At 41.6% G+C, this 72089-nt stretch overlaps 3 protein-coding genes across 3 annotated transcripts; all 3 read right to left on the bottom strand.

Moving 5' to 3' along the window:
- Positions 1-40249: 40249 nt before the first annotated feature.
- LOC127079143 (uncharacterized) lies at positions 40250-42034 on the bottom strand. The gene is made up of 2 exons (XM_051019563.1): positions 40925-42034; positions 40250-40807 (listed from the first exon to the last, which is right to left on the bottom strand). The coding sequence occupies exons 1-2, from the start codon at positions 42032-42034 to the stop codon at positions 40250-40252; spliced, it is 1668 nt and encodes a 555-aa protein (XP_050875520.1).
- Positions 42035-45541: 3507 nt separating this feature from the next.
- On the bottom strand, positions 45542-47230 carry LOC127079142 (uncharacterized). Its single transcript, XM_051019562.1, has one exon. It carries the CDS (start codon positions 47228-47230, stop codon positions 45542-45544), a length of 1689 nt encoding a protein of 562 aa, XP_050875519.1.
- Positions 47231-47528: 298 nt separating this feature from the next.
- On the bottom strand, positions 47529-48860 carry LOC127079141 (uncharacterized). Its single transcript, XM_051019561.1, has one exon. It carries the CDS (start codon positions 48858-48860, stop codon positions 47529-47531), a length of 1332 nt encoding a protein of 443 aa, XP_050875518.1.
- Between the last annotated feature and the right edge of the window lie 23229 nt (positions 48861-72089).

The raw sequence follows: 72089 nt of genomic DNA, 5'->3' as shown, positions 1-72089 counted from the left end.
AGATCCAAATCAAGAAAGTTTGGTGTTATACCTCTGAAATGGAGCTTTAAACAGCACAAATTGTCCAAGTTCTTGATCCAATCTTGCTCTGGAAGTGTGATGGTGATGCAAGGTTAAGGAATTAAGTTGTGAAGATCAACTAATGATGTTGAAATTCAAGCTTGAAATTGGAAATGAAAACTGAAAAATTCCTTTAGTGAGGGTTTGGTTTTCAATTCAGCAGCACTTCAGATCTCCTTGTGGTTACCATTTGAATGAGAATGAGCTTCTATTTATAGCTGGAATGGATGCAAGGTAATGCTTGGCTCGTGTGCATGAAATTTGGATCCTCCATGCATGGGCCTGTACAGGCGCACGTGAGGCCCAAGAATGAATGCAAATCCATGCTGAACTCATATGGAAGTGAATTGGACGTGCACAAGGGGCTGCACAAGCTGGCACATGAAGTTTCAAAGTGAAATGAAAAAATGACCATAAACATTAAGCTCTTCGAAACTCACTCATGGAAAGTCCAAAAAATTAATGTTAGTAATGGTTGGAAAGCCCTTGAAATAAGGAACAAAAGTCATGTTGGGAAAAAATTCATTTGGCAATTGGAAATGTATGAAAACTGGTTGTGAAGTTTTGGGTACAAAACATGTCTAGGTTCCCTTTGATTTTTTTTACCAAAAGCAAGCATCTTCAAGCCCTTATGTTTCAATGATGAAAGCCTCAAATGGAAACACCTACAACATAAAAGTTGTAGATAATTTCAAGATAATCAATTTAGACTCAAATTTTGCATCATTTTGATTTTTCATGAGAAAGTTACGGGCACTTGAAGTTGGACATTTTTCAAATTCAATGACTTAGGTCCAAAGTGACCTATAATGTTTTGTATTATCACATGTGTTTCTTTTAGGATTATGAAATTTTTTCCAAAATAACATTTGAAGTAGACATATTAAGATTTCCAATGCATTTGGTCTCACCTAAAAATCATAAAAAATAATGAAGTTAGGTCCCTGGGAAGTTGACCCAAAATTAGGGTTTCAGTCAAAATGACCTATAATGTTTTGAAATGAATGATGACCTTCCAAGTTTCAAATGGATTTTTGATGAACATTAAATTAGTTCATATGGTTCTTAAGAACATATTTTCTCCTGGGGTCATCTTCATTTGACAAACACATCACAGTTTGTGTCTCAGTGATCCTCAATTTAGTCAAATGACTTGACTGGTTAACTTCTCAAGGTCAAACTTCAAATCTTGATGAATGAATGGTTGAGGGGCCTAAAATAGGCTCATATATGCATAAAATAATGAATTAAAGAACTTCCCTTGATTAAATTTGATCATAGGTTGAGGTTGCTTCATGAGCAAGGCACAGTCAATGCACAGTTGAATTAGGGTTTCCTTGGGAAACAATCCTCAAGCCCTTTGGGTTATCTTGATCAAATTGGCAAATTGAGATACATGGGAGACATATATGATGATTAATATCTTTGTGGACCATTGTCATGCTTGTTCTCATCTTCATCTAGCCACTTCATTGAGCTTATGAGCCTCCTAGGAGCATGGGAGCACATGATCCCTTGAGCTTCAAAACCAAAAGAGTTAGTGACATGTTTTTGTGCTTTTGGTTAGTAAACAAATAAGAAAAGCAATAATATACAATACAAGCATGCTTGGTGGTCTCTGTAAGGGCAAAGTGTCAGACAACATACGATCGCAAGTTTCGATGATGACAAATGACCACCATGCATGTCTACAAACAAATGCAACACATCACCGATCATATCCTTTCCTATGCTTATCTAAATCTGTTATAATTCTTAAAAACATATGTGGACAAAGTGTGATCATGAAAAAATGCATGAAAATCACAAAATACGATTTTTTGCAGGTTTGTAGGCTTTGAGTCGACCGCAAGGGTCAGTGCATAAGCCTCGGGTCAGCGCATAACACAGACTAGTTGTGATTGGTCAGCGCATGATGCTTTGAGTCAACCACAGGTCAGCTCATGGAAGCTATGAGTCGACCGCAAGGGTCAGCGCATGAGCCACGGGTCAGCGCATAACTCAGACAAACTGGAGATTGATCAGCGCATACTTGCTTGAGTCGACCATAAGGGTCGGCGCATAGCTCACGGGTCAGCACATAAATCCCTTGAGTCGACCACAGGTCGGCGCATGGCATAGTGATGCTATCCACGGGTCAGCGCATGAAACCTTTGAGTCGACCATAGGGGTCAGCGCATTCCCCACGGGTCAGCGCACGCCGACCTATGGTCGACCGCTCGGGCGTAAACTCAGTTTTCTGAGTATTTTCCACTGTTTGAAAAGCTGTTATTTTTGGTTTGTAAGCTGTTACTATAAATAGAAGTAAAATCACTTTTATCAACTAACATTTGTCAATTTGAATTCAAGTGTTCAAGGAAACAAGAAAGAGTGAAATAGGTGTCCAAGATTCATCATCTTCATCTTCAACATCTCACAACACATCAACTACACACAACCATTTTTGATGTGCTTCGTGTTCGGTTAAAGGTGATAAGGTTCGAAGCTGTGATCGAAGAATCCGGTTCGGGTTGAAGCTTGTGGCATGTTCTTTCTTGAATAAAACCGTTAGGGTTTTGTCCTCCAATACGGGTTTGTGTTTGGGGGTTTTTGGACGAATTGCTTCATCAATATTCAGCCGAGCGAAGGTGATTGAGAAGAGGAAGTCTTCATCAGTCTAGTAGCGGATTCAGTGATATTGAAGTGAAGGATTCGGGTTCGGTTCGTTGTGTTTGAGATCAGCCGGGCCGAGGGTTTGAAGATCGGAAGATTCTTCAACAAAGGGGCTGGAATCGGAGGTCTAGCAACAACGATCGAAGGTCTTGATTCATCTTGAATCAAGGAGCAAGGATAGGAAGCATCATTCAACACATTGGAAGTTCTGTTGTTTACTTGCTTTGCAATCCTTGTATAGACGGTTAAATTTCACAGGTGATATCTAATTAATCATCTCAATTCTAATTTTAGAATTGAGGGCAGACGTACCCCGAAGCGAGGACGGCGGGGGAACTGCCTCATCAAATCTCTGTCTTCTTTAATTTTCTACATAAGTGTTTTTCAGCTTAAAAATTAAGTGATTTTAGTTTAAGCAATTTTACCAAACGTTGATATAAGTTGAGTAAGAGATTAAAACTGCTGTTTGAATACAAAGTACAATAGTGTATTGTACTAGGTCAATTTGAATTACTTACTCAACTCAAATATCTCTTGGAGTGCTTATGCACACCAAGTGTTTGTAAATTTGCATAAGCCAAAGTTGCCTTAAGTTTGCATCCAGTTTAATTTGGTATTTTTGGATCATTGGAACTAGGCTTGCTAGTTAGTGAAATATATCATTGAGTGTGCAAATAGTGTAGTAATTTGTATTTCACTTTATCTCTAATCCATTAGCTTAACGCATATCCGGTTTTCCAATAACGATTCGTTTTAGACTAAAATTTTCCTCGGCCGCTTCCGCACTTAAAACAAATTTTCAAAACCAATTTTCTTTTAAATTGGCAGCGCCGACTCAAGTTTTTAATTGGGATCTATTCAACCCCCCCCCCCCCTTCTAGATCCGTGCCATAGTCTAACAAGTGGTATCAGGAGCTCCGGTTCACTCCGTGCTTCAAAATACAACTTTGATAGAAAATGGCTAACGAACCTAAAGGGGCTTATAATAGAGCTCCCGTTTTCAATGGTGAAAATTATAGTTATTGGAAAGACTGTATGCGGGTGCACATAAATTCCATAGATAGAAAAATATGGAATGTTATTCTCAATGGTCCAATTCAAATAACCATGACCAATGAGAACAACGAAGTGGTGCCTAAGCCCGAAGCACAATGGACCGATGATGATGAAAAGAAATACAATTATGATTGGAAAGCCAAAAATATCCTAATCTCCTCATTAGGTGTAGATGAATACTATCGTGTATCCCATTGTCCTACTGCTAAGGCCATGTGGGATTCACTACAAATTGCCCATGAGGGGACGAATGATGTTAAATTGGCTAGAATCAATACACTAACACAAGAGTTTGATCTCTTCTTCATGGAGCAAGGGGAAACCATTGCTGACATGCAAAAGAGATTCACTCATCTCATCAATCGATTACATTCACTTGGTAGGCCTGTTTCCAATGATATTGCTACTAATAAGATCTTAAGATGTCTTAACAGGGAATGGCAGCCGAAAGTGACCGCCATCAAAGAGGCAAATGATCTTACCACATTGGACTTGACAACATTGTTCGGTAAACTACAAGAGCACGAACAAGTTCTCTTAAGCCTGGAACAACACGAAAAGAAAGATAAGAAAGACAAAGCAAAGGTGAGTGAAAATAAATCAATAGCTCTAAAGACTTCCTTCTCAAAGTCTCAAGCAAAAGAGCAAAGTGATTATTCATCGAGTGACGAAGAAGAAGAGGACAAGAGTGAAGATATGGGGTTGTTCGTCAAACGCTACAACCGTTACGTGAGAAAGAACGGCATCCAACATTCCGAGAAGAACTTGGTAAACTTCCGGAAGCAATCTAGGTTCTCTAAAAATGATGACTCAAAAGGAAAAACAACTAGAGGGTCGTGCTATAAGTGTGGAAAGCCGGGTCACTACAAACCGGACTGTCCGATGAACAAAAAGACAAAAGAAAAAGATTCATACAAATCACACAAGAAACCATCAAAGCCAAGGAGAGCATACATAGCTTGGGAAAGCGATAGCGACTCCTCCGATGATGAAAGTTCTAGTGATGAAGATGAAAATGCAAATCTATGTCTCTCTGCTCATCAAAAGAACAAAAAGAAACAGGTACGACATGCTAAATATGAAAAATCCTCTAGTATGTCTCATCATGAATTGCAAACTACTTTTGATACTTTACACTATGAAGCGAAAGAGGCCTTTAAAAGGCTTGCCTCAAATAAGAATTTTTTTTCTCATTTGGAACATAAAATTCAAGAATCCGAACGGAAACTTGAGGCACTTAAAGCTTCTATAGTGGAAAGCACAAAAACAAGTTATGAGGACCTTAGAAGTAAAATGATGAACTTTGGGTGTGATACTTGTTACATTTGGCAAGGTGAAGTAAGAAATCTAAAGGCCAAACTTGACAAGTCTCTTGAGCCCAAGATAACTTTTGCTATCGACAAATCAAACTTTCGAAAAAGTATGGTTAATCCATATCAAAAATATAAATATGTTATAAAGGATGAAGATAGCAAAAGAAATCCAAATGTAAATTTCTCTTGTCTCTATTGTTGCAAGAAAGGCCATTCCATTGCTAAATGTAGATTTAGGAGGTTTTTAGTTCCTAAAGGCATTTATCAATGGATGCCCAAATGCAACCATTTCGTTCCTCACCATTCAGGACCCAATAAGCAATTGGGTACCTTCTCTTGTTAATTATCTTGTCACAGGTACAATGCCTCGAGACTACCGAGAGAAGATGGGTTCTCGACAGTGGATGCTCAAGGCACATGTCAGGTGACATATCTCTCTTCATTGACTTTGTGGCTAAGAAGAAGGGATATGTAACTTATGATGACAACAACCGTGGAGCAATACTTGGTAAAGGTAGTGTAGGTAACCCTTCTTCCACTACTATTTCTGATGTATTACTTGTCGAAGGTCTTAAACACAATCTACTTAGCATCAGTCAATTATGTGACAAAGGATACAATGTATCGTTTTCAAAAGATTGTTGCAAAATTGTACATAATGATGATAAGAAGAGTATGTTTAATGGCCTACGTGTGAACAATGTCTATATGCTTGACTTAAATGAAGTATCATTAACAAGTGACAAATGCCTTGTAACAATGAGTGAAGATTCATGGTTATGGCATAGGCGTTTAGCACATGTTAACTTTGACTTACTTAACAAAGTTGTCTCAAAAGATCTAGTCCTAGGTCTCCCCAAAATTAAGTTCACCTAGGATCACCTTTGTGATGCTTGTCAAAAGGGGAAGCAAACGAGGATCTCATTTAAATCCAAAAATGTCGTTTCAACAACGAGACCTCTCGAGCTTCTCCATATGGATTTATTTGGGCCATCTAGGATTAAAAGTCTAGGAGGAAACTATTACGGTTTCGTAATAGTGGACGACTTTTCTCGATTTTGTTGGACTATTTTCTTAGTAAGTAAGAGCGACACATTCGCCGCCTTTGAACGATTTGCTAAGCTTTCCCAAAATAAACTAAATACAAACATTGTTGCAATTAGAAGCGATCATGGAGGTGAGTTTGAAAATCACTTATTTGAAGAATATTGCGGTAACCATGGTATTGATCATAACTTCTCCGCTCCACGTACTCCTCAACAAAATGGGGTTGTGGAGCGTAAAAATCGAATTTTGGAAGAATTGGGAAGAACAATAATCAATGAAAGTGGCTTACCGAAATATTTTTGGGCTGACGCCATTAGTACGGCTTGTTACGTTCTGAATAGGGTGCTCATTCGCCCCATTCTAAACAAAACACCGTATGAACTTTTAAAAGGGCGAAAGCCAAAGTTTCTCACTTACATGTCTTTGGTTGCAAATGTTTTGTATTGAACAATGGAAAGGAAAACTTAGGGAAATTCGATTCCAAGGCCGACGAAGGTATCTTCCTCGGATACTCTCAATCTAGCAAAGCATATAGAATTTACAACAAATGATTACTTGTTGTAGAAGAGTCTGTACATGTTACTTTTGATGAATCCAATCCGAGAAACGTCGGAAAGGGTAGTGTTTTTCATGGTGCAGGTACATCTACTGAAGACATACTCAAAGGTTGCGAGCCGGGGATTGATCAACCCGACATAGTCAAAATTGAGGAGGATAAAGATGTACACCATGAGGAAACCGAGGTAGCTCATCCGCCTTCAAACGATGATCTCCCTCAAGCTTGGAAGTCTTCCAAAGACCATCCAATCGATAACATTCTCGGAGATATCTCAAAGGGTGTAACAACTCGATCTAAGCTAAGTAATTTCTGTTATCACTTCGCTTTCGTTTCGTAGATGGAACCTAAAAACCCTAAAGAAGCCCTACTCGATGAACACTGGTTTTTATCAATGCAGGAGGAACTTAATCAGTTCACTAGAAATGAGGTTTGGGACCTTGTCCCTCCTCCGCGAGATCATCGAGTAATCGGCACCCGATGGGTGTTTAGGAACAAACTGGACAAAAACGAGGTAATAACCCGTAATAAGGCGCGTTTAGTCGCGCAAGGGTATAACCAAGAGGAAGGCATCGACTATGAGGAAACTTATGCGCCGGTTGCCCGACTCGAGGCTATACGCCTTCTCCTTGCCTTCGCTTGTGCGAAAGATTTTAAGCTATTCCAAATGGATGTTAAGAGTGTGTTCCTTAACGGTCACATAAATGAAGAGGTTTACGTCGCACAACCTCCGGGTTTCAAATCCCATGAGTATCCTAATCATGTTTATAAACTGAAAAGGGCTTTGTATGGCCTCAAACAAGCTCCTAGAGCTTGGTATGAGAGACTAAACAAATTCTTACTCGATCAAGGCTACTCAAGAGGAAAGGTTGACACAACCCTCTTCATTAAACGTCAAGGAAAGCACTTGATATTAGTGCAAATTTATGTAGATGATATCATATTTGGGTCTACTAACATGAATCTTGTGAGAGAGTTTTCTGACCTTATGCAGGGCGAATTCGAGATGAGTATGATGGGGGAGCTCACATACTTTCTCGGTCTGCAAATTAAACAGCTCAAAGAAGGAACTTTCGTGAGCCAGACAAAGTACTGTTTGGACCTTATCAAGAGATTTGACATGGCAAAAGCTAAGGCCATAGACACCCCCATGCCTACTTGTACAAACTTGAACAAAGATGAAGACGGTAAGGAAGTAGATGTAAAACGATATAGAGGTATGATTGGTTCACTCCTTTATCTTATTGCTTCTCATCCCGATATTATGTTTAGCGTATGCATGTGCGCAAGATATCAATCATGTCCCAAGGAATCCCATTTAAAAGCCGTTAAACGAATACTTCGATACCTATCCGGTACTCCGAAGTATGGACTATGGTATTCCAAAGGTAATGATTGTTTATTGGTAGGCTTCTCCGATTCCGATTTTGCCGGTTGCAAATCGGATAGGAAAAGTACCAGTGGCACTTGTCACTTATTTTCAAACTCTTTGGTCAGTTGGCATAGCAAGAAACAAGTTTCAGTTGCTTTGTCAACCGCCGAAGCGGAATACGTTGCCGCCGGTAGTTGTTGTGCCCAAATCTTATGGATTAAGCAACAACTATTGGATTTTAACCTCAAACTTGAACGTATTCCCATTTTTTGTGACAATACAAGTGCCATTAACCTCACCAAGAACCCTGTGCTGCATTCACGTACGAAACATATCGAAATTCGACACCACTTTCTTCGTGATCATGTAGAGAAAGGTGACATTGTATTTGAACATGTTAATACTGAAAATCAACTAGCGGACATCTTCACAAAGCCGCTAGCCACTGAACCTTTCTTTCATATCCACCGAGAACTTGGTATTCTCGATATTTCAGAACGGGCACTATAATCTGCTGTTTTACTTTATTCCATATAAGACTATAATCTTGTACTTATAACAAATTAATGTTGTTGCAAGCACAAGTTTACCGTTCACCAAGTCACTCCGGCATCGAGGTGATACTATTCCTCTCTTTCTCTCTCTGCAAAGTCTCATGGTTAAAATAGTTATACCTCATAATGATAGTGTGTATATGTGCATGATGTATCTCTTTGGATGTTTATTCTCGTATGGCATTCTAACTATGCATCAAACTTGTCAACGTATGTGAAGAAAAATGTAAAACTGAAATCTTTGCTTGTTGTTTGAGTGTATTCATTTCTCTGTTATGCTTGTTTGTGCACAATCTATTTTAATGATTATTGTTCTTTTAATTAATGATTATCATTCAGTAATGATATTGGTGTGATATTATTATCTGTTTGTGTTATTTCCTGTGAAATTTTTATGTTATGTTGAATAATTGTTCCTTGTCTCTTTTTGATGTTGTCAAAGGGGGAGAAGAGTACAAGCAGCCAAAATGTTCGCCATAATTAACAGTCGGTTTTGCAGATAGCGTTAGATTACAAAATAAAGGGGGAGTGTGCACAATGTGTGTAAATACTGCATGTTGTTTGTCTCTTTGGCTGTGCACAGGTTGTCATCATCAAAAAGGGGGAGTATGTAAGGGCAAAGCGTCAGACAACATACGATCGCAAGTTTCGATGATGACAAATGACCACCATGCATGTCTACAAACAAATGCAACACATCACTGATCATATCCTTTCCTATGCTTATCTAAATCTGTTATAATTCTTAAAAACATATGTGGACAAAGTGTGATCATGACGAAATGCATGAAAATCACAAAATACGATTTTTTGCATGTTTGTAGGCTTTGAGTCGACCGCAAGGGTCAGCGCATAAGCCTCGGGTCAGCACATAACACAGACTAGTTGTGATTGGTCAGCGCATGATGCTTTGAGTCAACCACAGGTCAGCTCATGGAAGCTATGAGTCGACCGCAAGGGTCAGCGCATGAGCCACGGGTCAGCGCATAACTCAGACAAACTGGAGATTGATCAGCGCATACTTGCTTGAGTCGACCATAAGGGTCGGCGCATAGCTCACGGGTCAGCACATAAATTCCTTGAGTCGACCACAGGTCGGCGCATGGCATAGTGATGCTATCCATGGGTCAACGCATGAAACCTTTGAGTCGACCATAGGGGTCAGCGCATTCCCCACGGGTCAGTGCACGCCGACCTATGGTCGACCGCTCGGGCGTAAACTCAGTTTTCTGAGTATTTTCCACTGTTTGAAAAGCTGTTATTTTTGGTTTGTAAGCTGTTACTATAAATAGAAGTAAAATCACTTTTATCAACTAACATTTGTCAATTTGAATTCAAGTGTTCAAGGAAACAAGAAAGAGTGAAATAGGTGTCCAAGATTCATCATCTTCATCTTCAACATCTCACAACACATCAACTACACACAACCATTTTTGATGTGCTTCGTGTTCGGTTAAAGGTGATAAGGTTCGAAGCTGTGATCGAAGAATCCGGTTCGGGTTGAAGCTTGTGGCAGGTTCTTTCTTGAATAAAACCGTTAGGGTTTTTTCCTCCAATACGGGTTTGTGTTTGGGGGTTTTTGGACGAATTGCTTCATCAATATTCAGCCGAGCGAAGGTGATTGAGAAGAGGAAGTCTTCATCAGTCTAGTAGCGGATTCGGTGATATTGAAGTGAAGGATTCGGGTTCGGTTCGTTGTGTTTGAGATCAGCCGGGCCGAGGGTTTGAAGATCGGAAGATTCTTCAACAAAGGGGCTGGAATCGGAGGTCTAGCAACAACGATCGAAGGTCTTGATTCATCTTGAATCAAGGAGCAAGGATAGGAAGCATCATTCAACACATTGGAAGTTCTGTTGTTTACTTGCTTTGCAATCCTTGTATAAACGGTTAAATTTCACAGGTGATATCTAATTAATCATCTCAATTCTAATTTTAGAATTGAGGGCAGACGTACCCCGAAGCGAGGACGGCGGGGGAACTGCCTCATCAAATCTCTGTCTTCTTTAATTTTCTGCATAAGTGTTTTTCAGCTTAAAAATTAAGTGATTTTAGTTTAAACAATTTTACCAAACGTTGATATAAGTTGAGTAAGAGATTAAAACTGCTGTTTGAATACAAAGTACAATAGTGTATTGTACTAGGTCAATTTGAATTACTTACTCAACTCAAATATCTCTTGGAGTGCTTATGCACACCAAGTGTTTGTAAATTTGCATAAGCCAAAGTTGTCTTAAGTTTGCATCCAGTTTAATTTGGTATTTTTGGATCATTGGAACTAGGCTTGCTAGTTAGTGAAATATATCATTGAGTGTGCAAATAGTGTAGTAATTTGTATTTCACTTTATCTCTAATCCATTAGCTTAACGCATATCCGGTTTTCCAATAACGATTCGTTTTAGACTAAAATTTTCCTCGGCCGCTTCCGCACTTAAAACAAATTTTCAAAACCAATTTTCTTTTAAATTGGCAGCGCCGACTCAAGTTTTTAATTGGGATCTATTCAACCCCCCCCCCTTCTAGATCCGTGCCATAGTCTAACAGTCTCAAACCACTCACACAAGTCCCACCCAAGGGTTAAGGAGCCAAACATGTTATAGTCCTTGAGGCAATGCAATGAGCAAATGATATGATGCCATGAGGGATCTTATGGTCAAAATTAGGGTCTTACAGATGCCCCTATTTAAGGTCATTCTAGCCGGAGATATAAAGGTTAAAATCTTCATCTCGACGAGATAGAATGGGCTTAAATAATAACAAAGAGACGAGTTTTGGTCCCTAAGAGACCTCATGATGCAAATGTATGCGTGCAAAAAATAAAATCTTCATGGTGAATAATTGCCACGAAGGAAAAGAAATCAGGAGAAACTCAAAAATCCATAGGAGTAACACACTCACTAGGGAGACCGAGACTCTGGGAAAGAATAAGGTAAAAATGTGTGAGCAGATCACGGCTTGAGAACTTGTTGGGAGACACGAAGGGATTCCATGAAAGTAAATCAATGGAAAGACTCGAGCTGACGCAAAGATGCATGTATTGGGGAATATGCCAATATAGCAAAACTATCCACAAAGGATTCTTCAGACAAAAATTTGGACTCAGACGGGGACATCCACAAAGGACTCAGCTGAGGAAGAAACAACGAGATATTACCGGTTACTGGGTAGTAAAATCAAAAGGGAAACATATTGTCAAATCACTGGTTACTGGGTGAGAGCACAACATGCTCAAGGAGAAAGAATATCTAAGACCGGTATAAGGGTGAGAAATATCAATCATCTGAAACGTCTGAGGAGGACCTAAAAGGCACATCTCAACTCAAGAAAATATGACTCCACATGGGACAAGAAGTCATAATAGGGAGCAGAAGGAAGGAACACCAGGGATGCCGGTTACTGGTGATCAACCAGTCGTGAATTGGGAACAAATCCAAGACACTCATCATCCAAAAGGAGGGCTGAAAAAGCAAACTCATCTTACAAGATGGGTATTCGATCTCATAAGGAAATACGAATCTTACTCAACTAGGAAAGAAAAAGACTTCAACTGAAGAGCGCATGAGATATATTATCTATTACCATCATAACGTAGATAACATACTCGCATGGAAGATTATCCACAACCGGCTACTGGGTTAATGAAGGATAAATCGACCGAGAAGAAAGGACATCGGGATACCGGTTACTGGGTATAAAATGATGACCAATCAAAAGGGAGAAACAATCATTACCAAACAAGGGTAAATGAAAGATGACTCGCTGGGGATACATTGACCAGAGCAATTATCCAAGAGATATATCACTGGTTACTGGGTGGTATACTCAAAAGTGAAGGAATATCAATACCGGTTACTGGGTAGAAAACCACAGAAGTGGGACTTACAACTACCGGTTACTGGGTAGGAGGCCAACAAAGAGGGGGTAACAAGAAAGGAGTCAATCTAGGAACAAACTAGAAAGACACAATTAACAAGACTCAACCCGATGAGGATAAAACTCAGGGGAGTAACTCCATCCCGATACACAATTGGGGAGGAAACTGAAGCAATAATCATCCACGAGGACATAACTCAGTGGGGAATAAAGAAGGAAAGATAGACACTTTCTGCCTATGAGGTTGACTCTAAATGGAGAGATCAGACACAAACATCTGCTTGGGGAAGAACATTTCACCAATATCAGGAGATAACAAGCAAAGATATATGGCAAAGTATGCAACATGAATATCTGAATGCTATAATTGTGCATGTATATGCGTGATTTATGTATGATTATTACTGACAGACAAACATATCTAACACAAACAGGTTCGAGAGCCACGAACGGACATCCGACATAACATCTCAAAAGAGAAAGGCCAGGCCCACAGGAGAAATCAGTTCTGATGGGGATGGCCTAATACCAGGAGACACCAATCACTACTGGGGATAGGCAAAGTCACAGCTTCCAACTGTCGGGGATTTTCCAACAATTCTCGGGAACAGGTGACTGGATATCAATAAGATCTGTCGTAGAAGAAACTCTACTGGGGAACTTATCAAGGAATGATGTGAAACTCCGTGGGGAACAACCACCAAACAGATACGCATCAATCAAAACACTCTCTTCTAACTGCTGGAGAGACATCTCCGCCAAGGGGAGAAAGAACAATTGCTCTGTTAGGGAAGGAAATAACACATCTTCCTCATCATCGTCCAATACTGGAAGAGATCTTCAACCACGGAGGGGATACAAATTATCAAGCTCGGATTAGGCAACTTCACTGGGGATGGACTGTAAGCAACCCTACTGGGGATAAACTGCCAATATTCTCAAAGGAGATACCTTGGCTGAAGGAATCAGAGATGAATCCTTCGTCAACACGCGCCATGCTGGGGATGAAAAGGGAAACATGCCCTTCACCAACTGCTCTATACAACTTTTTGCTGAGGAAACAACCAAAAACTGATGAAGAGGATATAAACATGCCAGAATATGAACAAATGTCTTACCCTTTTGGAAATCGTACTATCCTTGGGAGAGCACTGAAGACGTTCAAACTATCTTTTCGGTCATTGTGAGTGTTCACTTTGTTTAAAACAGTTTATAAAACTTTATTTGTTTAAAACAATGATATTTATTAATTAAAACATGCAAACATTTGTTAAACAGAAACAAATAAGAGTGCAAAGAATTGGATAAAGGCTCAAATTTATTTGATAGAATGGTAGTCCGCAAAGGGTGAGACTCCATGGATCTTTACAAATTTGAAATTGGTGATATATATTGGAAAAAAGGGCTACATTGAACATAATGACCATTTCTCCACTAACTCTGAATCCAATGTATTTGACGCTTCGGTTGACGATGACTGAGCGAGAATCTTTGACAGAAGACGGTTGTAGAACAAAGTCTTGTCAGGATGCAGTTACTTGCCAAAATCCCTAATTTTTGCCTAGATTGCCCCACGGTGAGGTACTCAATCTAGCAGGATATATATATATATATATATATATATATATATATATATATATATATATATATATATATATATATATATATATATATATATATATATACACACACATATATATATATATATATATATATATATATATATATATATATATTCATTTTTTTTATGTCTCTAACTTTTGCCTGGACCTCCCTTTCAGGTTTTCAATCCACCGAGACGCTCATTTTTGCCTAAGCCGCCCTTTCGGGTTTTCAACTTAGCGAGCTATTCTGTTTTTATCTCTAGGAGAAGTATTTCTTGATTGCATCTGAATTCACAGGACGAGTGAAATCCTCCCTATCCATAGTTGTAAGCAATAAAGTACCGTCTGAAAAGGCTCTCTTAACAACATATGGGCCTTCATAGTTTGGAGTCCACTTGCCCCTGGAATCGGGCGCGAAAGATAAGACTTTCTTGAGCACGAGGTCACCTTCTCGGAACACACGAGGCTTGACCTTCTTATCAAAGGCTTTCTTCATCCTCTGCTGATATAACTGACCAGGCACATGGCAGTTAATCTCTTATCTTCAATCAAGTTCAACTGGTCAAAATGACTCTGAATCCATTCAGCCTCAATCAACTTGGCTTCCATCAAGACTCCCATTGATGGGATCTCAACCTCCATGGGTAGCACATACTCCATTCCATACACAAGATAAAAAGGGGTTGCCCCTGTTGAAGTGCGGGCAGACGTACGATAGCCATGCAAAGCAAATGGCAGCATCTCATGCCAATCTTTGTACGTAACAACCATCTTCTGGATAATATTCTTAATGTTCTTGTTAGCAGCTTCAACAACCCCATTCATCTTGGGTTTGTAGGGAGAATAATTATGATGTGCAATCTTGAACTCGCTACACAGCTCTTTCATCATCTTGTTGTTCAAGTTAGATCCATTATCAATAATGATCTTGTCTGGCACACCATACCGGCATATGAGTTGATTCTTGATAAACCTCACAACCACCTGCCTGGTCACATTCGCATACGATGCCGCTTCAACCCACTTGATGAAGTAATCAATAGCTACGAGAATAAAGTGGTGACCATTTGACACCTTTGGTTCAATCATGTCAATTCCCCACATGGAGAAAGGCCATGGTAAGGAAATAACGTTCAGAAGTGTCGGGGGAATATGAATCTTATCCGCATAAGTCTGACACTTGTGGCATCTCCTCACATATTTGCAGCAATCAGACTCCATTGTCAGCCAATAGTAGCCTGCTCTCAACATCTTCTTTGCCATAGCATGTCCATTGGAATGAGTACCAAATGAACCCTCATGGACTTCAGTCATCAACAGGTCTGCTTCGTGTCTATCCACGCATCTGAGCATAACCATGTCAAAATTCCTCTTGTAAAGTACCTCACCATTAAGGTAGAAACTGCCAGATAACCTCCTCAAAGTCTTCTTATCTTTAACAGATGCCCCATGCGGGTAAATCTGACTTTGGAGAAAGCACTTGATATCATAATACCACGGCTTATCATCTTTTACTTCTTCAATTGGAAACACATGATCTGGTCTATCCAGGCGTATCACAGTAATATTGGGGACTTCATTCCAATACTTCACCACGATCATTGAAGTAAGCGTAGCAAGAGCATCTTCCATCCGATTCTCATCTCGAGGAATATGAATGAAGTCAACCTCAGTAAAGAAAGTTGAAATCCTCCTCGTATAATCTCCGTATGGGATGAGGCCAGGCTGATTCGTCTCCCATTCACCCTTAATTTGATTAACAACAAGGGCCGAATCACCATAAACATCAAGGTGTTTGATTCTAAGATCAATACATTCTTCCAAACCCATAATACAAGCCTCATACTCCACCATATTATTCGTGCATTTGAAAGTTAGCCTTGCTGTAAAAGGAAAATGTGTGCCTTGAGGAGTAATAATCACTGCCCCCATACCATTTCCATATTGATTGACAACACCATCAAACACCATACCCCATCGGGAACCAGGCTCTGGCCCTTCATCGAGCGTAGGCTCATCACAATCTTTCATCTTCAAATACAGAATCTCTTCATCAGGGAAGTCATACTGCACAGATTGATAATCTTCAATTTGTTGATGTGCCAAGTGGTCAGCCAAGATACTTCCTTTAATAGTTTTTTGAGCTCGATACTCAATATCATACTCAGATAACAACATCTGCCAACGGGCAATCCTCCAAGTTAAAGCAGGCTTCTCAAAGATATACTTGATTGGATCCATTTTGGATATCAACCAAGTCGTATGATTCAACATATACTGGCGTAAGCGTTTAGCGGCCCAAGCCAAAGCACAACATGTCTTCATAAGCATTGAATACCGAGACTCACAATCAGTGAACTTCTTACTTAAGTAGTATATCGCATATTCCTTCTTCCCTGATTCATCTTGCTGACCAAAGACACAACCCATGGAGTCATCAAGCACAATCAAGTACATAATCAATGGTCTCCCTTCAACAGGCGGAGACAGAACCAGAGGCTCAGACAAATACTCTTTGATACTGTCAAAGGCCATCTGGCAATCCTCGGTCCAATCATGACGTTGATCTTTCTGGAGGAGCTTGAATATAGGCGCACATGTGGCAGTCATGTGGAATATAAATCTCGAAATGTAATTCAAGCGGCCAAGAAAACCTCAGACTTGCTTTTCAGTTTTGGGCGCAGGCATCTCCTGTATTGCTTTGACCTTGGCAGGATCAACTTCAATACCTCTCTCGCTGAAAATAAAGCCCAATAACTTGCCGGAACGGACTCCAAATGTACACTTGTTCGATTCAGGCGGAGTTTGTACTTCCTCAAACGCTGGAAAAGCTTCAACAAGTGTTCTACATGTTTAACTTCTGTTTTCGACTTTGCAATCATATCATCAACATACACCTCGATCTCTTTGTGCATCATATCATGAAACAAGGTAGTCATAGCTCGTTGATACGTGGCTCCGGTGTTCTTCAAACCGAAGGGAATCACTCGATAACAGAATGTTCCCCAAGGTGTGATGAATGTTGTCTTCTCCATATCCTCGGGTGCCATTTTAATCTGGTTATAACCGGAAAATCCGTCCATAAATGAGAAGACATTGACATTAGCCGTATTGTCTACCAACATATCAATGTGTGGTAGAGGAAAATCATCTTTCGGACTAGCTTTATTCAAGTCACGGTAGTCCACACACATTCAGACTTTTCCATCTTTCTTAGGCACAGGCACAATATTGGCCACCCTGTCGCAATGCGAAAAACAACCGGCGGGAAAAGAAAAACAAATAGAGCCTCCACCGTGCGTTATTTATTCTAAAGGAGGGAAAGGAAACGCTCGAAGTAAACCTGGAAAGAATGGTCTTACGACCGGAGATTACAAGGTACGGGAGTCGGTTACGCAAGGGGAAGGTATTAGCACCCCTCACGTCCGTCGTACTCGACGGGATCCACGCTCAAAAGAATAGAATAAGGTTGCTAAAACTGCTCAAAGAATGCACACACACTGGAATAAACAGATGAAAGAAGACGGAGGAAGGCGACTCGGCAAGATGTCGCATCCTGGGCCTACGTAGTTTGTCAGAAACAAACATCAGAGTCGACGTAGTTAGGGGAAATGGGAAACGGGCTCGCTAGGATATCGCATCCTATGCCTACGTATCTCATCTGGAATGAGAATCAGAGCTACCGTAGTTCGGCTAACGCACGCCGAAACAAAACACAACACAAAGACGCTGAGACATCAAAAGAAACACACAACAGGAAACAGACTGCCAATGGCTGGTCTTACGTCCGACTCCGAACAAAAGAAACACAAACAGGAAACTGAATGCCAATCGCCGGGCTTATATCAGACTCCACAAATAAACAACATCAGACGGGAAACCGAATGCCAATCGCTGGGCTTACATCAGACTCCAAGCACACAACAAATAGGAAACGGAATGTCAATCGCTGGTCTTACATCCATCTCCTAACACACACAAAAAGGATATCAAATTGACAAGCTAACAGAGAGTCTGGAACTCGAGCCTAGAAGTTGTCAAGCAGACGCTGAGACGTCAGAAGAAACAAAGAAGTTGAACACACAGACTAAAAGGGAGTCGGGAACTCTGACCTAATAGCTGTCAAGCAAAACACACGCAAAAAAGAAAAAGGGCCCGGAGAGATCTCGCACGATCTCTTGCCTACGTACCTCATCTGGTATGAGGATCAGAGCGACGTAGTTCCCCTTAACAGGGGAGAAACTTTCTCCTAACCAGAGACCAAGGGAATAACGGACTAAAAGGGAGACTGACTCGAGCCTAAGAGTTTGACTCACACAGGCAGTGAGTCAACTCAAGTCTATCCCTACGTACGTTCAACTTCCTCGAAAGTTGATCATACGACTCCTACAGAAAGGAGATGAGAAGCAAAAACAAATAAACATCAAAAGCAATCATCACACGCTATATGCAAACAAGCAGCTCATACAAGGCTGGGCTTTAGTCAAGGGGTCATATCAACCTCGACAAACAAGCCAACACTGGAAATGGTGTCTGAGGCTCTTAACCACTGACATTGACCGTTAGGGTGAGCAGATGAAAGGTAATGAGGGTTGGACCTCATAGCTCTTAACCCGGGCCTGGGTGAGCTTGAATCAAAGAAGGTGTGGGAGTCCAGAATGAGGAACTCTATTCCACAATGACTGACTCTATATACAAGATTTTGGGTGTTTATTCAAAATGCATCAGCACGTAGTGCGAGCAAGATGAAAGACTCAACTGAATAGCAGGGGATAGATTGCACATCCCTTCTATCTGTCAATGCCTCTTCACTTAGGAGGTCTTTACATGTAACCATGCCTCATTGAGGTCTTTAGCACAAAATTAAACAATCAAGAACATGGCCTCTTAAGGAGGGCTTCAGACAGGTGCCTGCCAAAGATAGCAGGTCTTCCAGACTACATGGAGTTCAAGAGATTACCTAAGTGGTATGCCAACCACAAGCAAAGCAAAGCAACTCAAGCAATGAGTTAAAGCGGCTAAAGTACCTGTAAGAAAAGCTAAACCATCAGTAGGCTATTCAGACAAACAACCAACAGTCAACAATAGTCAGACATTTCCATATGTATAACATGTAAGCCATAAGAGGCAATCACTCAAGTGATTCACTACCACAGGACCTACAAAATAATCAAAGGTTAGCAAACAAAGCAAATAGCAAAGCTCAAATGATGAGGCAACATCAACCATGTAGATGAATGCTTGATCCTGAAATACAAAACTCAAATTGTGAGTTCAAACCCCTAGGGCAAAGCCTAGGGTCAAAGGTGAAGCAAAAATTCAAAACAGCAACCAATATTCAACATGAAGCATGTTTAAACAAGTGAGAACATGTCCTAAAAAGGACCAAATCAAAAGCATCAAGTAAAGTCATCTCATGAGCAAGATATGGCAAAGGCAATTTCAAAGCATACAATTGGACATCAAGAATCAAAATTCCAAATTAAAACAGAAATGAATCAAACAATTCTGGAAATTTTTATGTGCACACAACATGTTAAACACAAGCCTCATGCCAAAAATTAGAATCAACAGAGTTCATTTGACCTAGAAATGAAAATGCACAAGTATGACATCAAATTGTGTGACACACATTGTCACACCATGCAATCATGTGTCTAAAACAGAGAGGAAAAATGCTAAAAATACACAACCAAGCCTCAAAAATCATGGAACATGTCGGGAATCAGCATACAAAATTTCATGGCATTTGGACAATGTATGAGCATTTCACAAAAGAATTGGTACAACATGTCACATTATGCATCACATTCAAACAATCAAGCATATTCCAAAATCCAGACATGACAAAAATCAGAAAATCACACCATAAAATAGTAGACACTTCAAGGAACATGTGAGAAAAAATTTGGAATTAATTGGATTAATTTTTAATTTTTTATGATTTGTTGAATTTGCATGAAAATATTATGAATAAGGAACAAATCACATGAGAAAATGGAATTTGGAGAAGAATTGGAAAAATGCTGGCAGCTGGAATCGAAGTGAGGAGGGAGGTGCCTACCAAAACGACGTCGTTTTGGTCAAGGCGAAAAAATAAAAAAAAAGAGAATTGCTGCGCATGGGAATCGAAGGGAGTATGCGTGTTTGGACCAAAACGGCGCCGTTTAAGGCCTTGCCCTAGCCTCAAAACCAGGCGGTGGCGCTACAGGACTGGGACGGCGGAAACCACCGTCTTCTTCATGAAGACGGTGGATGAACAGTGACCTCCATTAATTTTTTTTCCAGAATTTGCAAAAAGTTATACCGTTGGAACCGTCTCGTTGTGTACATCAAGAATCTAACCTCCATTCATGCTAAAACTCAATAATCAAAGTGAATCGAACCAAAACATTTATGAACATCAAACTTTAATTTCACATAACTTCTTCAAATCTCAACCAAATTTAACGAAATTTAGATCAGAATTACCAGCATGCAAAGCTCTACAATATCATGTCCATAAAATTAAGAATAAAGAGACTCGAAATTTCACCAACCTGGAATGGCAATGATCAAAACAGTGTTTTCAAGGCCTCCAAAGTGTGTAGATCTCCTCCTTTGCTCTTGTTATGAAGCTTGATGTAGAAATGGATGTTTGTCACGACCTAGATCTTGCTTAATTTGCACTTGCCATTGATGTGTTCATAAGCTTGACATGCTTCAAACCTTGCTCAATTTCCACAAAAAATGGATGAATCATGCTCCAAATGTCATGAGGATGATGGATCTATCAAGAAAATGTGTCCTTGTGTGGAGAAAATTTGAATTCCAATGAGAGAGAAATTTGGAGGGAAAAAATTTTCTAGATCTAGAACTTGTGATTATGAACAATTCTGTTATGATTTATCTTATATACCATGTGCTAATTACATCCAAATCACAATTAGTCATGAGTTAATTATAATTAAGGAGATTAGGAGTGTTTTTTGTAACAAATGAAAAATGAAGGTGCGTGGCTAATTTGGACGTGAACAGTAACATGTGAGGGGTGTAAACTCACTTAAAATCTTCCAATGAACACAATGGCAATGGTATTTTGTTCATGTGATGCACCAAATTCAAATTTGTCATTTTCCCTCCAAAATGAGCATGCATGGGCAAATGATTATATGATTAAATTTAATGCAATGCAATATTGGATTTGGAAAATATAGGTCAAGACAAGAAATTTGCAAAAAGAGTGGCTTCATTTGGAGCTTTGAGTCAAAAGTTATGGCATTTTGAAGTTTCAAGCACACTTGGCAATCATTTGACCATATCTCCTCAACCATTCATCAGATGCTCATGATCTTGGACTTTTTGGAAATGGGAGAGAAAAATCTTCAATTTTCATGTTGGACAAAAATTCATTTGAGGCTTCTTTGATGATGTAAAATCAAGTTGAATTTGAACCAAAAACTTTCCATTTTTGGAAACTTTCAATTATAGGTCACTTTCCATTTTTGGAAACTTTTGATCTGGCCTCAAATTCTTCAAGATAAGTGTTTGTAATGACAAATGAACCTCTTTGGGACATGAATGAAGTGTCTCAAACCATCTCTCCACCTCCTAGCCCTCAGTTGACTTTCTGTTGACTTTTATGGGCCCTAGATGACTTGGCAATGCACTGATGACTTTGAGCCTCTAACACTTGGCCAACTTGCTTCAAAATAAACCTTGGCTCATATAAGCTCAATAGAATGATCATGTGATCCCCTCTCCATAGAATACCTCATCTCCTTGAAAATCACTGGTTGGAAGAAAAGTCATTAATCAGGGTTGACCAGAGGTCAAAACCCTAATCCAGAGGAATCTAAGCATGAACAATGAACCCCTTGAGGATGACATAACCATGATGATGATGATGTACCCTTGCAATCAAGATAATGCTCAACCTCCTTGAAGAACCAAGAAAACCCTAATTGAAGCACAAACCCTCAGATGGTTGGTGATCAATTCAATAAGACCCTCAGGCTTGAATCTCTTAAACTCTCTATCTTCTGAGAAAGACCTTAAAGGATGACTTTCTTATTATCACATGATATGCAATATGCAGTTCCTAATGCCCTAAATATGGAATGCAATATGCTAAGCTAGTCCCAAGAAGAGGAGGGCAAATTTTGAGGTGTTACAGCTGCCCCTATTCAATCCACTATGAACCTGTCGATATGAACAGCCTCGACTTTCAGATGATCAGGGTGAAGAGTGATTGAATACCAAGAACAGACGAACAATTTGCGCTCCGCTGGGGATTATTATTATATTTTTTGCTTTTCTTGAACCCCAAAACTTCCTGATGTTTTTCACTTTTCTTGAACCCCGGTACTTCTTTGATTGATTTTTTTATTTTGCTTTTTCTTGGACCCCGAACAATTATTTTTGCGCGTATGATCCCTGATCACCGCATATGAACCCCGACAACTTCATAACACTCCTGTTCGCCAAACAATGAACCCCGATCTCCATTTGAACCCCAGTCGCCTGACGATAACTCACGATCACCGTTGTGAACCCCATTCTCCAGAAAACACCACGTGTCTCCCTTTCTCCATTTGAACCCCATTCTCTAGAAAATGCCCAACACTTCCTTCTATCCATTTGAACCCCGTTCTCCATTTTCTTGTGATAATTCCGCTGGCAACATCGGAAATAACACCAAACACCACTCTGATGGCGACATATCAGAGGGTACACCTCCTTAACAGGAAGGTAACATGTGCATTTCTTCCTCTGAAGATACCCATAACGACTTCTGTTGGCCTCGCCGAAGTCTAAGGTGACACATCATCAGAAGACAATCCTGAGGACCTCATCCCGGATATAATCTTCAACTCCAATCTCCATTTGAACCCCATTCTCCAGAAAATGCCGCAACACTTCCTTTTCTCCATTCTTCGATTTTCGCGTTGATCGCGTAACGTTCTTTGATTTTAATTTCCATCTCCGCCCGACGGAAAATTTTCCTCCAATATCGCGCTACTGGGGAACATTGTTGCTCCAACGTCATGATGCTAGACTCCTCAGAGTAACATCTTCACCATCCGGCAAAACCAAATCTCAAGCGGTAACCACGGCTTGAGTAACATCTTCCAACTTCCATCTCGCACGACAGAAATCTTCTCCAGTATCGCACTACTGGGTAATAACGTTAACCCAAAATCACGATGCTAAACTCCTCAGAGTAACATCTTCACCATCCGGTGAAACCAACTCTCAAGCGGTAACCACGGCTTGAGTAGCATCCTCACCAACCGGCGAAACCAAATCTCAAACGGTAACCACGGCTTGAGACTAGCTTATGCTTGCAATGATGATGCATGATTTATTTTTTCAGCGTAATGCTCCATAATCATGGAAATGCTACGCCATTAGGTATGCAATATGCTATGCTTATCTAAATGATGAATGCATAAAAAGTATCCCCCTCAAGGGACTCTTCTGGGGAGCTCGAGGCACTCTGCTGAGGAACCTGATACCACTCCAATCTCCACCCTGTTGGGAAATAGCACTGCCGCTGGGGGAAAGGACAACCCTCAACAGGGATGAACTCCACTGAACGCGATCCGCTTGGGGACTTCGCTAGGGAAACAGCTACCAACGCACTCTGCGGGGAAAACAGAAATCTTCGACTTGCTGGGGAAATAACAACCTCCACCCTGCTAGGGAAACAACCTCAGGCCTGGTTGTCGAAGAAACATCGATCTTGAATCTGCTGGGGAGATACATCATATCTGATACGGAACACCTGTCGACTCGTCGAACACTGGCATTCACTATCTAACCACAGTGTCAGCTTTCCACTTTTGAGAGCTTCCAGACTCGTCTAGACTTTTCTGATTCATCACCTTATATCCTCGACTTCTCCGTACTCTACGGAGATCGAACTCCTTGGATCCGTACAAACTTTCCAGTCCTCAGACTTTGAAGAGTCTTCTTGATTAATCCTCAAGGATCGTCGCACGTCCTTTCGCCGTCTTTTCCATTCGTCAATCCCTTGTCCCTGATTGGACTCCACAGGGATCTTTTGTCAAAAGGCTTCACATCACAACCTGCAAGTGAGTGAAAATATCTAACAGCGTCTGCAAAAGAGATCGTTAGATAAAAACGTGCCCCAGGCGTGCCAAAATTTCAACACCTAGGTCACTCAACCTTCCGAATAAGATTTCAGGTTTTCAATCTTATAAACATGCATTGTAAGGGATCTCCATGTCTCAAAATGCAAAGATTCTTTATCAAAATAAACGGATGTTTTTGCAATCAAAGCAGTAATGAAAACAAAAACAAAATCATTTTACTGAATATGCATTTTATTGATTGAAAAAGGTGTGGCTCGAAACTGAGCAATACACAGGAAGCAATCCCTGAAAAGAGGTAATTGCGCATAAAAGGAAAAATCTATCCTAATGGCAATGTGAACCCGTGATCTCATTGAGTTCCAACTCGGTTACACCCCATATGTCCTCAAGACTCTCCTCTCTTTATGCCTTCTGAACAAGACGCTTCCGACTGATCCCTATCGGGGATTATCCATGTCATATCCAAAGCACAAACGATCATGTTGGACGCAGTTGTTCGTTTCAATCCCTCTTTTTGCCTGGACCGCCCTTTCGGGTTTTCAGTCCACCGGGATACCCTTTTTTGCCCAAGCCGCCCTTGTGGGGTTTTCGACTTGCCGGGTGTACAATTTTTTCTTTTTTATCTCTAATTTTTGCCCGAACCTTTCATTTTGTTTTTTGGTTCGCCGGGATGCCCATTTTTGCCTGGACTATTTTATTCTTTTCGTCCAGCGGGTCTCTTATACGAAGTATTTTTTAACTGCGTCCGCATTCACAGGGGATGGAAAATCTTCGCCATCCATGGTCGTCAACAACAAGGCTCCACCAGAGAAAACCTTCTTGACCACGAATGGACCTTCATAATTGGGTGTCCACTTGCCCCTACAATCGTTTTGAGGAGGAAATATCCTTTTCAACACCATATCGCCTACGTGATACACACGAGGTCGCACCTTCCGGTCAAAAGCACGCTTCATCCGCTGCTGGTACAACTGCCCATGACAAATGGCCCCCAGCCTCTTTTCCTCAATCAGGCTCAACTCTTCGTACCGAGTCCTTACCCATTCAACCTCTTTCAATTTCACGTCCATCAGGACTCTCAACGAAGGAATCTGGACCTCAACCGGTAGCACGACTTCCATCCCATACACAAGCGAGAATGGCGTTGCCCCAGTAGATGTACGCACCGAAGTTCGGTACCCATGCAATGCAAACGGCAACATTTCGTGCCAATCCTTATAAGTCACAACCATCTTCTGCACAATCTTCTTAATATTCTTATTGGCTGCCTCAACCGCCCCATTCATCTTCGGACGATAAGGAGAAGAATTGTGATGCTCAATCTTGAATTCCCGGCACAACTCTGCCATCATTTTGTTATTAAGATTAGAACCATTATCAGTAATGATTCTCTCAGGAACCCCATATCTGCAAATGATGTCTCTCTTGAGAAATCTGGCCACGACCTGCTTTGTCACATTTGCATAAGAGGCTGCTTCAGCCCACTTGGTGAAGTAATCAATAACCACTAATATGAATCGGTGCCCATTCGAAGCCGTAGGCTCGATCTTGCCGATCATATCAATGCCCCACATCACAAACGGCCACGGAGACGACATCAAACTCAACGGGTTTGGAGGCACGTGCACCTTGCCAGCATAAATCTGGCATTTATGACACTTCCGCACGAAATTGAAACATTGGGCCTCCATTGTCATCCAATAATAACCAGCCCTCAATAATTTCTTCACCATTGCATTCTCACTGGCATGGGTACCAAACGACCCCTCGTGTACTTCTTTCATCAATTGGCTTGCTTCTTTATCATCAACACATCTGAGCAAAACCCAATCGAAATTTCTCTTGTACAAAACCCCATCCTTATTCAGATAGAACACCATGGCCAACCTCCTCAGAGTCTTTCAGTCCTTCTTGGATGCTCCCTCAGGATACTCTTGGGTTTCCAGATAGCGCTTGATATCATAATACCACGGCTTCTCATCATCAGGCGCCGTGTCAACAGCAAACACATAAGCCGGTCTATCCAGACGTCCCACCTTAACACTGGGGAACTGATTCCACCACTGTACCTTAATCAAGGCAGCCAGAGTAGCCAAAGCATCTGCTAACGGATTCTCTTCTCTCGGCACATGATGTAATTCCACCCTGGTGAAAAACGTCAACAACCTCCTCGTATAAACCCGATATGGAATTAAATGAGATTGATGCGTATACCATTTTCTGTTAACCTGATTCACAACCAAAGCTGAATCTCCATATATAACAAGATTTTTGATCCGCAAATCAATCGCCTCTTCGATACCCAAGATACAAGCTTCGTATTCAGCCACGTTGTTGGTGCACTCAAATGTTAGCCGGGCAGCAAAAGGAATGTGGGATCCTTTCGGCGTAACCAAAACAGCACCAACTCCACTACCATTCACGTTAACGGCCCCATCAAACATCAGAATCCATTCGGATTCAGGGTCAGGCCCCTCCTCCGGGATAGGTTCCTCACAATCTTTCGATTTGAGAAACATGATGTCCTCATCAGGGAACTCAAACTTCATCGGTTGATAATCCTCAATGGGCTGCTGGGCGAGGTAATCAGACAATACACTCCCCTTGATTGCCTTTTGAGAGGTATACTGGATATCATATTCAGTCAAAATCATTTGCCACCTCGCAACCCGTCCGGTCAATGCTGGCTTCTAAAAAATATGCTTGATCGGATCCATCTTGGAAATCAACAAAATGGTATGAACCATCATATACTGTCTCAGTCGGCGAGCAGCCCATACCAAAGCACAACAAGTTTTCTCGAGCAGTGAATATCTTGTTTCACAGTCGGTAAACTTTTTGCTAAGGTAGTAAATCGCATGCTCTTTTCGACCAGACTCGTCATGCTGCCCCAGTACACACCCCATAGACCCCTCGAGGACCGTCAAGTACAGAATTAACGGTCGTCCCTCCACAGGAGGCATCAGAATCGAAGGCTCCTGCAAATATTCTTTTATCTTTTCAAATGCCGCTTGGCAATCATTATTCCACCTGACCGTTTGCTCTTTTCTCAACAATTTGAATATAGGTTCACACGTGGCAGTTAGATGAGATATGAACCGTGAAATGTAGTTCAATCTACCTAAGAAACCACGAACCTCCTTCTGTGTTCTCGGTTCAGGCATTTCTCGTATTGCTTTTACTTTAGCAGGATCAACCTCGATTCCTCTTTCGCTCACAATAAACCCCAGCAACATACCAGACCGCACTCCGAAAGTGCACTTGTTCGGATTCAACCTCAGTCTGAATCGTCTCAGCCGGTCAAATAACTTGGCCATATCTACAAAATGCCCCTCTTCAGTTTGGGACTTTGCTATCATGTCATCAACATAGCATTCGATTTCATGATGAATCATATCATGAAATAAAGTCACCATAGCCCTTTGATACGTTGCACCGACATTCTTGGGACCGAATGGCATCACCTTATAACAAAAAGTGCCCCACGGTGTGATGAACGTTGTTTTCTCCATATCATCTGGCGACATTTTGATTTGATTATAGCCAGAAAAACCATCCATGAAGGAAAACACCGAGAATTGAGTTGTATTATCTACCAACACATCAATGTGAGGTAACGGGAAATCATCCTTCGGACTAGCTCTGTTCAAATCCCGGTAGTCCAGACACATTCTCACCTTCCCATCCTTCTTCGGGACCGACACAATGTTTGCGACCCAAGGTGGATAATTAGTGACAACTAGGAAACCAGCATCCAACTGCTTTTGCACTTCCTCTTTAATTTTCATGGCCATCTCGGGTCGAGTTCTGCGCAACTTCTGCTTCACTGGAGGACAGTCTGCTCTCAATGGTAGCTTGTGCACCACGATATCGGTATCCAACCCTGGCATATCTTGATAAGACCAGGCGAATATATCAACATACTCTTTCAACAAGGCTACCATTCTGCTCTCGACACTCGCCTCCAAAGCAGCCCCAACTTTCACTTCTTTCCTGACCTCGTTGGTACCTAGATTCACAATCTCAACTTGCTCCTCATGCGGTTGAATCACCTTCTCCTCTTGTTTCAACAACCTGGCTAATTCCTCCGGCAGTTCACAATCTTCTTCGCCTTCTTCTTCGGTATGATAGATCGGATTGTCGAAGTCATATAAGGGTGTAACCGGATTGTTGTCAATGAGATCCGAAGAATGATCGCATCTGCATGAATGTTGATTCATGCATTGCTTTAGAACCGGAGCAAAGCAAATTAAAAGGAAAATGAAAACAAACATTGCCATTTTTATTGTTTATTTTTTAAACTGCAAAAATAAATGAAAAACAGGGAACGCCACTTTTAATGAAAAACATCCTTTTATTAATGATGCAAATATTGCAAAAAATGAAACATGAGGTGACCCTTACAATGAACCATTACGCTTCGGGCAAAACGTATGGCTTTCATGCAAACAATATTGAAAAACAGGAAATATTACTCTTCACGCAGAGTGACAGTGATGATCTTTTCGGCCTTCCAGTTCTGGATCTCCATCCCTGGTACGCACGGTTTTATCCATTGACCAAGCTCACAGTCACTGTCGACCTCTTCGCCCACCACACAAATGTGATATGGATCCAGCATTCTAGCCCTGGTGAACGTGACCGATTGACGACGTCCTCTGCCTTGCAAAGACGAGCCTCGGCCTGACTGATAACCAACCCCGAATCCGTCTTCCTTGGCGGCGATGTCAATCATCTTTCCCCAACCCGGGGCTTCTCCATTCTTCACCACCTCAGCAGCCTGCTTATACGAAGAAATGGACGGCTTCTTCTCTTCTTTGACAAAAACAGTATTCTCCACCTTGACGGTTTCGAATGCTTGACTTGGTGTTTCCCATATTTCACCATCCATTTCCACGTACTTGAACGATGACAGGTGGCTTACGAAGATGTCTTCCTCCCCACAAACTGTGACGACCTGCCCGTCCCAGATATACTTCAATTTCTGGTGCAAAGTCGAAGTCACTACCCCAGCAGCGTGTATCCACGGCCTACCCAGCAAGCAATTGTATGTTGGCTGAATATCCATGACATGAAACACAGACTTAAACACCTCGGGGCCGATCTTCACAGGGAGCTCCACTTCCCCAAACACAGCCCGCTTCGAACCATCAAAGGCTCTAACTATCAGGTCCGTCGGCCTCAAGATCAACCCTTCACAGTCCAGCTTCGCCAGGGCCTTCTTAGGCAACACATTGAGTGATGAGCCGGTATCCACCAACACGTGTGAAAGCACTGCTCCTTTACACTCCATTGCAATGTGTAATGCCCTATTGTGATTACGCCCATCCACAGTCAAATCCAGATCAGTGAAACCCAGCCCATGGCTGGCATTAACATTGGACACCACTGTCTCTAATTGATTGATCGTTATCTCTTGTGGGACATAGGCTCTCTTCAGTATTTTCAACAAAGCCTCTCTATGCCCCTCGGAGCTCAATAGCAGAGATAAGATTGAGATTTTTGACGGCGTCTGCTGCAGATGATCAACAAGCTTATACTCAGACTTCTTGATGATCCTCAGAAATTCTTCAACTTCATCATCAAGTTCTCTTTCCGACCCACCAAGCGCCGGTGTCGCTACAGGAGTACCCTCTCTTACCACCTACTTCCCTCTTGCCCTGGCTAAAGCCTCGGCCTTATCTTTCTTTTCTCTCTCTCCATCCCCACTCCTCAAAGCATCAGGTGCAAACAAGCTTCCACTGCGAGTGAAACCACTGGGTCCGGCATTATCCACCTTTGAAACGGTGGTTTCACCTGCAGCCTGATCTTCATGCTTCTCCCCATTACAGTAAACCTCTCCACCATAATCCCATGACACAACATCGTCGTTGTCATAAGGAATAGGCCCAGGTAATGTGATGGTAACTGGAGCCGCATCTGCCAGCGCTGACAAATCAATCGGGTCGAAGTAAATGGTTATGGTGGAGACATCCTCCCTTTCCAAACCAACCTTCTCAAATCTGAGGCTTCCCTCATCCATCATCTTTTGGACAACCTCCCTCAACAAAGCACACCCACCAGGGGCAACAGTGCAAGCAACACAACAGTCATCACAACCCGGGAAGACCCCATTCTTCAACAGTTGCCTCTTGACCTCAGCCAAAGGAGTCTTTAACCGGTTCACCTCCGTCACCCAGATTCGGCCCTTATCCTCAGGAATTGCATTCACCCCCATTTGACCATGCGCGGGCATGAGATTAGCGTTAACATTTGGAGATGGTGCAAAATTGACAGCCTTGGAGTCTACCAGATCCTGGACCACATGCTTAAAAGCTTTACAATTCTCCACATTATGTCCAGGGGCACCAGAGTGGAATTCACACTTGGTATTTTCATCATAATTGGCAGGCCTCTGGTCCGGTCTCAACGGAGCCAACGTCCTCAGCTGGACCAACCCCAAATCTTTCAATTTCTTCAACAAGAATGAGTAGGTCACAGGTGGTCTATCAAATTGACGATCATTCATTCGCCCTCTCACCTGATACCCGGCCCTCTGCGGTCTCTGTTGAAATGGTTGTCGTTGCTGTTGTTGTTGTTGTTGCTGTTGTTGTGCAGGTTGATTATCAGCAGGAATGGTTACCACAGCAGTGTGCTAGTAGTAACGATCCCTACCTTGTCCCCTCTGGGCATACACAGCACTTGTATCACCCTCCTTCTTTTGTTGGCCATTACCAAAGGGTTTCTTCGATCCAGACGACGAAGCATTACCCTGTATCTTCCCCAGCTTCAACCAGCTCTCTATTCTTTCCCCAGCCACCACTATATCAGCGAAGTTGGTAACCGGGCATCCTACCATTCTTTCTGCAAACGTCCCCTGAAGGGTACCCATAAACAGATCAGACATTTCCCGGTCTACCAACGGAGGTTGGACTCTGGCCGCCAACTCCCTCCATCTCTGTGCGTATTCTTTAAACCCTTCACTAGGCTTCTGAGACATACCCTGCAATTGGGTACGGCTAGGAGCCATGTCAGCGTTGAATTGATACTGTTTAAAGAACGCATCTCCGAGATCCTGCCAGCTTTTGATATCCGAAGACTTCAACTTGGTATACCACTCCAAAGACCCACCAGACAGACTGTCTTGGAAGAAGTACATCCAAAGCTTCTGGTTCATTGTATAAGCAGAAATCTTTCGGAAGAAAGCCTGGAGATGAGTTTCCGGGCAAGAACTCCTATTATACTTATCAAACGCATGCGCTTTAAACTTTTGTGGGATCACAATCCCCTCAACCAGCCCCATGTTTGACATATTGACAACCCCGGGAGTAGCATAGCTTTCCAGAGCCCTGATCTTCTCCGCCAGCACCTGAATCTCTTTGTTTGGTGGTTGGACACCGTATTGACCAAATTGTTCATTCAGTACGGAGAACTAGTCTTCCTCTCTATCTTCCTCGGCCCTAAAGAAAGGAGGAAATAGACTATCCTTCAGATTATTGCCCACCGGACCTGGTCCACCGACTGTAGCAGCACCAAAACCACCACCATTATTGATCACCACCCCAGCAATAGTCTTCTTTCTGATATCTCTTCCATCCCTAGAACCACCCAGACCATTGTTGGAAACACCCTCCTGATTATTACCACTATTGGCAGCCGAAGCCCGCTCGAGCTTTTCCACCTTATCAGCAAGTGCTTTCTGCCCCAAGGCAAGCCCTTGCATGACGTTTATCAGCTCACCCATTTTCTCCTTCAATTCGAGAATATCTGCGTTGGGTAGATCCATCAGCTTGGATTTGTTGCGCCTGGTAGGGTATCTGTGCGGACGGGCTACGTGCAAAGGAATGATTCTACGTGCGCGAGCAATGATTCCTGAAACAATCAAGCACGTTAGAAACCGAGACCTGCAAAATAGAAGACAAGTTATTATGATTCATGCATGAATGCAATGTCTATCCATATGAGGAATACTCTATCTTTCGATCCTGGTTTCATCGAGACAGATAATAATTCGACAGCAACATTCTGATGTAAATCATCTGGTTTCACCATACAAAACAGAAAATTATGATTTAGCAAAGATACCACCCAACCATGTGTGTGCTATGTGAGTGCATACAGGAAAGCAAATAAAGCTTGAAGATCAATCACTGAATGATGACAATCACTGTATATCAAAAGTGCACTACACGTGCCAAAGTCATACATCAGGCTGATACAAATCAAATACAATTCTCCAGAATTAGAAAGAAAATACAAGCAAGTGAATTCCGTCAACATGCCTGACGGTAATCCAACACAATAACAACAAAAGTCTAAACTGAAGAAGGCCCCACAGAAGGCTCTGCATCATCAACCATCTTGGTAAACTTCACAGCAAACCTGAGCTCAGTGTTCTCCTGCTGCAATCTCCCCACCTCCTTCTGGTGAATCTTCATCTGTCAGAAATAATGATCCCTCTCAGCAATATAGTGATCTCTCTCAGCAATAACCTTCACGTTCTCTTCTTCCTTAACCTTCAGCTTTGCTTCCCACTCGGCGATAAGGACTTTGACTTTGGCTTCTCTCTGATTCTTCACAAGGACCTGTCTCCTCCTTTCATCTCCAATATCCCTCAAAGCTCTAGCCAACTTCTCCTTAGTGATGTCGTGCTCCTTCGTAGATGACTCCAACGCTTGGCTGATCTTGCGGTAATAAGCGGTATCTATCTCAAAGCGCTTCACCTCCATATCATGTCTCTTATCCCGGTCTTCTATTTTCCCTTTAATTTCCTGATTAGCCATTTGGATTCTAGCAACACTCATCTCCAATTCAGTCTTCTCTGCTTGCAGCTGATCTCTGGCTTTCTTCATCTCAAGGAACTCTTCCATGCTGACAGAAGAACATGGCCCCTCAATCAATGGACACCAAGGATCACCCCCAGGAAATGGTAGATGCGTGAGCTCAATCCTCTTTCTGAGCCAATCATCAAACAGAGGAAAAGATCTATTATTAATCCTACCAAAAAGAACCTTGCCCTTTCTCTAAATGTTACGCCATGCTCCGGACACTTGCCTCAACCGTGTCGGATTACCCTCAGTCGGGAAGTAGAAAGACTCCTGAATCTCACACTCGAGAGGAGGAACCTCCATGGAAAACCCCATTTGTCTCCTAAGAAGCGTCGGGTTGTAATTAATGCAACCCTAAACTCCTATGAGAGGCACATTAGGAAAGCTCCCACAACTGTAAATGAAGTCTCGTCCAGCCACACCATTGTGCGTCCAAGCTATGTCCTTGGCTCGCAAACCCATCAACTTGGTCGCCCAATTCACCGTATGGTCAAGAAGAACAAAAGCAAAGGCACCTCTGGAAGGCAAATACCCCATGAACCATTTGTACAACAGTTGAGCACAACATCTGATCAATCCACCACGCCGCTTCTCGTTCCGATTATGGACCGAGTAATAGACATCCCCAACCAAGGTAGGAATAGGATTCCTCTGCACAAACAACCTGATGGCATTAATGTCCACAAAGTTCTTCTGATTAGGGAACAGGATGATCCCATAAATGCTGACAACAATCAAAGCACAAACGGCCCTCCAATCACCCAAAACAGCATACTCTTTGGCTTTGGCCTCCAAGAAACTCAGATGAAAACCAGGTGTTGCGGTGGAAATAGGATATCAAACTATTAATTAGCTTGAATCACAACTCTTAATTCACAACCGCTCTTTGATTTATCCGAAGGAAAAGGTCAAAAGAGGAAAAACCTATTCTTGCATCGTAAGCACAAGGCGGGGAGATACCTAGGTAAGGGGTTGTTTAAGCTTAGGGAAGGTACTAGCACCCTAAACTTCTGTAGTACTCTACAGGAACCTTTTGTTTATTGTATGTCTTTTTATTTTTATTATCTGTTTGGAATATGTACTGAGCTAAAGGATAAAGTGAACTAAAAGAGACCTAAGGGTTAGTCCTAAGTTTACTCAGCAAGACGTCGCATCTTGTACCTACATATCCTGACGGGAATGGAATCAGAGTAATTGTAGTTCCCCTCGAAAGGGAGGCTAGAAACTTCTTGACTGTGGTCAAGGTTTTGATGGGGAATAAGCATTTCTTAAGGAAACGCTTACGTGGAGCGTTGAAACTCCTATTTCTACGTTGAGGCATTGAATTGAAATTAGGGTTAAAATTAGGGATTCCACGGCGGGAAACCCTAAAGCAGAGTACGGCGACTCTTTGACCTAATGCTAGGGTAAATGGCGTTTTCGTCCACGGCGGGACGCCTAGGCTATTGAGGTTTTGGAAACGGTCAAGGGTTTGAAAAGGGTCAAAATTTAGGGTTATTGACTCGGCGGTCACACTGCTAAACCTAATTCCTTCGGAGGGCAAGACGGTAAAAACATGCAAGCAACAGAATTATTACATGGCAGGCATAAAAAATATGAAAATAAAGCAAGCAGTAAAGGAAAGCATCGCGACCATTCGTGTAAATTACAAATCCCCAAAAATGCGAAATAAAATAAACCGCGACCATGGCCTCGCATAAATTACATCCATGGAACAAAAACGAACAAATGAAATAATAATGATAAACTGAAACAAACAAATTAACCGGGGTTAGACGAAAATGAAACGGATAAGTCAAAACTGAATTTTTGAGATTTTTCTTTGTTGAAAAGAAAAGTTATTATATATTTTTTTTATATTTTTGATAAGGAATGGTTATTTTAAGGCTAATGCCTTTTTCCTAAAAAAAACAAATTGTTTTAATTGAAAAGGTTTTTTGATTAAGAAAAGAACTTATTTTTGACTTTTACGGTAAATAAATAAAAACAAATTAATCTAAACATTAAAAAAAAACTGTGTTATTATTATCCTTTTTTAAACGGTGGAGAATGATAAAAACAAATTATAAATTATGTACCTAACTTTTAAAACAAATTAATTATAGACTATGAGTAAAAACAAATTAATCTAAATAACAAAAGCAAATTTGATTATACATTATGTACCTAGTTTTTTTTAAACAAAGAAAATTTGTTACGTAAAAGTTATATATAAAAAAAATCTTACTTAATAACTAATTTTATTAATTAGAAGTTATTAGAAAACTTTTCAATTTACTATGTTAATAACTAATTGATTCTTGTTAAAACAATTACTAAAACCAATTACTAAATAACTAATTTATGATGTATTTAAAACAATTACTATGTTAATAACTAATTTATTATGTATTTAAAACAGTTACTAAAACCAAATTACCAAAACCCAACAGACAAGATAAACGTGAAAAGAAACAGGTCATTTGACTTTGTGCTTGTTGCTAGGGTTTGTCAATCCTTTCTCTTTCTCTCCTTATACCGGCGGCGGCCATTGTTGCATGCTCCATGTTTCCTTCTTCTATCCTACACATCTTCTTCTTAAACCTGAAATGCACACATCAGAGCAAAACGATTTACGGTAATAAAATCCTACCTGTACGCGTTTGTTATCGACGGCGTTTGTTGAGGTTCGTTGGCCGATGATGTTTTGCGACTGAGGCGTTGCTCGATGACGGTAATGGGTCCCGGTGGTAGTGGCAATCGGAAGGATCCACGGCCGCCACGAGTTCCCGACGTTGATCCGTTACGCCGAAGCTTCGATTCTGGCTTTTTCTTCTTGTCTCAGGATTTCGGATCCCTCCTAATATTTATATCCCCCTTGAATCCACTGTGGGCTTTGATTTTTCATGATTTCCGCTGAAGTTGTTGCTAGATTTGTTGAGGTATTTTCGGAACAGATTATTAATGAGTTTTTGAGTGAACGACTTTGTTATATTGTTGTTGTGCTTTTGGATCCGGATTTTACGTTTATTGATTTTATTTCGGATTTGCTGGCTGATATTGTTTTGGATTGTTGAACGGATCCAGTGGATTTGAAAACTTGTTAATTAAACCGGTTCGATGGACTGGCTTTCTGAACTGTTTTTCTGAACTGGTTTCTGAATTGGTTTTGTTTGAACTATTTCAGCTTGTTGGACTTTTTGTTGGAATTGTGTTTTTTTCATAGGATGATTGGAGTTAAGGTCCCATTTGGGGCAAACCGTCCTCCTGAGAAAAATCACTTCTCAAACCGGCTTTTCAAATAAGCTCTTTTCTGTATAATCTCTTTTTGGCCAAGCAATCTCAAAATGCAGTTTTCCTCTTCCTCTTTCGGTGCCTTTCGATAAGAACAAACATCTGCCCTGTTCTGGCCGAGGTCGCGAACCGGACATCCGATGATGATATCTCTGAGGGTGTCAAATTAACCGATTCAATTTCCTTGTTTTGCTCATTTTGCAGGTTTGAAGATATGTCGGAAAAGTCGGAAAATCGGAGCGAATAGACATCGGACAGTATAGTAACTTAAGAATTTTATGATTCCTTTTGTAGAAAATGTACTTATTATTTTTGTAATTTTATGTATTATTATTTTTGTGTAAAGAATTAATAAAAATTCCTTATTTTTGTGGAAAATTATTATTATGATTATGCAAAACAAAATGAAAACCACTGCATATGCTGTTTGTTTAATATTGGAAATAGAATTAAAATAAAACTATGAAATAAAGTTATATATATATATATATTTTTTTTAAAATGAAGTTATCTAAAATAAAATGAAAACTTAAAACGGAATTAGTTATTTTAAAATGAAATAAAACTTAAAATGAGATGATCTATTTTTTTTTAAAAATGAAGTTATCTAAAATGAAATGAAAACTTAAAACGGGATTAGTTATTTTAAAATGAAATAAAACTTAAAATGAGATGATCTATTTTTTTAAAATGAAATGAAACATAAAATAGAATTAAATGAAATTAATTTAAAATAAAATGACGGTACAATGCAATATGGTTATCCGACTAACTTCGCTTCCGACACCATTTCCGATTAAAATCTCCCAACCAGATCAAACAAACCAAAGTTCCTGATTACAACTCAAAATTCAAACTTGACGGCCGGCTGTAAACAAATGACCGTTTTGCCCTTCATAAGCTAAAGAGCGCACCACGCGATATTTCCTGCAAAAATCAACCAACTACAAGAACTTGTTAGTAATTAGTTAAATGCAAAAATGCAACAGAACGCGAGATGGTTCGACTAATCTTAGGGCAAAATTTGGGGTGTTACAGTTGCCCCTATTTAAATAACTTCGCTGAATGATTTGAGCGACGTAGGCTCGAGAAATCATGGTGAAAGGAATTTAGATATAGATAACCGAAAATTTTGCCCTTAGATGCGGCGATATGCACTACTAGGGACAAAACGGAATAGAATAATCCTGACCATGCTATGATGCGTATGATGCGGATGATGGAATGATAAATGCAATGATACAGACGATACGACGACACAGGGGACCGACGCAATGAACGAACCACACTGGGGAATATGACGCACTGGGGAAACAGTGTGACACGGGGAATTCTAAAGATGATGGTCAACTGGGGCGAGCACGACCAACCGTCACTTTTAGAAAGGGAATAGTAAAACGGGATCCTCAATGGAGATGGCACCGATGGAACAGCCTCCACTAGGGAATATCCGAGAGTAAATGACCAACAGGTTCAGGTGTGATCGGCTGATAGTCTAGGGTAAAAAAAATAGGATCGACACGACTGTAGGATCGATTAACAAGATGCTGGGGCATTGAGCAAAGCATAACCTCCGAGCTTCTGGAAACTCTCCCTCGTGACAGGATCAAACGGAATTTTTAGGAATCCGTAGGAAATATACGGGGTAAAACTGGCTGTATGCCAAAATAAATGGACTTTAATGGGAAATGCCCTAATAAGCTTTCTCGAGAGAGAACTGCCACTTATCGTTGGAAGGGACTTATATGCCAAACTAAATAAGCTTTCCAATAAAGAGGTTGTTGCTTATCTGTGGATAATAGATGAAAAATTGATTGATTGATGAGCTCCGCTAGAGGGAATTGTCACTCATCTGATAAATAAACCTCTTCATATCTAAGGTCGGCGCCCGGAATACGATTCAGATTCTTCTTTTACTAAAGGATAAAATGGTCCACGACGGGAGGCCCAAGAATGAGTACGGCGACTCAACATTTTGAAGTTTAGGAAAAGATATGTCCACAGCGGGACACCCAAGCATGAGTGCGGCAACTCACCTTCTCAAGGTTTAGGAAAGGATATGTCCACGGCGGGATGCTCAAGAATGAGTGCGGCGACCCAACGTCTTAAGGTTTGATGTAGGTGATACGCTCCTCGGCTGGGAACTGTCGCTTGTCTGCAAAGGATTGTAAATGATTTCCTTGAAAGATAGTGCAAAGTAAATGCACGTCCAGGTAGGTTCAGTGACCGACGGGACCGAAATTCGATCTGGAACTGGGCTAGAAAGACTCCATTGGGGAAATAACCTCAAATGGGGATTATCTTATCCTAACACGGAAAGATAGCTGAAATAACCATCGTCCACGAGGGTTGAACTCTGTGGCGATTAGCTGGAAATAAATAGTATTTTATGCTTAGGCTGACGATCTACTTGGAGAGAGCGAACTAACCTAGTTACTCGGAGGTAACGACAAAGGATGACGATGAATAGCAAACATGCTAATGCGCATGCCAAAGTGTATACTACTGTGTATGTAAATGTGTATGAAAACGTCCTGCAATGAGTATACAATGCTTAGGCTCATGCGTATGCTGACAAAACTGACGAGCGGAGGACCTGAGATGAAATAAGCATTTCGATGGGAATACCCGGGGACCTCTGCAACAGTACCCCTCTCAGGGGATAAGAAGAGCTGATGGGAGCACCGAATTTGGCTTCAAAGTATAACTTCCCTGGGGAGAGAATATCGTGACTTTCATATGGGGATATGATACGGGTTTACTGGAGAGTATGATATAACGACTTCCACTGGGGATGTTTGACCTATGCATGAGCATACGATGTCAAGACTACCCGTGAGGGATAGCTGTCATGAACCATAGTCAGCCAAAGAATTCCTAGGATCGGAGACTTCCGGGGATAAAATAAATATCCGCTTCGTGGGGACGATGTGGAATTAGGAAACTTCATGGAGACAACGTAGCAACTTCCTAAGAATAGTACCTCGGCTTCTGGGGAGAATCCAACAGACATTCCTGGGGGAAGTATTCTTGGGAAGTATTTCCTGAGGCAAGTAAGGCAATTCCGCTGAGGACCAGATGATCCCATTGAGGATGGGTCTCCCAGAATAGATATCACTTGGAGGATATCGGGGATATCTCTGCAGTCTTGAGAGTCACTGGGGAGAAGTGTTGTCAACTTAAAATCTCGCTGGGGACTGTCTCTGGGAATATGATGGTAATGATCAAATGCTTATGCAACACCGAGACTTACCGGGGAGCGAAGAGATCCTCCACAGATTTCCATGAGTCAAAGTAACTTTCGTTTCCAAATGTATTTCCGAGAAAATTATTTTGGTTTTGAAAACACTTTTCACGTTCAAATTTTATTAACAAAAGCAAATTGCATAACAAAATAAAACGGAGATACTGTGAACAAGGAAATTGAATAGCAAAAGGTAAATTCTATTGAAGAATGGTAACTTGCTAAAGGCATAGCTCCATGGAAAATTACAATTTTAAATTGGCAATATGGGAAAGGTTACATTGAATCCAACGACCTACTATCCCTAATGACTAATACTACCCAAAACCTTGCTCATGAAGAGAGTGATTGGATTTGAAGTGGATTTCTGTAAATGTATCTGCGATGTTTGGTGTCGTCCGATGCAGTGAAATGCCATGTCCCTAACTTTTGCCTGGACTGCCCTTTCGGGTTTTCAATCCACCGGGACGCTCATTTTTGCCTAAGTCGCCCTTTCGGGTTTTCAACTTAGCGAGCCATAGTATTTTTTTATTTTCTTTAGGCATAATATTTTCGGACTGCATCGGAGTTCACAGGATGTGCGAGCTCTTCTCCATCCATTGTTGTAAGAATTAGCGATCCTCCGGAGAAGACTGTCTTAACAACAAATGGACCGTCGTAATTGGGCATCCACTTCCCGCGCATGTCCTTGTGAACTGGCAAGATCTTCTTGAGTACAAGTTCTCCTTGTTGAAACTCACGGATTCAGACTTTCTTGTCGAAGGCTCTCTTCATCCATTTCTGGTATAGCTGACCATGGCACATAGCCGTCAAACGCTTCTCGTCGATGAGGTTTAGCTGGTCGAACCTGTCTTGAACCCACTCGGCTTCATCTAGCTTGGCTTCCCTCAATACCCTTAAGGAAGGTAGCTCAACTTCAATGGGGAGGACGACATCCATTCCATATACTAGTGAGAAAGGTGTTGCCCCTGTTGAAGTCCGAACAGTAGTTCTGTATCCATGCAAAGCGAATGGTAACATCTCATGCCAATCCTTGTAAGTCTTAACCATCTTTTGTAGGATCTTTTTGATGTTCTTGTTCGCAGCTTCAACAGCTCCATTCATCTTAGGACGGTAAGGAGATGAATTGTGGTGCGCAATCTTGAAGTTGTCACACAACTCTTTCATAGTCTTGTTATTCAGATTGGTACCATTGTCAGTTATGATTCGGCTCGGAATTCCATAGCGGCAGATAATCTCCCTCTTGATGAAGCGAGCAACCACCTGTTTGGTCACATTGGCGTAGGAAGCAGCTTCTACCCACTTGGTGAAATAGTCAATAGCAACTAGGATGAACCGGTGACCATTGGAAGCTTTTGGCTCAATTGCCCCAATCATGTCAATGCCCCACATGGAGAAAGGCCACGGTGAAGTCAGAACGTTCAACGGTGCAGGAGGAACATGCATTTTGTCAGCGTAGATCTGGCACTTGGGACACTTCCGGGCGTATTGGATACAGTCAAACTCCATCGTTAACCAGTAATATCCAGCTCTTAACATCTTTTTAGACATCGCATAACCATTGGCATGAGTCCCAAAGGTTCCCTCATGAATCTCCTGAAGTAACATGTCTGCTTCATGCTTGTCAACACATCTGAGCAAAACCATGTCGTAACTTCTTTTGTATAACACACCATTACTGATGAAGAAACGGGATGCCAGTCTTCTCAATGTCTTCTTGTCAAGACAGGAAGCACCCTCGGGATACTCCTGTTTGAGCACATAATTCTTAATATCATGAAACCAGGGCTTTTCATCCACCTCGTTTTCTTCGACCACCTGACAGTACGCGGGCTCGGTCCTGCGTTCAATTCGAATGAGAGGTGCTTCATTGACCAATTTGACCTTCCACATGGATGCTAACATGGCTAAAGCATCAGCCACATGATTCTCAGATCTCGGAACATGTTCGAACTTGATCTCGTCAAAATACTTAATCAACTCGATGATGTAGGCTCTATAAGGGATTAAATTCTCGTGCTTCGTCTCCCATTTACCCTTTACTTGATAAATAACCAAGGCTGAATCTCCACTTACCTTGAGAAGTTTGATTCGGAGGTCGATAGCTGCTTCAAGGCCAAGAATGCATGCTTCATACTCTGCGACATTGTTTGTACATTCAAAGTCTAACCTTGCTGTAAAAGGGGTGAACCCACCTTTCGGATTCATCAGATCTGCGCCTATACCATGCCCACTGTAATTTGAAGAACCATCAAACATCATCCTCCACCAGAGACCCGGTTCCGGACCTTCCTCAGGACCTGGCTCTTCATAATCTCTCTTAATCAATAGGATGTCTTCATCAGGAAAGTCGAACTTGAGAGGCTCATAATCTTCTACGGGCTGATCTGCCAGATAATCTGATAAAATACTTCCTTTGATAGCTTTCTGCGGTACGTACTGGATGTCATATTCCGATAGCAACATGTGCCAACAGGCAAGCCTCCCCGTTTGAGCCGGCTTTTCGAAAATGTACTTTATTGGATCCATTTTCGAAATCAATAATGTGGTATGACAAATCATGTACTACCGGAGACGTCTAGCAGCCCATGCTAGCGCACAAAAAGTGTTCTCCAAGAGTGAATATCTGTTTTCACAATCAGTGAACTTCTTGCTTAGATAGTATATGGCATGTTCCTTCCTTCCAGTCTCATCATGTTGCCCAAGTACGCAACCCATAGACTTCTCAAGAACGGTAAGGTACATGAACAATGGTCTTCCAGGAATAGGAGGGATTAAGATAGGAGGCTCTTGCAAGTAATCCTTGATCTTTTCAAACGCCCGCTGACAGTCAAGATTCCACTCAATAGTCTGGCCTTTGCATAGCAACTTGAAGATCGGTTCACAAGTAGCAGTCAAATTAGAGATAAACCTGGAAATATAGTTTAAACGCCCTAGAAAACATCTGACTTGTGTTTCAGTCTGCGGAGCTGGCATGTCTCGAATGGCTCGGACTTTATCAGGGTCTACTTCAATTCCTCGCCGACTGACAATAAAACCAAGTAGTTTTCCAGATCGAATACCAAAGGTACACTTAGCGGGATTCAGCTTCAACTGGTACTTTCTGAGTCGTTCAAATAACTTTATCAAATGATCCAAATGGTCCTCTTCGTTTCGAGATTTGGCGATCATATCATCCACATAAACTTCAATTTCTTTGTGCATCATGTCATGGAAGAGGGCAGTCATGGCCCGCTGATAGGTTGCCCCTGCGTTCTTCAAACCGAAAGGCATAACTTTGTAGCAGAAGGTCCCCCAAGGGGTAATAAATGTAGTCTTTTCTCGGTCGGCTTGGTCCATCCTGATCTGATTATAACCGGAGAAACCATCCATAAATGAGAAAACTGCAAAACTAGCTGTATTGTCGACAAGGGTATCAATATGAGGCAATGGGAAATCGTCTTTTGGACTAGCTTTGTTCAGATCCTTGTAGTCTACGCACATTCTGACCTTACCGTCCTTTTTGGGCACTGGAACAATGTTGGCAACCCAATCAGGATACTTTGCAACTGCAAGGAAACCCGCATCCAACTGTTTCTTAACCTCATCTCGAATCCTCAAAGCCATGTCAGATCTCGTTCTTCGAAGTTTCTGTTTGACAGGAGGACATTCTGGCTTAAGCGGTAGTTTGTGAACTACAATATCTGTGTCTAAACCTGGCATATCTTGATACGACCATGCGAACACATCAACGTATTCCTTCAAAAGCTTTATCAACCCCTGCTTGATCTCAGCCCTAAGCATTGTACCAACCTTGATCTCTTTCTTGTCCTTGTCTGTGCCAAGATTAACCAAATCTACCTGCTCCTTATCTGGTTGAAGTTCTGTGTACTCGTACTCGACCAACTTTGTCAGTTCAGTGGGTACTTCAGAATCTTCCTCACCCTCATCTTCAGCTTGATAAATGGGTGAATCCCAATCAGGAGAGACAATATCGTCATTGGATTCAACAAGGTTTGTAATGTCACTGCATGTTGAAAGGCTTATTTTATTAAATGTTTAATGAAAATGAGAGAAGTGAAAATGTATTTTAGTTTGTTTTTGAAAAGATTGCCAATTTCATTTTTAAAGGTGAAAAAAAAAACCAGTGGAACAACTTGGAACAGAACAAAATACATTTATTAATAATTGTTTGAAATGAAAGGTGGCCCTACAACGCGATCCAATAGCCTGGGGCAGAGCTAATGGATTTGAAAACACAAATGAAAAATTAAATTACTTTGACACTGGAAAAATAACAGGAATCTCTATAGCCTCCCAGTTGCTCAATGTTGCACTACTCTTGAACACCAGGTTGCTTAAATCGTCATCTTCATCACCATCGCTGACGGCATTAACTTGAAAACCTCCGCTGATAAACACTTCTTGGTAAATCTTAGGACGCCCTTCGACATTTGTAGAAGCTTTATCATGAGTTGGTCTGTAACCCAACCCGTGGCGATCAGTTTTGGTCTTGACGTTGATTATCTCTCCCCAACCTTCAGGAATGCCCCTGTCAATTGTTGATCTGGTACTCTTTAAGGATGAAAAAGATGGATTACTCTGGCCTTCCACAGCCTCTTCGACCTCCACTAACACAGCATTGGCGATCTCAAGTGCTTGGAAAGAAGTTTCCAACGCGTCTTCATCGGCCTCAATATAACGGAACAAAGATAAATTACTGACCATTAAATCCTCCTCACCGTGAATAATCACCAGCTTATCATCAACTACAAACTTCATCTTTTGGTGCAAGGTAGAAGTCACAGCCCCCGCAGCATGGATCCAAGGTCTTCCAAGTAGACAGCTGTAATTGGGATTGATATCCATGACTTGGAAAGTGATATTGAAAACATGCGGACCAATCAAAATTGGAAGTTCCACTTCTCCAATCACAGCTCTACGAGAACCATCAAACGCCTTGACAATCAAAGAAGTAGGCTTCACCATAGTTTCTTTGTAAGCCAACTTACTAAGAACTCTCTTGGGTAGGACGTTCAAAGATGAACCGGTATCCACAAGCACCCTGGCTAAATTATCCTCTTGACACTTCGCTGATATGTGCAAAGCACGATTGTGATTCGGGCCCTCTTTCGGTAGCTCTTCATTGCTGAAGCTAAGAGTATTACATGCGGTAATATTGGCGATCACACTATCAAACTGACCGGTAGTAATATCTTGAGCGACATGAGCTTGCGTCAATACTTTCTGCAAAGCAGCCCTATGAGCGGGTGAATTCAATAACAGAGACAGGATAGAGATCTTTGAAGGGGTCTGATGAAGCTGATCAACGACTTTGTAATCACTCTTCCTGATGATCCTTAAGAATTCAACATCTGCATCATTAGTAACAACCTCTTTATTTTTATCTCTGGCAGGCACAGCAGTGTTAGTAGTTGTCTCTCTAGGTGGAGCCTCATCAAAACGGGGAGTGTACACGCGACCACTGCGAGTCATCCTGCTTGCCCCAACTATGTTAGTCACACTTTCACCATCAACCTTCACTTCTTCTCTTGGAATAACCTTCCCAGATTCTTTGTCAATCGCGGTTACACCATACTTCCAAGGTACTGCTTTGGGATCACTGAATGGAAATGGACTCGGTTTTTGGATAATCAACGGTTTAGGCTGGTCCACTGTTGGAGTAACGGGAGATGGTATACTGAACACTGGCATGACAGAATTTGGTGCTGGCAAATTAAACACTGGTATCCTACCCCTTGATTCTGGCAAGTTGAAGGTAGGCTCAATTGCGGCTACTTCTTTCACCTGGTTAACTACTTGCAAAAAACCATCATCAATCAATCTCTGAACGTCTTTCCGAACCATAACACAACCCTTATCACATCCCTTACAGTTCGTACAACCGATATGGGAAACAGATACTAGGCCTGCTTGAAACAGCTTTGAATGGAATTCCTTGAGCGGAGTCTTAATCTGAGCTACATCAAGGATAGAATTCTCTTCAGACGAAGCATCAATGGCATTAACAGCCCCATGGTCAGGCAAAGGGTTACTTTAGACATTGGGCGGCGGATCGTTGAATGACAGAATCTTCTTTTCCATCAGATCCCTCACAAGGTTTTTCAAAGCATAACAGTTCTCCAAATCGTGACCTGGCGCACCCTCATGAAATAAACAATGAGCGGCGGCGTTGTAGTTGGCTGGCAAAGGATTCGGAGGCGGTCCCAAAGCTCGAGTAGTGACCAAACCGCGTTGCACTAAGTAAGGATACAACTCGGTGAATGTCATCGGAATCGGTGGACAAGTCTTGTATAGTCTCCTTGGAGCATTCTGGCGAGGTGCCTGGTTCCTCGGTTGTTGACTCGCCTGAGCGTTGGATGCTTGTTGATAATTCGGAGGAGGATAAACCGGAGGCGGATAACCAGGAACCTGTTGCATGGGCTGATAAACGGGCGCTTGTGGAGCTTGTTGGTTGAAAGATGGTGCAACAGCAGCCACGTATGGCGGTGGTGCATACTGAACCGGGTACCCCTGTGGTTGGGCATACTGTGGCGGATATTGATACTGCCTATTCCTTCTCCTATCTGAAGACACAGCATGAGTCTCTCCCTCCTTCTTTCTCTGAGGATTGACGGAAGTCTTCTTAGCTTGGTCCTTCGAACTCATACTGCTAGAACCACTGGACATCTTTCCACTCTTCATAGCTAATTCAACATTTACTCCAACAACAACAATATCAGCGAAATTCGTGGTTACACTACCCACCATCCTTTCGTAGAACTCAGGACGAACGGTGTCAACAAACCAGTCAGCTAATTCTTTATCAGTCAATGGAGGTTCAACCTGGGAAGCAATTTCCCTCCATCGCTGGGCGTATTCCTTAAAGGTCTCAGAACTTTTCTGCGTCATACTCAAAAGTTGTCTCCTGTCAGGAGCCAAGTCCATGTTGTACTTATAGTGCTTAATGAAAGCGTCAGATAAATCTTGAAAAGACTTGATGTGAGATTGGTCCAATGTTAAATACCACTTTGACGAGGCACCTTTCAGACTGTCTTGAAAACAGTGGATCATCAACTTGTCATTTTCCACATGGGCAGCCATCCTATGGTAGTACATTATCAAATGGCTTTTCGGACATGTAGTCCCTTCATAGCAGTCAAAGTTCGGAGTCTTGAACTTTGGCGGAATAACTAAACCGGAAACCAAACAGATGTCTCTAGCAGCAACACCAAAGATCTGGTCTCCTTCCATCTTTCTTAATCTTTTATCAATAGTAACAACCTCCTCGCGGAGCCTATCACGCGGCTGGTAACCTTCATCATTATCATCCAGAATTTCATAAACAGGCTCATTAAGATAAGGCTGCACCCGAGTATGGACATTAGCTTGTGTGAAGGTAGGGACCACCTTTGGAGGCTCGGGAACCAAAGGCACAGTCTGTTGAACGTTATGTATAACCGGCATGGCTTGTTGACCATTTTGTGCAACCGACATAGTTTGTTGAACTGACGTAACAACAGGCGGATGTATGAAACTCTGCGAAAGACCATAAGGAAACGGGTTCTCAACTGAAACAACCGGCGGATCTACGGCAGCGGTAGTGTTGATCTCAGAGACCACAGTAGGCTGAGTATCCATCTTTGCATTGATAACCTGAAGTAGTTCCATAATCGTTCCTACATTCCCTCGAAGGTCTGCTAGCTCGTTGTTAACGCGATCCATCTCTTGAGCGTGCTCTTCCATCCTTCTTCGAGCTTGAGCTCTAGTGTTGTATCGATTCAGGGTGACGAAACTGTACGCGTTAGAACCGAGTATGAGACAACCGGGAGACACATGAAATGCAAAATGTGATGCAAAATGCGAATGAAAGATTTCATGGAATTCAAGCCTTTACGAACATCGCGGAATACCACTGGGATCTTTATTTATTAATTTGAAAATGGATTACAAATAAATATTCTTAAAAAATCTTAACAAGGAAAAAAAAATAAAAAATAAAAATAAAAGCTACGAAAGCCCTAAGGAAGCGTAGTCCACGACTTCAACGAGTAGGAGGAGAGTCGGAGGAAAATAAATCCTCGTAGATTCTTCTCTTTTTGTAGGAAAGCACTTCTTCATTCTTCGCCTGCAGCTGCTTTTGTAGCTCTTCATTCTCACTGACGATAACCTGATATTTATTTTTCCACGTTTCTGCCTCATGTTGTGATCTCTTCAAAGCGATTTCCAACTTTTCAGCTTCAGACATGAATACTAAAACATGTTCTCTTCTCGGAGGTAAAGGATCTTGGCGAGGATAAGGCATCTTCAGCTTGATGGCTCTTTCCCGGACCCAACGAAGATAGGGTTCCATAGACACACAATTCGGCTTTCCTAAACTTTCTTTGCCTTTCTTGTGCAAATGACGCCAAGCGGATACAATCTGATCTTGAAGTTCTTTGTCACCCTTAAAGAAGATTTTCTCCACATGAACACTTTTAGGCGGTTCTTTCAAGGGATACCCTAACTGTCGGCGAGCTAGGACTGGATTGTAGCTGATTCCTCCATTAAAACCAAGTAAAGGTACGTTGGCAAAGTCTCCACAGCTGTCGATAATTAGTATTCCATCATACACACGATTATACCAAACGATGTCCGAGTGTGTCAGCGCCATGACCCTTGGTGACCAAAATCCCTTGTCAAGACTCAAAAAAGACTTGGGCAAGTGCGAAATAAACCACTTGTATAATAAAGGCACGCAACAGGTGATCATTCCTCCACCATGAAAATTCCGGAGATGTATGGAATGATAAGTGTTACCCAATAACGTTGGTACGGGATTGTTCTTCATGAATATTTTGATGGCGTTAATGTCAACGAATCCTTCAAAACTTGGGAAGAGTAGCATTCCATAAATAAGCAAAGCAAGGATTGTTTCAAAGGTAGGCATGCTTAAATGATCGGCATAATATTGGGCTTTCTTGATTAAGAAATGCGTAGGTAACCTTACAGTTCCGCCTTTGGCGATCATATTGCCTTTGATGTCGGACACCTTTAAGCATATGGCTTTAGCAATGTCTTCCTCTTTAGGGTCCTTCTCTAAGAAAGGGAACGGAGACTTATCCATAATAGGTAACCCCACCAACTGAGAGTACTCTTCTAAGGTAGGTAATAGCTGATAATCTGGGAACGTGAAACAATGGTAATCCGGATCATAGAACTGTAGTAATGTAGAAAGAAGCCCATCCTTCACTTGGATTCTCAATAAGGATAATAGCCTTCCGTACTTGTCCTTGAACCCCTCTTGATCTTCAACCAAAGCTCCTAGCTTCCTTAGGTCATCCAACTTAAAATTCTTAAAAGAGTATTTCAAGGTGTTTCTCTTATTGTAATCCATGGTAGCCTGCGATGTTCATAAATAAAGTTTGAATTCCATGAGATGTAATGCAATGTGATGTTTTATGGATGTAATGCACATAAACACACAAAGTCCTAGGTTAAAGGTATATGAGCGGAAGTCAAGGTCTACCCATCCCACAGAGGTATGTACTATAGGGTTAATTGTACCTGCGGAACAAGGGTTCTAAATCGGTGCCCAAAGCCATCAGTCCATCTTTCGGATATTATCAATTTCCCAATTGACTCGGTGGTTAATAATATTCTCAAGAGAACCTCTTTTGAGTGTGGTATCGCGTAGCAACTATTTTGGGATTACTCCCTCATAGTCCCCGCACTACGTCCTATATAAGGCCAAAGTGGTGTTAAGGTAACTACGGTCCCCAGTGTCATAGGCTCCCATCGAAGATAGTAAGTGTCTTCACGATTACTCGTTCAACAGAACTACCTTTCAAAAGGGCCTCAACTTAGCGGTGATTCTCAAGTCGGCTTGGTCGGGATTCAACTCCCTATAAGCTTCGTTGAATCTATCACCTCCTATAATAAGTTCACTCAAATTCGGGTGTAGGACTTATCTCACAACAAAGATACCCCCCATAATACACAATAATATATACAGACAATTAATAGTATAAAATATCATACAATACACAAAATAGGGGCAACCCTTAATTATGCGGGTCCCTAGTGAAGTCGCCATTTTCTGTTGCGGTGGAAATAGGATATCAAATTATTAATTAGCTTGAATCACAACTCTTAATTCACAACCGCTCTTTGATTTATCCGAAGGAAAAGGTCAAAAGAGGAAAAACCTATTCTTGCATCGTAAGCACAAGGCGGGGAGATACCTAGGTAAGGGGTTGTTTAAGCTTAGGGAAGGTACTAGCACCCTAAACTTCTGTAGTACTCTACAGGAACCTTTTGTTTATTGTATGTCTTTTTATTTTTATTATCTGTTTGGAATATGTACTGAGCTAAAGGATAAAGTGACCTAAAAGAGACCTAAGGGTTAGTCCTAAGTTTACTCGGCAAGACGTCGCATCTTGTGCCTACATATCCTGACGGGAATGGAATCAGAGTAATTGTAGTTCCCCTCGAAAGGGAGGCTAGAAACTTCTTGACTGTGGTCAAGGTTTCGATGGGGAATAAGCATTTCTTAAGGAAACGCTTACGTGGAGCGTTGAAACTCCTATTTCTACGTTGAGGCATTGAATTGAAATTAGGGTTAAAATTAGGGATTCCACGGCGGGAAACCCTAAAGCAGAGTACGGCGACTCTTTGACCTAATGCTAGGGTAAAGGGCGTTTTCGTCCACGGCGGGACGCCTAGGCTATTGAGGTTTTGGAAACGGTCAAGGGTTTGAAAAGGGTCAAAATTTAGGGTTATTGACTCGGCGGTCACACTGCTAAACCTAATTCCTTCGGAGGGCAAGACGGTAAAAACATGCAAGCAACAGAATTATTACATGGCAGGCATAAAAAATATGAAAATAAAGCAAGCAGTAAAGGAAAGCATCGCGACCATTCGTGTAAATTACAAATCCCCAAAAATGCGAAATAAAATAAACCGCGACCATGGCCTCGCATAAATTACATCCATGGAACAAAAACGAACAAATGAAATAATAATGATAAACTGAAACAAACAAATTAACCGGGGTTAGACGAAAATGAAACGGATAAGTCAAAACTGAATTTTTGAGATTTTTCTTTGTTGAAAAGAAAAGTTATTATATATTTTTTTTATATTTTTGATAAGGAATGGTTATTTTAAGGCTAATGCCTTTTTCCTAAAAAAAAACAAATTGTTTTAATTGAAAAGGTTTTTTGATTAAGAAAAGAACTTATTTTTGACTTTTGCGGTAAATAAATAAAAACAAATTAATCTAAACATTAAAAAAAAACTGTGTTATTATTATCCTTTTTTAAACGGTGGAGAATGATAAAAACAAATTATAAATTATGTACCTAACTTTTAAAACAAATTAATTATAGACTATGAATAAAAACAAATTAATCTAAATAACAAAAGCAAATTTTATTATACATTATGTACCTAGTTTTTTTTAAACAAAGAAAATTTGTTACGTAAAAGTTATATATAAAAAAAATCTTACTTAATAACTAATTTTATTAATTAGAAGTTATTAGAAAACTTTTCAATTTACTATGTTAATAACTAATTGATTCTTGTTAAAACAATTACTAAAACCAATTACTAAATAACTAATTTATGATGTATTTAAAACAATTACTATGTTAATAACTAATTTACTATGTATTTAAAACAGTTACTAAAACCAAATTACCAAAACCCAACAGACAAGATAAACGTGAAAAGAAACAGGTCATTTGACTTTGTGCTTGTTGCTAGGGTTTGTCAATCCTTTCTCTTTCTCTCCTTATACCGGCGGCGGCCATTGTTGCATGCTCCATGTTTCCTTCTTCTATCCTACACATCTTCTTCTTAAACCTGAAATGCACACATCAGAGCAAAACGATTTACGTAATAAAATCCTACCTGTACGCGTTTGTTATCGACGGCGTTTGTTGAGGTTCGTTGGCCGATGATGTTTTGCGACTGAGGCGTTGCTCGATGACGGTAATGGGTCCCGGTGGTAGTGGCAATCGGAAGGATCCACGGCCGCCACGAGTTCCCGACGTTGATCCGTTACGCCGAAGCTTCGATTCTGGCTTTTTCTTCTTGTCTCAGGATTTCGGATCCCTCCTAATATTTATATCCCCCTCGAATCCACTGTGGGCTTTGATTTTTCATGATTTCCGCTGAAGTTGTTGCTAGATTTGTTGAGGTATTTTCGGAACAGATTATTAATGAGTTTTTGAGTGAACGACTTTGTTATATTGTTGTTGTGCTTTTGGATCCGGATTTTATGTTTATTGATTTTATTTCGGATTTGCTGGCTGATATTGTTTTGGATTGTTGAACGGATCCAGTGGATTTGAAAACTTGTTAATTAAACCGGTTCGATGGACTGGCTTTCTGAACTGTTTTTCTGAACTGGTTTCTGAATTGGTTTTGTTTGAACTATTTCAGCTTGTTGGACTTTTTGTTGGAATTGTGTTTTTTTCATAGGATGATTGGAGTTAAGGTCCCATTTGGGGCAAACCGTCCTCCTGAGAAAAATCACTTCTCAAACCGGCTTTTCAAATAAGCTCTTTTCTGTATAATCTCTTTTTGGCCAAGCAATCTCAAAATGCAGTTTTCCTCTTCCTCTTTCGGTGCCTTTCGATAAGAACAAACATCTGCCCTGTTCTGGCCGAGGTCGCGAACCGGACATCCGATGATGATATCTCTGAGGGTGTCAAATTAACTGATTCAATTTCCTTGTTTTGCTCATTTTGCAGGTTTGAAGATATGTCGGAAAAGTCGGAAAATCGGAGCGAATAGACATCGGACAGTATAGTAACTTAAGAATTTTATGATTCCTTTTGTAGAAAATGTACTTATTATTTTTGTGTAAAGAATTAATAAAAATTCCTTATTTTTGTGGAAAATTATTATTATGATTATGCAAAACAAAATGAAAACCACTGCATATGCTGTTTGTTTAATATTGGAAATAGAATTAAAATAAAACTATGAAATAAAGTTATATATATAATTTTTTTTAAAAATGAAGTTATCTAAAATGAAATGAAAACTTAAAACGGAATTAGTTATTTTAAAATGAAATAAAACTTAAAATAAGATGATCTATTTTTTTTTAAAAATGAAGTTATCTAAAATGAAATGAAAACTTAAAACGGGATTAGTTATTTTAAAATGAAATAAAACTTAAAATGAGATGATCTATTTTTTTAAAATGAAATGAAACATAAAATAGAATTAAATGAAATTAATTTAAAATAAAATGACGGTACAATGCAATATGGTTATCCGACTAACTTCGCTTCCGACACCATTTCCGATTAAAATCTCCCAACCAGATCAAACAAACCAAAGTTCCTGATTACAACTCAAAATTCAAACTTGACGGCCGGCTGTAAACAAATGACTGTTTTGCCCTTCATAAGCTAAAGAGCGCACCACGCGACATTTCCTGCAAAAATCAACCAACTACAAGAACTTGTTAGTAATTAGTTAAATGCAAAAATGCAACAGAACGCGAGATGGTTCGACTAATCTTAGGGCAAAATTTGGGGTGTTACACCAGGCAACTTTCCCTTCTCCTTCAAACCCCCCTTAGTCACCTCTGGGCTCAAATAAAGAGCACGAGAGATCTCAGCAACATCAGGTTCCTCCTTAGTGACATAGAATGGAATCTGATCTCGGATCTAAATACCCAGGATACTGGCATAGTCTTCCATCAAAGGCCCTAACAGGTAATCCGGGAAGATGAAACATCTCTAGCCCGGGTCATAAAACTGGAGAAGAGTATGGATGACACTCCTATATGTATCTGTGAGCCTGAAAACCAACTTCAGAATACCACCGTATGCCTCACGGAACAACCCCACATGGTTAGGCGTAATCAATGTTATCATCTCTTTCAACACATCAATCTCTGGATTAAAGAAACCGTAGACAACATCGTCCTTCAAGCCGGGCCTCATATCTGGAGCAAAGGTGTCTCTCAACCAGAATCTCAATCAAGAATGTTCCCTGCATATGGATAAACATGAGTTAGATGCGAATAAATGCAAAATGTGAATGATGCTGATGTATGAATGCAATGCACTGTGCCATCCTCCAAGTCATCTGAACAACCACTGCACTGAGTTCTGGTCTCTGAACTGATCACAACCATCTGAGGGAATAAATGACCATAAATCCAACCCGGGAGTTCCGAAATAAACGGAACTGAAGGATATACCACCATCATCACTGGAAAACCACTGCTCTGACAACAACATAATCATCTGTACCAACCTAGGGAATCCTGAAATAAACGGATCCCCATTGATAAATACCACGGACAGAACTCCGGCGTCTCAGAAATAAATCCATAAATCCGACTTATAAATAGGACCTCCATCAAGAACTGAACCATTAGTCACCATCAGAAAGTCACCATCAGAACATGCATCTGTAAGAATCAAACCCTCCCCTCACAGGTGAATTCTAATCAGGTCATCCTAAGGCGGATAATGGTCTCAACAATCGGACAAGATACTCAACGGGTTTGCCCTTTCGGGTGTGCCGCTGCAACTCTCATAAGATCGTCTAAACCAAAGATCCGGGAAAGAACGGTCACCGAAGTCAACAACTCTAAAGAGATAACCCAACCAAAGTGGAATACTCCACCCGGAGGAGCTTACTCAGAAGAACCTCGTCCGACTTGTGGTATGTCACGTCGCAACAACATGCTGATCCAACATGTGAGGCAACATGAGACCACGCTAATCCTAGGTGTATACTTAGGCCTGGGTTTTAGCCCCACTCAGAACACCCACCCCAAAATCAGAGGAACCAAACCTGTACAGAATCCAGCACAATGATAATATGATGCATGCAAACATCTATGCAAATATATACAATCACAGTATAATAATCATGAATGCAATAAATAAAGCAGCACAAGCAACCAAAACTATCCTAGAGAGCGCTAGGATTGACTCGCTTAGGGAAGATGGACCAGCCAGAGGTCAACTTCTCGAGTTCCCCAACAGAGTCGCTAGCTGACGCAACGCGAAAAACAACCGGCGGGAAAAGAAAAACAAACAGAGCCGCCACCGTGCCTTATTTATTCCAAAGAAGGGAAAGGAAACGCTCGAAGTAAACCTGGAAAGGAATGGTCTTACGACCGGAGATTACAAGGTACGGGAGTCGGTTACGCAAGGGGAAGGTATTAGCACCCCTCACGTCTGTCGTACTCGACGGGATCCACGCTCAAAAGAATAGAATAAGGTTGCTAAAACTGCTCAAAGAATGCACACACACTGGAATAAACAGATGAAAGAAGACGAAGGAAGGCGACTCGGCAGGATGTCGCATCCTGGGCCTACGTAGTTTGTCAGAAACAAACATCAGAGTCGACGTAGTTCGGGGAAATGGGAAACGGGCTCGCTAGGATATCACATCCTATGCCTACGTATCTCATCTGTAATGAGAATCAGAGCTACCGTAGTTCGGCTAACGCACGCCGAAACAAAACACAACACAAAGACGCTTAGACGTCAAAAGAAACACACAACAGGAAAAGACTGCCAATGGCTGGTCTTACGCCCGACTCCAAACAAAAGAAACACAAACAGGAAACCGAATGCCAATCGCCGGGCTTATATCAGACTCCACAAATAAACAACATCCGACGGGAAACCGAATGCCAATCGCTGGGCTTACATCAGACTCCAAGCACACAACAAATAGGAAACGGAATGCCAATCGTTGGTCTTACATCCATCTCCTAACACACAAAAAGGATATCAAATTGACAAGCTAACAGGGAGTCTGGAACTCGAGCCTAGAAGTTGTCAAGCAGACGCTGAGACGTCAGAAGAAACAAAGAAGTTGAACACACAAACTAAAAGGGAGTCGGGAACTCTGACCTAATAGCTGTCAAGCAAAACACACGCAAAAAAGAAAAAGGGCCCGGAGAGATCTCGCACGATCTCTTGCCTACGTACCTCATCTGGTATGAGGATCAGGGCGACATAGTTCCCCTTAACAGGGGAGAAACTTTCTCCTAACCAGAGACCAAGGGAATAACGGACTAAAAGGGAGACTGACTCGAGCCTAATAGTCGTCATGCAAATTATAACCCTAGGTTGAGGTTTCTAACAAGAGTTTGACTCACACAGGCAGTGAGTCAACTCAAGTCTATCCCTACGTACGTTCAACTTCCTCGAAAGTTGATCATACGACTCCTACAGAAAGGAGATGAGAAGCAAAAGCAGATAAACATCAAAAGCAATCATCACACGCTATATGCAAACAAGCGGCTCATATAAGGCTGGGCTTTAGTCAAGGGGTCATAACAACCTCGACAAACAAGCCAACACTGGAAAGGGTGTCTGAGGCTCTTAACCACTGACATTGACCGTCAGGGTGAGCAAATGAAAGGTAATGAGGATTGGACCTCATAGCTCTTAACCCGGGCCTGGGTGAGCTTGAATCAAAGAAGGTGTGGGAGTCCAGAATGAGGAACTCTATTCCACAATGACTGACTCTATATACAAGATTTTGGGTGTTTATTCAAAATGCATCAGCACGTAGTGCGAGCAAGATGAAAGACTCAACTGAATAGCAGGGGATGGATTGCACATCCCTTCTATCTGCCAATGCCTCTTCACTTAGGAGGTCTTTACATGTAATCATGCCTCATTGAGGTCTTTAGCACAAAATTAAACAATCAAGAACATGGCCTCTTAAGGAGGGCTTCAGACAGGTGCCTGCCAAAGATAGCAGGTCTTCCAGACTACATGGAGTTCAAGAGATTACCCAAGTGGTATGCCAACCACAAGCAAAGCAAATCAACTCAAGCAATGAGTTAAAGCGGCTAAAGTACCTGTAAGAAAAGCTAAACCATCAGTAGGCTATTCAGACAAACAACCAACATTCAACAACAGTCAGACATTTCCATATGTACAACATGTAAGCCATAAGAGGCAATCACTCAAGTGATTCACTACCACAGGACCTACAAAATAACCAAAGGTTAGCAAACAAATCAAATAGCAAAGCTCAAATGATGAGGCAACATCAACCATGTAGATGAATGCTTGATCCTGAAATACAAAACTCAAATTGTGAGTTCAAACCCCTAGGGCAAAGCCTAGGGTCAAAGGTGAAGCAAAAAGTCAAAACAGCAACCAATATTCAACATGAAGCATGTTTAAACAAGTGAGAACATGTCCTAAAAAGGACCAAATCAAAAGCATCAAGAAAAGTCATCTCATGAGCAAGATATGGCAAAGGCAATTTCAAAGCATACAATTGGACGTCAAGAATCAAAATTCCAAATTAAAACAGAAATGAACCAAACAATTCTGGAAATTTTTATGTGCACACAACATGTTAAACACAAGCCTCATGCCAAAAATTAGAATCAACAGAGTTCATTTGACCTAAAAATGAAAATGCACAAGTATGACATCAAATTGTGTGACACACATTGTCACACCATGCAATCATGTGTCTAAAACAGAGAGGAAAAATGCTAAAAATGCACAACCAAGCCTCAAAAATCATGGAACATGTTGGGAATCAGCATACAAAATTTCATGGCATTTGGACAATGTATGAGCATTTCACAAAAGAATTGGTACAACATGTCACATTATGCATCACATTCAAACAATCAAGCATGTTCCAAAATCCAGACATGACAAAAATCAGAAAATCACACCATAAAATAGTAGACACTTCAAGGAACATGTGAGAAAAAATTTGGAATTAATTGGATTAATTTTCAATTTTTTATGATTTGTTGAATTTGCATGAAAATATTATGAATAAGGAACAAATCACATGAGAAAATGGAATTTGGAGAAGAATTCGAAAAATGCTGGCAGCTGGAATCAAAGTGAGGAGGGAGGCGCCTACCAAAACGACGTCGTTTTGGTCAAGGCAAAAAAAAAAAAAAGAGAATTGTTGCGCATGGGAATCGAAGGGAGTATGCGTGTTTGGACCAAAACGGCGCCGTTTAAGGCCTTGCCCTAGCCTCAAAACCAGGCGGTGGCGCTATAGGACAGGGACGGCGGAAACCACCGTCTTCTACATGAAGACGGTGGATGAACAATGACCTCCATTAATTTTTTTCCAGAATTTGCAAAAAGTTATACCGTTGGAACCGTCTCGTTGTGTACATCAAGAATCTAACCTCCATTCATGCTAAAACTCAATAATCAAAGCGAATCGAACCAAAACATTTATGAACATCAAACTTTAATTTCACATAACTTCTTCAAATCTCAACCAAATTTAACGAAATTTAGATCAGAATTACCAGCATGCAAAGCTCTACAATATCATGTCCATAAAATTAAGAATTAAGAGACTCGAAATTTCATCAACCTGGAATGGCAGTGATCAAAACAGTGTGTTTAAGGCCTCCAAAGTGTGTAGATCTCCTCCTTTGCTCTTGTTATGAAGCTTGATGTAGAAATGGATGCTTGCCACGACCTAGATCTTGCTTAATTTGCACTTGCCATTGATGTGTTCATATGCTTGACATGCTTCAAACCTTGCTCAATTTCCACAAAAAATGGATGAATCATGCTCCAAATGTCATGAGGATGATGGATCTATCAAGAAAATGTGTGGTTGTGTGGAGAAAATTTGAATTCCAATGAGAGAGAAATTTGGAGGGAAAAAATTTTCTAGATCTAGAACTTGTGATTATGAACAATTCTGTTATGATTTATCTTATATACCATGTGCTAATTACATCCAAATTACAATTAGTCATGAGTTAATTATAATTAAGGAGATTAGGAGTGTTTTTTGCAAAAAATGAAAAATGAAGGTGCGTGGCTAATTTTGGACGTGAACAGTAACATGTGAGGGTGTAAACTCACTTAAAATCTTCCAATGAACACAATGGCAATGGTATTTTGTTCATGTGATGCACCAAATTCAAATTTGTCATTTTCTCTCCAAAATGAGCATGCATATGCAAATGATTATATGATTAAATTTCATGCAATGCAATATTGGATTTGGAAAATATAGGTCAAGACAAGAAATTTGCAAAAAGAGTGGCTTCATTTGGAGCTTTGACTCAAAAGTTATGGCATTTTGAAGTTTTAAGCACACTTGGCAATCATTTGACCATATCTCCTCAACCATTCATCAGATGCTCATGATCTTGGACTTTTTGGAAATGGGAGAGAAAGATCTTCAACTTTCATGTTGGACAAAATTTCATTTGAGGCTTATTTGATGATGTAAAATCAAGTTGAATTTGAACCAAAAACTTTCCATTTTTGGAAACTTTCAATTACAGGTCACTTTCCATTTTCGGAAACTTTTGATATGGCCTCAAATTCTTCAAGATAAGTGTTTGTAATGACAAATGAACCTCTTTGGGACATGAATGAAGTGTCTCAAACCATCTCTCCACCTCCTAGCCCTCAGTTGACTTTTTGTTGACTTTTATGGGCCCTAGATGACTTGGCAATGCACTGATGACTTTGAGCCTCTAACACTTGGCCAACTTGCTTCAAAATGAACCTTGGCTCATATAAGCTCAATAGAATGATCATGTGATCCCCCTCTCCATAGAATACCTCATCTCCTTGAAAATCACTGGTTGGAAGAAAAGTCATTGATTAGGGTTGACCAGAGGTCAAAACCCTAATCCAGAGGAATCTAAGCATGAACAATGAACCCCTTGAGGATGACATAATCATGATGATGATGATGTACCCTTGCAATCAAGATAATGCTCAACCTCCTTGAAGAACCAAGAAAACCCTAATTGAAGCACAAACCCTCAGATGGTTCGTGATCAATTCAATAAGACCCTCAGGCTTGAATCTCTTAAACTCTCTATCTTCTGAGAAAGACCTTAAAGGATGACTTTCTTATTATCACATGATATGCAATATGCAGTTCCTAATGCCCTAAATATGGAATGTAATATGCTAAGCTAGTCCCAAGAAGAGGAGGGCAAATTTTAAGGTGTTACAGCTGCCCCTATTCAATCCACTGTGAACCTGTCGATATGAACAGCCTCGGCTTTCAGATGATCAGGGTGAAGAGTGATTGAATACCAAGAACAGACGAACAATTTGCGCTCCGCTGGGGATTATTATTATATTTTTTGCTTTTCTTGAACCCCAAAACTTCCTGATGTTTTTCACTTTTTTGAACCCCGGTACTTCTTTGATTGATTTTTTTATTTTGCTTTTTCTTGGACCCCGAACAATTATTTTTGCGCGTATGATCCCTGATCACCGCATTTGAACCCCGACAACTGCATAACACTCCTGTTCGCCAAACAATGAACCCCGATCTCCATTTGAACCCCAGTCGCCTGACGATAACTCACGATCGCCGTTGTGAACCCCATTCTCCAGAAAACACCATGTGTCTCCCTTTCTCCATTTGAACCCCATTCTCTAGAAAATGCCCAGCACTTCCTTCTATCCATTTGAACCCCGTTCTCCATTTTCTTGTGATAATTCCACTGGCAACATCGGAAATAACACCAAACACCACTCTGATGGCGACATATCAGAGGGTACACCTCCTTAACAGGAAGGTAACATGTGCATTTCTTCCTCTGAAGATACCCATAACGACTTCTGTTGGCCTCGCCGAAGTCTAAGGTGACACATGATCAGAAGACAATCCTGAGGACCTCATCCCGGATATAATCTTCAACTCCAATCTCCATTTGAACCCCATTCTCCAGAAAATGCCGCAACACTTCCTTTTCTCCATTCTTCGATTTTCGCGTTGATCGCGTAACGTTCTTTGATTTTCATTTCCATCTCCGCCCGACGGAAAATTTTCCTCCAATATCGCGCTACTGGGGAACATTGTTGCTCCAACGTCATGATGCTAGACTCCTCAGAGTAACATCTTCACCATCCGGCGAAAACAAATCTCATGCGGTAACCACGGCTTGAGTAACATCTTCCAACTTCCATCTCGCACGACAGAAATCTTCTCCAGTATCGCACTACTGGGTAATACCGTTAACCCAAAATCACGATGCTAAACTCCTCAGAGTAACATCTTCACCATCCGGTGAAACCAACTCTCAAGCAGTAACCACGGCTTGAGTAGCATCCTCACCAACCGGCGAAACCAAATCTCAAACGGTAACCTTGGCTTGAGACTAGCTTATGCTTGCAATGATGATGCATGATTTTTTTTTTCAGCGTAATGCTCCATAATCATGGAAATGCTACGCCATTAGGTATGCAATATGCTATGCTTATCTAAATGATGAATGCATAAAAAGTATCCCCCTCAAGGGACTCTTCTGGGGAGCTCGAGGCACTCTGCTGAGGAACCTGATACCACTCCAATCTCCACCCTGCTGGGAAATAGCACTTCCGCTGGGGGAAAGGACAACCCTCAACAGGGATGAACTCCACTGAACCCAATCCGCTTGGGGACTTCGCTAGGGAAACAGCTACAAATGCACTCTGCGGGGAAAACAGAAATCTTCGACTTGTTGGGGAAATAACAACCTCCACCCTGCTAGGGAAACAACCTCAGGCCTGGTTGTCGAAGAAACATCGATCTTGAATCTGCTGGGGAGATACAACATATCTGATACGAAACACCTGTCGACTCGTCGAACACTGGCATTCACTATCTAACCACAGTGTCAGCTTTCCACTTTTGAGAGCTTCCAGACTCGTCTAGACTTTTCTGATTCATCACCTTATATCCTCGACTTCTCCGTACTCTATGGAGATCGAACTCCTTGGATCCGTACAAACTTTCCAGTCCTCAGACTTTGAAGAGTCTTCTTGATTAATCCTCAAGGATCGTCGCACGTCCTTTCGCCGTCTTTTCCATTCGTCAATCCCTTGTCCCTGATTGGACTCCACAGGGATCTTTTGTCAAAAGGCTTCACATCACAACCTGCAAGTGAGTGAAAATATCTAACAACGTCTGCAAAAGAGATCGTTAGATAAAAACGTGCCCCAGGCGTGCCAAAATTTCAAAACCTAGGTCACTCAACCTTCCGAATAAGATTTCAGGTTTTCAATCTTATAAACATGCATTGGAAGGGATCTCCATGTCTCAAAATGCAAAGATTCTTTATCAAAATAAACGGATGTTTTTGCAATCAAAGCAGTAATGAAAACAAAAACAAAATTATTTGACTGAATATGCATTTTATTGATTGAAAAAGGTGTGGCTCGAAACTGAGCAATACACAGGAAGCAATCCCTGAAAAGAGGTAATTGCGCATAAAAGGAAAAATCTATCCTAATGGCAATGTGAACCCGTGATCTCATCGAGTTCCAACTCGGTTACACCCCATATGTCCTCAAGACTCTCCTCTCTTTCTGCCTTCTGAACAAGACGCTTCCGACTGATCCCTATCGGGGATTATCCATGTCATATCCAAAGCACAAACGATCATGTTGGACGCAGTTGTTCGTTTCAATCCCTCTTTTGCCTGGACCGCCCTTTCGGGTTTTCAGTCCACCGGGATACCCTTTTTTGCCCAAGCCGCCCTTGTGGGGTTTTCGACTTGCCGGGTGTACAATTTTTTCTTTTTTATCCCTAATTTTTGCCCGAACCTTTCATTTTGTTTTTTGGTTCGCCGGGATGCCCATTTTTGCCTGGACTATTTTATTCTTTTCGTCCACTGGGTCTCTTATACGAAGTATTTTTTAACTGCGTCCACATTCACAGGGGATGGAAAATCTTCGCCATCCATGGTCGTCAACAACAAGGCTCCACCAGAGAAAACCTTCTTGACCACGAATGGACCTTCATAATTGGGTGTCCACTTGCCCCTACGATCGTTTTGAGGAGGAAAGATCCTTTTCAACACCATATCGCCTACGTGATACACACGAGGTCGCACCTTCCGGTCAAAAGCACGCTTCATCCGCTGCTGGTACAACTGCCCATGACAAATGGCCCCTAACCTCTTTTCCTCAATCAGGCTCAACTCTTCGTACCGAGTCCTTACCCATTCAGCCTCTTTCAATTTCACGTCCATCAGGACTCTCAACGAAGGAATCTGGACCTCAACCGGTAGCACGGCTTCCATCCCATACACAAGCGAGAATGGCGTTTCCCCAGTAGATGTATGCACCGAAGTTCGGTACCCATGCAATGCAAACGGCAACATTTCGTGCCAATCCTTATAACTCACGACCATCTTCTGCACAATCTTCTTAATATTCTTATTGGCTGCCTCAACCGCCCCATTCATCTTCGGACGATAAGGAGAAGAATTGTGATGCTCAATCTTGAATTCCCGACACAACTCTGCCATCATTTTGTTATTAAGATTATAACCATTATCAGTAATGATTCTCTCAGGAACCCCATATCTGCAAATGATGTCTCTCTTGAGAAATCTGGCCACGACCTGCTTTGTCACATTTGCATAAGAGGCTGCTTCCACCCACTTGGTGAAGTAATCAATAGCCACTAATATGAATCGGTGCCCATTCGAAGCCGTAGGCTCGATCTTGCCGATCATATCAATGCCCCACATCACAAACGGCCACGGAGACGACATCAAACTCAACGGGTTTGGAGGCACGTGCACCTTGCCAGCATAAATCTGGCATTTATGACACTTCCGCACGAAATTGAAACATTGGGCCTCCATTGTCATCCAATAATAACCAACCCTCAATAATTTCTTCACCATTGCATTCTCATTGGCATGGGTACCAAACGACCCCTCGTGTACTTCTTTCATCAATTGGCTTGCTTCTTTATCATCAACACATCTGAGCAAAACCCAATCGAAATTTCTCTTGTACAAAACCCCACCCTTATTCAGATAGAACACCATGGCCAACCTCCTCAGAGTCTTTCGGTCCTTCTTGGATGCTCCCTCTGGATACTCTTGGGTTTCCAGATAGCGCTTGATATCATAATACCACGACTTCTCATCATCAGGCGCCGTGTCAACAGCAAACACATAAGCTGGTCTATCCAGACGTCCCACCTTAACACTGGGGAACTGATTCCACCACTGTACTTTAATCAAGGCAGCCAGAGTAGCCAAAGCATCTGCTAACGGATTCTCTTCTCTCGGCACATGATGTAATTCCACCCTGGTGAAAAACATCAACAACCTCCTCGTATAATCCCGATATGGAATTAAATGAGATTGATGCGTATACCATTTTCCATTAACCTGATTCACAATCAAAGCTGAATCTCCATATATAACAAGATTTTTGATCCGCAAATCAATCGCCTCTTCGATACCCAAGATACAAGCTTCGTATTCAGCCACGTTGTTGGTGCACTCAAATGTTAGCCGGGCAGCAAAAGGAATGTGGGATCCTTTCGGCGTAACCAAAACAACACCAACTCCACTACCATTCACGTTAACGGCCCCATCAAACATCAAAATCCATTCGGATTCAGGGTCAGGCCCCTCCTCCGGGATAGGTTCCTCACAATCTTTCGATTTGAGAAACATGATGTCCTCATCAGGGAACTCAAACTTCATCGGTTGATAATCCTCAATGGGTTGTTGGGCGAGGTAATCAGACAATACACTCCCCTTGATTGCCTTTTGAGAGGTATACTGGATATCATATTCAGTTAAAATCATTTGCCACCTCGCAACCCGTCCGGTCAATGCTGGCTTCTCAAAAATATGCTTGATCGGATCCATCTTGGAAATTAACAAAGTGGTATGAACCAACATATACTGTCTCAGTCGGCGAGCAGCCCATACCAAAGCACAACAAGTTTTCTCGAGCGGTAAATATCTTGTTTCACAGTCGGTAAACTTTTTGCTAAGGTAGTAAATCACATGCTCTTTTCGACCAGACTCGTCATGCTGCCCCAGTACACACCCCATAGACCCCTTGAGGACCGTCAAGTACAGAATTAACGGTCGTCCCTCCACAGGAGGCATCAGAATCGGAGGCTCCTGCAAATATTCTTTTATCTTTTCAATTTGAATATAGGTTCTCAACAATTTGAATATAGGTTCACACGTGGCAGTTAGATGAGATATGAACCGCGAAATGTAGTTCAATCTACCTAAGAAACCATGAACCTCCTTCTGTGTTCTCGGTTCAGGCATTTCTCGTATTGCTTTTACTTTAGCAGGATCAACCTCGATTCCTCTTTCGCTCACAATAAACCCCAACAACATACCAGACCGCACTCCGAAAGTGCACTTGTTCGGATTCAACCTCAGTCTGAATCGTCTCAGCCGGTCAAACAACTTGGCCAGATCTACAAAATGCCCCTCTTCTGTTTGGGACTTTGCTATCATGTCATCAACATAGCATTCGATTTCATGATGAATCATATCATGAAACAAAGTCACCATAGCCCTTTGATACGTTGCACCGGCATTCTTGAGACCGAATGGCATCACCTTATAACAAAAAGTGCCCCACGGTGTGATGAACGTTGTTTTCTCCATATCATCTGGCGACATTTTGATTTGATTATAGCCAGAAAAACCATCCATGAAGGAAAACACCGAGAATTGAGCTGTATTATCTACCAACACATCAATGTGAGGTAACGGGAAATCATCCTTTGGACTAGCTCTGTTCAAATCCTGGTAGTCCAGACACATTCTCACCTTCCCATCCTTCTTCGGGACCGGCACAATGTTTGCGACCCAAGGTGGATAATTAGTGACAGCTAGGAAACCAGCATCCAACTGCTTCTGCACTTCCTCTTTAATTTTCATGGCCATCTCGGGTCGAGTTCTGCTCAACTTTTGCTTCACTGGAGGACAGTCTGCTCTCAATGGTAGCTTGTGCACCACGATATCGGTATCCAACCCTGGCATATCTTGATAAGACCAGGCGAATATATCAACATACTCTTTCAACAAGGCTACCATTCTGCTCTCGACACTCGCCTCCAAAGCAGCCCCAACTTTCACTACTTTCCTGACCTCGTCGGTACCTAGATTCACAATCTCAACTTGCTCCTCATGCGGTTGAATCACCTTCTCCTCTTGTTTCAACAACCTGGCTAATTCCTCCGGCAGTTCACAATCTTCTTCGCCTTCTTCTTCGGCATGATAGATCGGATTGTCGAAGTCATATAAGGGTGTAACAGGATTGTTGTCAATGAGATCCGGAGAATGATCGCATCTGCATGAATGTTGATTCATGCATTGCTTTAGAACCGGAGCAAAGCAAATTAAAAGGAAAATGAAAACAAACATTGCCATTTTTATTGTTTATTTTTTAAACTGCAAAAATAAATGAAAAACAAGGAACGCCGCTTTTAATGAAAAACATCCTTTTATTAATGATGCAAATATTGCAAAAAATGAAACATGAGGTGGCCCTTACAATGAACCATTACGCTTCGGGCAAAACGTATGGCTTTCATGCAAACAGTATTGAAAAACAGGAAATATTACTCTTCACGCAGAGTGACAGTGATGATCTTTTCGGCCTTCCAGTTCTGGATCTCCATCCCTGGTACGCACGGTTTTATCCATTGATCAAGCTCACAGTCACTGTCAACCTCTTCGCCCACCATATAGATGTGATATGGATCCAACATTCCAGCCCTGGTGAACGTGACCGGTTGACGACGTCCTCTGCCTTGCAAAGACGAGCCTCGACCCGGCTGATAACCAACCCCGAATCCGTCTTCCTTGGCGGTGATGTCAATCATCTTTCCCCAACCTGGGGCTTCTCCATTCTTCACCACCTCAGCAGCCTGCTTATACGAAGAAATGGACGGCTTCTTCTCTTCTTTGACAAAAACAACATTCTCCACCTTGACGGTTTTGAATGCTTGACTTGGTGTTTCCCATATTTCACCGTCCATTTCCACGTACTTGAACGATGACAGGTGGCTTACGAAGATGTCTTCCTCCCCACAAACTGTGACGACCTGCCCGTCCCAGATATACTTCAATTTCTGGTGCAAAGTCGAAGTCACTGCCCCAGCAGCGTGTATCCACGGCCTACCCAGCAAGCAACTGTATGCCGGTTGAATATCCATGACATGAAACACAGACTTAAACACCTCGGGCCCGATCTTCACAGGGAGCTCCACTTCCCCAAACACAGCCCGCTTCGAACCATCAAAGGCTCTAACTATCAGGTCCGTCGGCCTCAAGATCAACCCTTCACAGTCCAGCTTCGCCAGGGCCTTCTTAGGCAACACATTGAGTGATGAGCCGGTATCCACCAACACGTGCGAAAGCACTGCTCCTTTACACTCCATTGCAATGTGTAATGCCCTATTGTGATTACGCTCATCCACAGTCAAATCCAGATCAGTGAAACCCAGCCCATGGTTGGCATTAACATTGGACACCACTGTCTCTAATTAATTGATCGTTATCTCTTGTGGGACATAAGCTCTCTTCAGTATTTTCAACAAAGCCTCTCTATGCCCCTCGGAGCTCAGTAGCAGAGATAAGATTGAGATTTTGGACGGCGTCTACTGCAGATGATCAACAAGCTTATACTCAGACTTCTTGATGATCCTCAGAAATTCTTCAGCTTCATCATCAAGTTCTCTTTCCGACCCACCAAGCGCTGGTGTCGCTACAGGAGTACCCTCTCTTACCACCTACTTCCCTCTTGCCCTGGCTAAAGCCTCGACCTTATCTTTCTTTTCTCTCTCTCCATCCCCACTCCTCAAAGCATCAGGTGCAAACAACCTTCCACTGCGAGTGAAACCACTGGGTCCGGCATTATCCACCTTTGAAACGGTGGTTTCACCTGCAGCCTGATCTTCCTGCTTCTCCCCATTACAGTAAACCTCTCCACCATAATCCCATGGCACAACATCGTCGTTGTCATAAGGAATAGGCCCAGGTACTGTGATGGTAACTGGAGCCGCATCTGCCAGCGCTGACAAATCAATCGGGTCGAAGTAAATGGTTATGGTGGAGACATCCTCCCTTTCCAAACCAACCTTCTCAAATCTGAGGCTTCCCTCATCCATCATCTTTTGGACAACCTCCCTCAACAAATCACACCCATCAGGGGCAACAGTGCAAGCAACACAACATTCATCACAACCCTGAAAGACCCCATTCTTCAACAGTTGCCTCTTGACCTCAGCCAAAGGAGTCTTTAACCGGTTCACCTCCGTCATCCAGATTCGGCCCTTATCCTCAAGAATTGCATTCACCCCCATTTGACCATGCGCGGGCATGAGATTAGCGTTAACATTTGGAGATGGTGCAAAATTGATAGCCTTGGAGTCTACCAGATCCTGGACCACATGCTTAAAAGCTTTACAATTCTCCACATTATGTCCAGGGGCACCAGAGTGGAATTCACACTTGGCATTTTCATCATAATTGGCAGGCCTCTGGTCTGGTCTCAACGGAGCCAACGTCCTCAGTTGGACCAACCCCAAATCTTTCAATTTCTTCAGCAAGAATGAGTAGGTCACAGGTGGTCTATCAAATTGACGATCATTCATTCGCCCTCTCACCTGATACCCGGCCCTCTGCGGTCTCTGTTGAAATGACTATCGTTGCTGTTGTTGTGCAGGTTGATTATCAGCAGGAATGGTTACCGCAGCAGTGTGCTGGTAGTAACGATCCCTACCTTGTCCCCTCTGGGCATACACATCACTTGTATCACTCTCCTTCTTTCGTTGGCCATTACCAAAGGGTTTCTACGATCCAGACGACGAAGCACTACCCTGTATCTTCCCCAGCTTCAACCAGCTCTCTATTCTTTCCCCAGCCACCACTATATTAGCGAAGTGGGTAACCGGCATCCTACCATTCGTTCTGCAAACGTCCTCTGAAGGGTACCCATAAACAGATCAGACATTTCCCGGTCTACCAACGGAGGTTGGACTCTGGCCGCCAACTCCCTCCATCTCTGTGCGTATTCTTTAAACCCTTCACTAGGCTTCTGAGACATACCCTGCAATTGGGTACGGCTAGGAGCCATGTCAGCATTGAATTGATACTGTTTAAAGAACGCATCTCCGAGATCCTGCCAGCTCTTGATATCTGAAGACTTCAACTTGGTATACCACTCCAAAGACCCACCAGACAGACTGTCCTGGAAGAAGTACATCCAAAGCTTCTGGTTCATTGTATAAGCAGAAATCTTTCGGACGAAAGCCTGGAGATGAGTTTCCGGGCAAGAACTCCCATTATACTTATCAAACGCAGGCGCTTTAAACTTTTGTGGGATCACAATCCCCTCAACCAGCCCCATGTTTGACATATTGACAACCCCGGGAGTAGCATAGCTTTCCAAAGCCCTGATCTTCTCCGCCAGCACCTGAATCTCTTTGTTTGGTGGTTGGACACCATATTGACCAAATTGTTCATCCAGTACGTGTCGCATTACGCGAAAAACCGGCGGGAAACAAGAACAACAGAGCCGCCACCGTGCGTTATTTATCCCAAAAGAGGGAAAGGAAACGCTCGAAGTAAACTTGGAAAAGACATGGTCTTGCGACCAAAGAGAGATGGGATCGGGAGTCGGTTATGCGAAGGGAAGGTATTAGCACCCCTACGCATCCGTCGTACTCGACGGGATCCACGCACAAAAGGAAGGAATATGGTTGCTAAAACACTGCTCACAAACAAACACACTAGCTGAAAGAGACACAAGAAAACAAAAGAAACTAACTCGGCAGGATATCGCATCCTGGGCCTACGTAGTCTATCAGGCATAGACATCAGAGTCGACGTAGTTCGGACTGGGGAAACGACAACACATGCTCGCTAGGATATCGCATCCTATGCATACGTATCTTCTTGGACGAAGAAGAATCAGAGCATTCGTAGCTCAGCTCACGCACACAAACAAAAAAACACAGGAAATCGACTGCCAATCGCTGGGCTTACGTCAAACTCCACACAAAACAGGCAAACATGGAACCCGAATGCCAATCGCTGGACTTATATCAGCTTCCGAACCAAACACACCCACACTGGAAACCAGATGCCACTTGATGGACTTATACCGGACTCCAAGCATACAACAAGAGGATACGGAATGCCAATCGCTGGTCTTACATCCATCTCCTAACACACACAAAGACAAAACAAAAAGGGCGCCCAGAGAGATCAGCTCATCTCCTGCCTACGTACATCATCTGGTATGAGGATCAGGGCGACGTAGTTCCCCTACGGAGGGATACATGACTAGCCTAACCAGATAACAGAGGGAGACACAACTAGGGAGACTACGACTCGAGCCTAGATGTTATCATGCAAATTCATCCCTAAGTTAAGGTTTCTAACTAACTTGCACAGGGAGCAAGCCTACCCTAAACATGACTTGCATAGGAAGCAAGTCAAACTAAACCTAACTTGCACAGGAAGCAAGCTAAAAAACCAACACACAAGCACAAATAGCACACACTATATGCAATCAATGGGCTCAATCAAGGTTAGGTTTTAGTCGAGGGGTCATATCAACCTCAACAAACAAACCACTGTAACAGGGTAATGTTAGCTCTTAACCCTAACATTGAGAGTTAGGGTGAAGCTGATGAAAGGTGAGTGAAGATGAGACTTCACAGCTCTTATCCCTGGCCTGGGAGAGCTCAAGACAAGAATGTGTGGGTTCAGAAAGTGGGAACCCTTCTACACATATGACACTGACTCAATGTACAATGATCTTAGGTTAATATCTGCAATGCATCAACACAGTGGTGTGAGCAAAGCAGATGACACACAGAATAGCAGGGGATGGATTGCACATCCCTTATATCTGCCAATGCCTCTTCACTTAGGAGGTCTTTGAGTATGTACAAGGACAAATGTAAACAAACACAAACATTGCCTCTTAAGGAGGACTTCAGACAGGTGCCTGGCCAAGTAACAGACCAGGTCTTCCAGACTACATGGAGTTAGGATATTATACCTCAATGCAAATGCTCTTAAGCAAAGCAAAGCAAGTTCTCAATAGAACTAGAGCAACTAATGTACCTGAAATCAATCAAATACAATCAGTACTCAGACAAACCAACATTAAACAGCAAAAGTCAACAGTTAGTCTATACAGTCAAATAACAATCACAATGCACACAAGTGCAAGCCATGAGGCATAAGACCAAGTTTTAAAACCTACAAAACAAACCAATGATTAGTCATAAACAAATCAAGAAAGCAACTCCAAATGAGGCACACCATCAAGCATAAGCATTTGTGCTATTAACCTGAAACACAACTCAAAAGTGAGAACACAAACCACTAGTCCAAGACTAGGGTCAAAATGAGATTAAATCATCAAAACAGAACATGAAACTTATCAAAAATCAAGATCAAACAATTAGAAATCAAACCCAATTGGTTTCATGTTTATATCATTCATCAATATCATTTCATGATCAAAATAGGTCAAAGCATGTCATATAAGAGCTCATAGAAGTCAACAGAATGATTCAACTCAAATCCAATCACAAACATTTCAAAAAATCTTCAAATAATTCATGATCAAACATCATCCATAACATGATAAGCATATCAAATTTCATCTCATTTGGATCAAGGTAAGTAGGTCAATGAAAATCAGAAAGGCAAGGCAAGTTCAAGCATACTCATACAAAGCATCAAAACATGCACCAACTTCAATTAATCATAAAACAGAAACAACTTATTATAAATGAATGGGACTAAAACCATGACATACTTTAAGATGTCTACAATTCACATATCAAATTTCAAGTCCATCCAGTTAAGCATTAGGATTTCACAAATCAAATAACATCATGTGTCACAAGAGGTCAACAATTTGGTCAAACAGGGGAAAAATTATCAAACAAATAGGAAATGAATTCAAAAATTCCAGAAAAATTCACACACATTCTCAACATGCACAAGTGTCTTCATGCAAAAGTCCAGACCATTTTGAGTTCAATAAGCATGGTAATTAAAATCATGAAGTTGGACATCAATGGTGTGACACAAATTGTCACACCCCTATTCAAAAAATCATATCTCAATAACCAGCAATGATAAAATTACAAACTCTATACCAAAATCACCATGAAGATGTCTAGTTTAAGAACAAATATTTTGAGAGGCATTGGATCATGTATCATCATTTCACAAGCAAATTGGCAAGGCATACACAAAATGGACACACATGAACAAACCCTAGCACATTTAAAAATCCACACGTGCAAAAAATCTGGAAAAATCATCATAATAAACTAGAGGTCATGAGGAGAAATTCACAAAAAATCCCATCAAATTTGGATTAAAAATGAGTGACTTATGAATTTTCTAAGTTTGCCATGCCAAGTGAAATAATAATTGAAAAAAGAAAATGAACTAAATTAAATAAATAACCGGCAATGGCAAAATGGTAATTATGGGACTCACTAAGTGAAACGCCGCGTTTCACTTAGTGAGGTGGCACGCTACCATTCGTTTCATGGCCAGGAAACTTGGAAATCATGCAGGGCGCGGGTTTTTGAAGATCAAGCAAAGCTCCTGGATTCATAAATTAGGGTTCTGCGCAACAGCCATCATGTTCATCAACACGATGAACAATTTTCCCAGATTTTGGAAACAAGCATAGCATTCAAATCATCTAACAGTGTACATCACAAATCCAACCTTGATTTTCACTAATTCAAGCTAACAAGAAAGAAATAAGCAAGAACACATTTGACAACCAAACTTTAATTCCATGTTTCTCTCTCAATACTCAACCATTTC

The sequence above is a fragment of the Lathyrus oleraceus genome, chromosome 5 (genome assembly GCF_024323335.1).
Source record: "Lathyrus oleraceus cultivar Zhongwan6 chromosome 5, CAAS_Psat_ZW6_1.0, whole genome shotgun sequence".
Lineage (NCBI taxonomy): Eukaryota > Viridiplantae > Streptophyta > Magnoliopsida > Fabales > Fabaceae > Lathyrus > Lathyrus oleraceus.
This window is presented reverse-complemented; position numbering and strand designations above follow the sequence as displayed.

Coding starts and splice junctions, on each gene's coding strand:
- LOC127079142 (XM_051019562.1), bottom strand. CDS start 47,230: ATGGAAGAGCACGCTCAAGAGATGGATCGCGTTAACAACGAGCTAGCA.
- LOC127079143 (XM_051019563.1), bottom strand. CDS start 42,034: ATGGATCCAATAAAGTACATTTTCGAAAAGCCGGCTCAAACGGGGAGG. Junction 40,808..40,924: donor TTCCTCCTGCACCGTTGAAC/GTTCTGACTTCA, acceptor TATTTCACCAAG/TGGGTAGAAGCTGCTTCCTA.
- LOC127079141 (XM_051019561.1), bottom strand. CDS start 48,860: ATGGATTACAATAAGAGAAACACCTTGAAATACTCTTTTAAGAATTTT.